This window comes from Schistosoma mansoni, chromosome W (genome assembly GCF_000237925.1).
Source record: "Schistosoma mansoni strain Puerto Rico chromosome W, complete genome".
Lineage (NCBI taxonomy): Eukaryota > Metazoa > Platyhelminthes > Trematoda > Strigeidida > Schistosomatidae > Schistosoma > Schistosoma mansoni.
In genome coordinates, this window is record NC_031502.1 from 33,812,427 (window position 1) to 33,884,515 (window position 72,089).

At 31.4% G+C, this 72,089-nt stretch overlaps 1 protein-coding gene across 1 annotated transcript; it reads left to right on the top strand.

Moving 5' to 3' along the window:
- Nucleotides 1–3,623: 3,623 nt before the first annotated feature.
- Nucleotides 3,624–35,383, top strand: Smp_157870 (hypothetical protein; the record flags this gene model as incomplete). Its single annotated transcript, XM_018789455.1, has 7 exons — nucleotides 3,624–4,276; nucleotides 4,400–4,643; nucleotides 16,461–16,745; nucleotides 26,237–26,455; nucleotides 28,193–28,456; nucleotides 34,047–34,194; nucleotides 35,334–35,383. The coding sequence occupies 7 exons, from the start codon at nucleotides 3,624–3,626 to the stop codon at nucleotides 35,381–35,383; spliced, it is 1,863 nt and encodes a 620-aa protein (XP_018654896.1).
- Between the last annotated feature and the right edge of the window lie 36,706 nt (nucleotides 35,384–72,089).

The window sequence follows — 72,089 nt, forward strand, 5'->3', positions numbered from 1 at the left end:
TTTCCTCCTCAGATGAGAACTGGTTTTTCTCTCCCACAGTAGGTTGTTGCTGATGGTATCCGGTCAACGGACATTCAGTATCTTGCGTAAATAATTGTTCATAAATACCTGATGATGGTTGTGGTAGTTCTCCAAGCTCCAGCTGCGTATAGCATAGTGTTGTTTTAAGCAATATAAATGCAGATTAGGAAGAAAATGAATCTTCTAAATTATCCAAGTGAATTTTAACGAAGTATGGAATGAGACAGAATATTAACTTAAACTGATGTATTCACTTCTAGAAAAGTTTATTTTCACCACTGATTGACGAGAAACTAAAGAAACATTGGATTAAAAGTGGGAGAATCTCATTTTCGTCGCATACTCCTTCGTTATGTTCCATCCACCACTTCACAAAAAATAAACCCAGAATATTTATAAATACAGTAATTCATGTTTTCAATTCTAGTCAATTCACTCTACAACATGACGTTCATTCCATTCCAAGAATGACTTCTATTTCATTCCCAATGTGGTTATAATTCACATGACGTGATTTCACACAAAAACTCCCATAATTCATCTCATAGTTAGTCACTAATGAACACACGAGTACTGTTACCAGTAAAAGTTTATGGATATTTCTAATACTAAGCAAGAGATTTCAAACTTTATGATGAAATATATGATCAAGAAGTAAACTACTAAATTCATGATGAATATGGCTAGATTGTCTTCCTTTGTAATACCACAGCCAAATAGTTTTTCTTACCTATCTGCGAATTTAATCTCTTTAACCTATCATGAAATGAAATAAGCGTACTGATGGTCACTGAAATTCAACTCATTAATTTTAATGAAAATCTGCAGAAACAATACAAAGTAACACAGTTATTAACAAAAACAATTCATCATATAGAATTATCCTTTTTTCTATTGACCTATTGTTTATTATTTATTCTGTATAACAACTCATTTGAAGCCAATTTCAAAAGGTAAGATAGAAAATAAGCATTGACCTGAAAAATAATATGTTCTTTTTGTCCTGGTACCCATATAAAACCTACGATAAATAAGGAAAAATAATAATCTAACGAATTTGCTTAGATATTATTCATTTATACAGGAAATACTTAAAATAATTTAAATTGTTTATATGTTGACTGAACTGCTACTTTCCTTCAGTGAAGAGATTGTATTTTAGCCCTTATTCTTATTTTGATTACTTTTATTTACCTTATCCTAATTGATAAGATGAAAACATCTTCATTTCCTGAGGTCGAGAGTGTTCATTCAATTTCATAGTAAGCATGAAAACATTATTTTAATGAACAACTAAAGATTTTTTAAATGGATAACAAGTGTAAGTTAAATACTACAAAAATAAAGTATAAATTTTCGTGGTAAATCTTCTTCCTTACATTGAATGACATCTTCATATAGGTGATTACTCTGAAAAGAATATTGGATTTATTCTTACTAGCAAACATTTCTGAAAAGAACAAGCAACGGCTGTATGAAGCTAAAGTTAAAATACAAAAGATCACTCATAGATCTATTAATTTTTATAATGATTTTAAATTAATTTCTTAGTATACAAGGGTTTATTCAAGCTTCCAAAAAGTAAATTTATTTTTATAACGAAATGATAAGTAAACCAAAGTGTCATTGATAACAACTAAATAAAATTATCTCTTTTTCAATTGTAACGAAAAGGATAGTGCCTTGTTGTATCTAGTGATTTCTATATCAGTGAGGATCTTGATTTTTCAGTTACTTACTTACCTAAGCCTGTTACTCCCAATGGAGCATAGGCTGCCGGCCAGCTTTCTTCAACCCACTGTCCTCGGCCTTCCTTTCTAGTTCTATCCAGTTGTTGTTCATTCTTCTCATATCTGTCTTCATTTCTCGGAGTAATGTGTTCTTTGGTCTTCCTCTTCTCCTTTGGTCTTGAAGGTTCCAGGTGAAAGCTTGCCTTGTGATGCAGTTGAGTGCTTTCCTCAATGTGTGTCCTATCCACTTCCAGCGCTTATTCCTGATTTCTTCCTTCGCTGGATGGAATCTGGTTTGTTCTCTCCCACAGTAGGTTGTTGCTGATATTGTCTGGCCAACGGGTTCGAAATATTTTGCGTAGATTTCATATTAGTATAAAATATTTGTTTAAGAATTTATGCTCATCTAAATTTTACTGTATATTAGAGTAAAACCTGATGAGGATCTAATCGAAAAAAATATAATTCGCTTATATATGTTGTTCTAAATCAACAAATAAACTCTTTCTACTGAAAACTGTATTGTGATTGACCAATTGAACTTAAAAGATCGTTGAGTCTTTTCTATATTTAATACTTGTATAGACGTATTTTTCATAAGTTTCATTTATAAAATGATAATTATTAGAATTATCAGAAGGGGTTTTTTTGTGGTGATTTTAGTAATTTTATATAGTTGAAATCATGAGTCAATTGAAGCTAGACCAAACAGGGAAAACCTGTAAGCACTGGACGGCCGTTTCTTCCTGTTGTGGGATTCCTCAGCAGTGCGCATTCACGACCACGCCTCGCGAGATTCGAACTCAGGACCTACCAGTGACCAGTGGAGTTCAAACCACATCTGCTGTGAGATATCAACTCACTGAAGACAATTGGTGAATGGTTGCTCAACTTCCTGGATTGGTTGAAGTTAGACATTAACGCCATCGGGTGCCAGCTCAGTGGTCTATCGGTTAAGTGCTCTGGTGCGAGACTGGTAGGTCCTGGATTCGAATCTCGCGGGGCGAGGTCGTGGATGCGCGCTGCTGAGGAGTCCCACAATAAGATGAAACGGCCGTCCAGTGCTTCTAGGTTTTCCCTGTTGGTCTAGGTTCAATTGATTCAATTATTAGAATATCAAACGAGAGATTTGATCCCCTTGAAATTATGCTGTTAATTTCAACTGGAAATTAAAATTTAGTCTCGCCTAATTTTCGTCTTGTTAATGATTCGCACAAAGAATATTTCTAAATGGAAAACTCACTCTTTTATATAATACCTTAGCTGAAGATCTAATTCAAAAATCAAAGATTTATAATCTTGGAATATTCTCGATCAAACAAAAATCTGTAAGTATTGATAAACAACATGAATTCAGTGTACTAAAACTTCTCATCGGTATTAGTCTAAAACCTTATGTTTAAGTGGTCAAGCTAATCATTTTTCATTGTAAGCAGATAATTGAGTATTATAGCGACACAAATAAATTTCATCCTTATGAAATGTGAATGAACAAACGCTTGAAATAATATTTTAGTGGTATTTCTTCTTAAATCTACGTTCATTGGTCAAACTAGTGAACGACAGAAATTCAACCAATCAGAATTTCATCTTAGCTAATAGAGGGGTAGAAAGAGTGACATGAAAAGGTTAGATAGAAAAATAGCACACTAAAGATTCAATTTCTATTCTAAACCCCCCTTCCTTACATTATTCATAAAAATAAACGCTTTGGTTGTTGTATAGCCATATATGTATCCACTGATTAAAATTTCACTAATACAACTTTCGAAGTCTTCCGAATACCGAACCAACAGAAATTTAAGATGTAATGAAAATGATCGAGGTAATAAATAAAGGAACATCAAATAACAACCATTAGTGTTCTTTGTCATGGATATGAATTTCAAACAGTACTATCACTCAACTAACCTAACAACTGATATTTATAACACAAACGATAGTAATCAATATACAGAAAATGAGCAAACACAATTCGACAAGTCAAGTACAAACGTGATCGTTTCAAATCATATTAAAGAATACGTTCCTAGTGCTATAATTTCTTCAACTATACCAAGTTCAACTATTAGTCCAATTCGAACCTGTAACAGTAATTATGATACCATTAATAATAACACAGAAACGAAAATGAAAACGGTTACAAATTCTTTACGTATTACTACAACAAATCCAATATTCAATTTTTGGCGTAATTCAACAAGACGTTCAGGGAATTGGGGTAGTCGTACTGGTACTAAAAAATCATTTGTATGGAAATATTTTTTTCATCCTGAATTACATTTGGGTACTAAAGATTTAACTCATACACAATGTATTCTATGTGATAGTTTATTAGCATTTAATAATTCCGGTACAACAACCACTATGTTAAATCATTTAAAAAGTCGTCATGCTGAAATTGTGCAGCAAGAATATCAGCAATCTAAAAAATCACGTTGTGGTTTGATGACACTAAAAGAAATGAATAAATTGACTAAATTAAATTATAATTTAACAAGTAATAATACGAAACTAATTGACTGGTCAAAAAATAATTTGATTACATCATCATCAGAATTGTTAAAATCGTCATCATCATCAGGACCAGCAGTACCAATGACACTATCCTACACAAATGAACACAATAATCCAACTTTATTATCAAGGCGTACACATCGTGGACGTCCACCTGGTTCACATAGATATTTTGATTATTCAGTGGCAAATCCTAAATTCAATCATATTGATAACGATAATAATAATATAAACTATCTAATGAAAATTCACAATTCCAATATCAATAAATATGGAGAAAAAGAAGTTATGAAAGAAAACGAAGAAATGAACCAATTACAAACACAAATTAAGGTTGACACTTGTAGCCCGTCATACACGTTAGGTAATGAAAAGGTAATTATAATATTGTATATTATTGAATATTTACATAGTAACCTTCTATGACTAATGAGTAAAAATCTAAGTTATACAGTATTCTATATAATCTGGTATTTGTTTATTTATTTCCGAGAATTCTGATTTCAAGAGTGATTGTTGGAATGTATCATGTATGTCACATGGAGGTAAAAGTTTATCTTCATCTATAGTGTGAGGTTTGGTTTAGTTTTGAGTTGATAAATTTTGGATAAGATTCAACATTTTTTCTCAAACATTTTTATATTAAATTAGTAATTAACACAAACATATTTTGATTTTGGTCTAAAGATACTTTGTATCTATTTAATAAAAAGACATACATTTATGCATAGGATAATGCTGAAAGGATAATCAATGCAAGACTTCTAAGAATGTCAAGCGGTGATATGAATATGAGTTTTAGTTATCTTTCTTTTTTAAATATACCATAAAGTGTTAAACTGTGCAGAACTAAATTATCATTGTTTATTAAATATGGAGAAATTAGAACACTTCACTTCTACTTGAAGTTTGTACTGATGACATCATTCAGAAGAAAGATGAAAGCCCCACGACTTAAAACCTGTTATTATCTGAAAAAAGTAAGGACTGTGTTAAAGAAGAATCGGATGTAAGTTAAATTAACAAAACAATTTCTTTTTATAAAAAGACAGTGTATCAGTTGTATACACGTTTGAATGAAGTTTAAATTATCTTAATGCGATAAATAGAAAAGAATTTAACTCCGAATCAACTTTAGAGATGAAACTCTGATGAGTACAATATTGAAAGAAATACTGTTTTGTATTCTGTTTCCAGACATCGTTGCTAACCATCATAGGTTTTTGAAAACTGTTATATTTTAAGAAAAATAAATGACATTTTTAGAGTTTACCTTGTGAATTAACTTCAGTCAAACAATCATTACAAACCAGAAAGCATTGGACTGATGTCTTGTCATTGTCTAAGTTCTTTTTAGGATTGTGTATCAATAACTCAACCGAGGACAGAAGTAAGAATTTTCAGGTCTCATGGTAAGCGTCTAACATTAATACTACTGGGCTCGAGTCTAAATTCAACAAATTCACGATTTGATGAACTATTTTACATTTCTTTTGATGGGTAAATCTCTCACATTCTACATAAAAGAATCTCTTTTGACATAGTTTTCATTAGAAACTCCAGGAATCACCTCCTGAAATTAGTCACTGATTAAAAAATCACATAAGTATAGAGAGTTCGTTGAGATTTCTAGGTTATATATCTTATATCATGAATTCACATCACTGAAGAGTTCCATACTAGAAATAAAAAGCTGTAGAATGTTTTCTGGTTTGTAATAGTTATTTAACCAAGATCATTTCATGATATTAAAAACTAAGAAATTCAGTAGTGTATACAAATCTTTCTAAATTTATAAATAATATTTGTTAAACTTTTGTAGTTAAAACAAAAATTAAACAAATTTAATTCAAATAATATTTTAATTGTATTCATATCATTTCATTATAATGAGAAGGGGTTTTATGGAGATTTCAGTATTTTCATAGTTGAAATCATGAGTCAATAGAAGCTAGACCACCATGGAAAACATGGAAGCACTAAACGGCCGTTTCGTCCTATTATGGGACCAATGGAGTTCAACCAGATCTGTTGTGAGATATCAACTCACTGAAGACAATTGATGAACGGTTGCTCAATTCCATGGATTGGTTGAAATTAGACATTAACACCATCAGATGCCGGCTCAGTGATCTAATGGTTAAGTGCTCTGGCGTAAGATCGATAGGTCCCGGGTTCTAATCTCGCGATGCGGGATCGTGGATGCGCATCGCTGAGGAGTCCCATAATAGGACGAAACGGCCGTTTAGTACTTCCATGTTTTCCATGGTGGTCTAGCTCCAATTGACTCATGATTTCATTATAATGAATTATTTTCTTTAATAATAGAATATGTATATATATATATTTCAGTGTACAAATTCATCTGATTTCTTATGGTCAATTCCAAATATGTTTACTACATTAAATAATTCACAATTATTTAATAATAATAAATTATCATTAATAAATAATGAATCAATCTATTCCAATGAAAAATCTACCAATCAACCAATGATAACTTCATCCAATTTAAACAATCATTCAAATATACAAACATCTAATAATGAATTAATTACTAAATTAGTTAATAATTATTTATCAAATTCAATGAATGATATTTCTAATGTACAATTTAATATAACAAAATTAACTAATTTTTATATAAATGAATTTTATAAACAAATTAATCAACAATCATTCAGTACTACTAACAATACTACTACTAATACTACTGATAATACTAATAATAATAATGAAATATCTAATAACTTAATTAATCAATCAATATTTAATAATTATTTAAATTCATTTGATTTATCATTAAATAATAATTTAAAACAACAAAATTTTTTAAATGAAAATCAATTACAATTTAATAAATTTAATACAAATCTAAATGATCAATATCCATATCCATTTAATGATAATATTTCAATGAAATCATATCCATCATTTATAATAGATACAAATGAACCGCTTGATTTAAGTTTATCTAAATATAAACAAAAAATGGAACAAGAAAAAATGGAAAATATTTTAGATTTAAAATCTTATAATGACAATAATAATTCCCCAATATTTTTTAATAATACTGATAATACTACTACTACTACTACTACTGATACTAATACTACTACTACTAATAATAATAGTAATAATGAAGATTGGAATTATAATTCAGCTTTTACAAAAGTTTCTTCTCATGAAGAATCTTCATCAAAATCTACAAATAATTCAATAATGAAGAAAGAAAATTTAGAAATTCAAAAAAATTATACAACTACAAATACAATACATAATGCAAGTGTATTCTGTTATTAATTTTGAACATATTTCATCATTGTGGATCTCTTTTTTCATTACTATTATCTCTTTTGTATATAAAACTGATTGTTGGTGGATAAAAATTTCTAGCTAAATTACGAACTGTGTTCTTTTAATTAAAAAAATTTTTGAGAGGTTTTTTTAGAAATATGTAATCAGTAAATCATCTATCTAACTTTATATGGATAAAGGTGATCGACAGTATGTCTTGAATCTAGGTTTTATGCTAGTTAGTAGTTGTCAATAAGATGTATCTATAATTTCAAGTCGTTATATAGTTGATGGGATTCGAACCCATTTCAATTAGCATAAGAGTTATTTACTTGATATTCCAAGATAAATTCTATTATAGGTTAATGATAATTATAAGTAATTGACTAAGCAATTCAATTAGGATAAGACTGCATAGAAATACATGCTATAGAATTACTTATTTACTTACTTACGCCTGTTACTCCCAATGGAGCACAGGCCGCCGACTAGCGTTCTTCAACCCACTCTGTCCTGGGCCTTCTTTTCTAGTTCTATCCAATTTTTGTTCATTCTTCTCATGTTTGTCTCCATTTCTCAGTGTAATGTGTTCTTTGGTCTTCCTCTTCTCCTTTGGCCTTCAGGATTTCATGTGAATGCCATAGAATATATAGTATTAAATTTTCGCATATAATTTAAAATCTACCGGGTAATTTCTGATACTAAGAATGTTATGAACTACTTTTCTATATACATAGAATGAAGCACAACTTTTAAAACAATATCATTTTGTTATTTATTTGATTGCGAAAGTAGGATGGTCAGTTTATTACTTTTAAAAATGTTAGCGATTAGTTGTAAACTATCAAAGTAATTAATTAGGCTAAAAATATTTAATAAATTAAACATAATTCTACTTTTCAATATCTATCACTTTGCTAGATAGACAAGAATGTAAATTAGTTTACATTTATCTAACAAAACATAACAATTTAACTAAGTGATTCACTTAGATACTTAACTATTCTAAATATCTCAAAAATCTTTGAGAAGTGAATATAGGAGTGAAATATACTGTTTCAATAAGGTGTGAAGACATAATTCATTGAAATTCAACATCTTAAATTAATACAAGGGTACTTGAGGAGATTGCACGATTTTCATAGTTTAAGTCACGAAATGATTTTAGTTAGACTAACAATAAAAGCCTAGAACTATTGGAAGACCGTCTTTTTGTAGTATGAAACTCTTCAGGCGTGTGCATCCACGGCCCTACAGTCGGGAATCGGACCTTCTATCTCTCATGCGGACGTTTAATCACCAAACCACTAAATTCTCATCCGATGGCGTTAATATTTAAATTAAGCCAACTCACTTTGTTACTTGACCATCCGTTGGCCACTGTGAATAACTGTCTCACACTCTGTATGGTTGAACTCCAATGGTTATAGCTTCACACTAAAACTCGAAGAGTTGCATTTTAAAGCTAGTCACTAGTGAGCAGGTGATTATCATTAGTATTGGGGCATTATAGAATTTCTATAATTCTAATCATGAACTGATTTTAATATTGTCTATAAAGAAATATGAAAAATCTAGATGGATAACCGTGACGAACTATATTCAACTAGACCACATAGGTATTTGAATAAATGTTTCATAATATAGCGATAGTATCCGAACAATCATAAGTGGACAACAATTATCTTAGATCACTCACTAGTTGACATACCTATATTTTTAAAAACAGCAAGTTGCCTCTGAATTTTCTCTATTTTTATACTGGGACGAAAGACTTAAGTAAACGATGACGACAAATTACTGGTTATCATACCAATCAGAATGTCAATGAACCATTTAGGCGTTTGACTCTTTGAATATTCATGGAATAGTATATGTTTAACTTAATTTAACATACTGATTTAAGTGTACTGAGAGAATAAATCCAAAGAAAGTTTAAATAAGGATACCTTTGACACGAATTTACTTTAATCGTAGCCACAATGAGATTAATTATATGGTCAACATTTTATAAATATTTCAAAGTAAGTTGTCCCCTTTAGGAAATGAATGAAAAGTTAAAAATGTCCATTATATCAGAAAAATCAAATATATAACAAAAGTAACTAGCTACTATTTACTTGGATGAGATAAATTTACTAAATCAAAGTAATGCACGTTAAACAGACTTAGTTATCATAACTAAATCTCATATCCGATTATACAGACTAGTAAACTGAAATTGACCAACAATATTCTATATATTTGTTAGTACTGATCTTGTTTGATTAATCAACAGTACGTAGACTACTAGCTTCATATAATACTGGATTATTATTTGTATAAGGTAGATTTACACAATCGATAGGATTTAACGATCTATGAAAACTAATAACCTTGGTGTCCTTATTCAGTTATTCATGACCTAACTCATGAGAAAAGGCATTTTAAACAAATCAATGGTAAATTCCTTGACTATATTTTGAATTACATGAGTTCTAGCATACCTTATTCTTAAAGACATAAGTTTATTTTAAGTTTATAGCTCATCATATTGATGAATACCAATAAATCCAAAACCTAAATATTTTTTCACCATCTAGTCTCTCTGACTGTTCTTTTACTTAGCTAGAATCTCTCGTTTTGTGTAGTCCATAAATTATTACTCGAAAATAACTGTGTTGTTTATAAAACCACTAGATAAATACATTACTACCAGCAGACTATAAATTTACAGGAGAAAACAGCTATCTTCTGAGTTTTCTTATCAAATCTTTTCTTTTTGACAATTAACAGATCAAAAGTTCGGTAATACAAAGTCATGTATTTGTATGTAACCGATAGGATTCACTGGACATGCAGCTTGCATTAGTTGACACTCATCCACAGAATGTTTATGTAGTATTGAGGGGATGTGGTTATATTGGAGTAGTTGCGGTCTCTGAGCTAGATGGATGGGTTGTCAAGCTTTCATTGTTCTTCTGAACAACATCATCATGTACTTTAAAGAGATGACATAAAAAGAATTATCTTAATCTTTATGATTTATCAGAATGATTTCTGAACAATTGAATATATAAAATAAACAGTCAATTCTAATTTATATATCTTCCAACACTTGATTAAATCAAAGAACGTTATTAATAATAATGAGTGCAACTATGTATTATTATTAACTTTCTTTTATGACTTCTATACACTTCATCCAGTTTGTCACAACCTCTAAGATGTTCAAGTTATAATTGTAATTTGATTATTATAGTGTAAAATACTAGTCATTAACCGCCTTTAAATTCAAGACGTTATCTTTCTTATTTGCTTTGAAGTTTAGTAGTTTAGTAGTTTTACGGTAAAAAAAAGGATGGTTATCTAATTGAAGATAAAAATTATTCTCTAACATACCTTCTTTTAATAAGAAAGTAGTTTGTATTATTATTTTTTTTCTTTTCATTTGACATTTTGTTAGAATCAATGATTTTCTTATTCAAAAATTTGTTTAAACTCGCCTAACTTCCAGTAGAATTGGTTAATACTAATGAACTTAGATTAGAAAACAAATGAATTTAACTAGCTAATATGAACAAACTGATAAATTTCTATCAAAATAACTAATTATATAGATAACCTGTAAGAAAAAAAAAGAAAACTAACTGTTACATATTCATTTGTTTAGTTCTTCTAAGTCATGACCGAACTCTTTGTACAAGTAGAATCATTAGTTACTATTCACTAAGATAGTAATATAGGAAAAATAAACATGAAATAAGAATTCATTTATCAAAGTAGTTGTATATGAAATACAGTTGAATATCAATGACCAGTCATTTATATTTAACTTGTTCTATTTAAGATTACATTTTCTTTCTCATAGAATTGTTTAACTATCATGCAGTTAAGTAATGTGTACTACTTTCATTCATTCATTGAATCCATCTAGTTAATTAATTTAATGATTTCACCCTTGTTTTTTTAAATATAGGTCAAAGCTCACACCATATTTATTGAAATATCTTGAATAAGAGTAATATATCTTAAGATATTTTTTTTCGGCTATAATATATCAGTAAGCAGATTGTATACAGTTAACCAGATTAGTTAGCTTGATATATAGATGTATATTCATGCTTTAGACACACAAACATCTATGAAGATAAAAAATTTCAGTTAATTTAAGTTCCAGCATCTAGATTTTAACCGGTCTGATGGAATGTATACGGTAAATATTTTAAAATTTTAATAAGTTGGTTAGAATCTTCCCAGTAAAACAGCCTAAATAATGATATATATATATATATAGTAAATGCCTTATTGTCAAAGCTTTCACTAAAAGAAATATGATTTCAATAATATCCTGACTTATTGTATGTAGTGAACTTTGTAAAAATGTAGTCACAAAATAATAACAATTGACATATCAAGTCATTTAGTTAAATTGTCTGTAGTTCGAAATAAAGAGAAAAACAATATCGAAACTTTCAAAATCATTAGTGGTATCACTAAAGTCTTCGTATAGCGGTGAGTTTTGCAGGTAAAATATTTTTTATATTATATCAAGCAATGAATTAATATTGTTAATTGTTAGATAGGAACCAACAATGCATTACATGAATTTATTTGATGTTGATCACATCAATATACGTTAGATATATATTTGTTTATTGACATGTGTAGATGTTTATTACAATGAAAAGAAACTGAATAAATGGATATCACATATGAAATTGTCACAGTGATGTGTTGAGACAATTTACAGTAAACAATTGTTCGATATTCATATGTTCGTATAAGTAACGTATATAGATAAAGTACAGAAGACTCACATGAGAATAAACTATTATCTGACGAAGTTGAAAGAGTAAATAATAAATCAAGTTATATGTAATCATGAAAATTAGTCTAATGAGTTTGATTTAATACTAAGAATTAATAAATACCCCCCTTCTGAGAATAAAATCTCCACAAAACCCCCATCTGAAATATTTGCTTTATCAACAACAACAAAATCTGTATTATAAGCAAAGATGTATAGTGGCTAGCAGTGGAATCCAGAATGCGAGTTCCGTCCAATTTGAGACTCGTGAGATGAATGTACCCGCATCTCAGAGTTGATGTTCACTCTGAGACTCGAACCAAGTAACTTTCGCTTCAAACGCCATCGCGTTTTCCACTTAACCATTGAGTTCTGATAGTCACTTGCTTGTGCAATGAGGTGAAGTTTAAATTCACTTAGTATTGTTTGTTTGAATCTTACCATTGTTGTTTAGGACTGCAATTGATCAATCTCTTATTGGGCATATGTGTATACTGTACGTAATGCCTCGATATAGTCTTGTATCAATTCTGGGATGTAGGTACATCCAGCTGACAGGTCCCAAATATGACGAAACGTGCATCACACTGGATTCCACTGCTATCCACTATCCATCTCTCCTTATAATGCTTGTGAATTAAGGCTATATTGAGGCAATACACACAGTATGCACATATGCCAATAAGAGATTGATCAATTGCAGTCCTAAGCATCAATGGGAATATTCAAATAAACAATACTGAGTGAATTCAAAGTCTGTACTAGTTTACTTTTTTTTAAAAAAAGGTTATATTGGCCAGTACGTGAAGTTCGTGAAGTTTTTTTTAATGATTATTTTTGTATGAACTAATTTTGAAAAAAATTACTTTAAAGGTATGTATCACAAAATTTTTCATATAGGAGTATAATTTCTTAATAATTTTTGTTTATCAACATTTTAACACATTAGAATTTTTTAGGTATCATTACCAAGTTTTGATTTGATAATTTTGAATAAATTGAGCATTGGGTAGATTGTTATAAATAAAATAATATATATTTGTAATATCCCAATGAGTAGGAAAATTAGATTTTCTGACGTTTCGTGACTCAGTGTAAGTCACTTCTTCAGGGAATACATAATCAGATCGAAACTAATCAAAGTTTAAATAGTACAACGGAACAACACGAATATTAGGTGTTGTTCCGTTGTACTATTTAAACTCGGATTAATGTTAATTTGGTTATTTATTTTCTCTGAGGAAGTGGCTTACACTGAGTCACGAAACGTCAGAAAATCTAATTTTTCTACTCATTGGGATATTACAAATATATTAGTTATTTACATTAGAATTTTATTTAATTTTGAATAAGATATAAAATTTTATTCCTATTACTTTTCGGTAAATGTTAATTGAAAGATTTAATTGAATGAACAAAAAGAAAACATTATAACATATTGCTAGTTATGTTCTATTTATTCTACATTAACATAGTGATTAATATTGATGTAATGGACACAGAATATACATATCTCCATTAAAACTGATCAAAATTCAGTCAAAATATCAATGATGGGATAATCCAAACCATTATACTGTTTATATTTGTTAAAAATATGGTAAAATCTATGCACGTTAAGTACTACTTTTTTGTTCAACGATTTTGAACTCCGTTTATTCAGGATTTTAGCAGCCGTATCTCCTCCAAATTCCATATTCATAAATAAATTTTTCTTCTGCACTGTTAAAACTTTTTCTTGATGAAGTCTAGATGTTAAGTTGCTATCAACGAACCTAGGTGGATAACCATTTTGTACGTAACCTCATTTGTTATTTATTGTCGAATCAATTAATAATGCAATCTTTCCTAGCCTCCTGTAGACATATATTTTCCATATAACTATATATACGAATGTATAACTTGAGTAAATGATTTCGTCGAAAAGAAAATTTTCTTCGCTGAATTCTCTTTTTCTTATTCAATGACACTATGAGTTACTTTTATTTTGCCTTAATGAACATTTAACAAACATTGGTAATATCTTGAAACATTTAACTTTGTTAAAGTAAATTCCTTTAATAAAGCTTCAATAAACTAAACATGATTTGTTATCCAAAAAAAAGAATAATATATACATATATTTCATCTTTGGTTCCAATGTAAATATTATTTATAATATCCGAAGATAAAAGTTTTCATTGAAAAACTTATCTCGATGATCCATTATAAAATAAACCACAGTTGTCGAGAACATTTTTTATTTGAATGGTTTCTTGAACGGTATCGATCAATGATTTGAGTTGAACGTTAATTATAAAAATACCACAGAACCCATGCATACTGATAAGGACCTCCCAATTAATGACCAATTTAAAGGCGTATCTCTGGAAGTTCTATTAAAATTTACTGACCTATAGATTTAATCAAGTTACGAATAACATAGTGACTTACTGATGTAATCGAATGAGGACTGAAGTAGATCACAGTTAACAGAGGTTGAATGTGTAAATTCTTAGATTTAAAATAACTGTTTTCAAATTCACTAGGTATTGTTTGTTTGAATATTCCCATTGATGCTTAGGACTGCAATTGATCAATCTCTTATTGGGCATATGTGTATACTGTACGTAATGCCTCGATATAGTCTTGTATCAATTCTGGGATGTAGGTACATCCAGCTGACAGGTCCCAAATATGACGAAACGTGCATCACACTGGATTCCACTGCTATCCACTATCCATCTCTCCTTATAATGCTTGTGAATTAAGGCTATATTGAGGCAATACACACAGTATGCACATATGCCAATAAGAGATTGATCAATTGCAGTCCTAAACAACAATGGTAAGATTCAAACAAACAATACTAAGTGAATTTAAACTTCACCTCATTGCACAAGCAAGTGACTATCAGAACTCAATGGTTAAGTGGAAAACGCGATGGCGTTTGAAGCGAAAGTTACTTGGTTCGAGTCTCAGAGTGAACATCAACTCTGAGATGCAGGTATATTCATCTCACGAGTCTCAAATTGGACGGAACTCGCATTCTGGATTCCACTGCTAGCCACTATCCATATTTGCTTATAATTGTTTTCAAAGTTTTGGTATTTACCATATAAGATTGGATGCCCACAATTTTATTTGCTGGGTTAATTTCAGTACATTTAGTTAAGAGTACCAATGTTAAAACAGAACAATCGACTATTATTACGTATATGTTAACAGTTCACTAAATGAATTTAGTTCATCAAGAAGACTATCTTCAGTTGTTTCAAACTTATTTGATTAGTGAATAAAGAGCCTATCAAATAAATAAATTACAACTAATTATTTTATAAAGGTTATTTGAAATTTTCGAGTTGTCGACAGAGTAGACAAACCTTTTTGATTACTCAATTTGATCCAAGTAACTTCGCTAGAATAATGAAATCTTTATATGACAACAAGAAAAATTCTAATATATTTGGCTATACGTGATTATATTGAATAATGTAAATTGATTCCTTAATAAGAATTTGAGAATCAACCATATGGATCCAAACATTAACCATATGACTGAATATACATATTAATGAATTAACTTCAATTTGTCATCTATCGCAAATTAAAACAAATTATTTTTGATTGAGATCATGAATTGATCAATGTTAGATCATCATTGAAAGCCTGGAAGCACTGGACGACTTTTTCGTCTTAGTGTAGTCTATAACTTAGTTCATATTCAATAATTTTTTGAACTTTCTAAGCTTAAAACAAATTTATTAATGCATGTTAAAATACTTTCACAGTATGCTTTTATAATTCCACTATGTAAGAAAAAGATTTAATAATATTTTCAAATTGCTTAGTCTGATTTCAGTAGTTATATACAAGATTAAACTAATTTGAAGTATAGTTTTCTGAAAATCTCTTTTAAATTTTCATAGTTGAAAGCGTGAGTCAATTGAAGCTAGACCACCAGAGAAAACATGGAAGCACTAGACAGCCGTTTCGTCCTATTGTGGGACTCTTCAGTGCGCATTCACGACCTCGCCTTTTAAATTTATTTAAACTGATTTATTTTAGTTTTTTTGTTTATAATTCCAAACAAAACAATAATAATTATTTTTTTCTAAACAAATTAGGAAACCAATACTGATAAGACTACGGATAATACTGGGTACAACAAATCATTTTCAATGATTCCAATGGATAATGAATCAATTAACCAACATCAAGGTTTAGAAGAAGAATTTCAACTGTTGAATCAGAAAACCGATGAATCAATTCCTTCTTCATCTCCTTACTTTATTAATGACTATCCGCTTTCTTGCTTTTCTCCATCATGTGAAGAGTTTCATTATCGTCTAGCCTACTTTTTAATACGTGATTTTCATCCACCAAAAATACTGGAGGAAGAAGGATTCAAGGTAAAGCAGAAGAATGAAACTTTATTTTAACAGTATTTTTGTGATATTGTGTATATATGTTAAAATTATTTTTGTATGAATACACGTCTGTCCAAAACTCATGGTTTATATTAGCCTGGTGATTATGCTAACAGGGATTTTGCATTCCACACTTTAATTTTAAACTTTAGAAAAATAGAAAGGGAAAAACTCTTCTCACCCACACTGATTAAATGAAGTAAATCGAGACTATTTTATTGTGATTTTAAATCTTCAAAGTCAAATTTAAGAGAGTATATAAGAGATATTTGTTATTAATGCAACTACAAATACAACTGAATCGATGAAAAAAAGTGAGTAAGGTCATAAACTTGACGACTGTAAGTATATTAGTCATAAATGCCAGTCACTCATTGATGAAAGTCGAATAAAAGACATATTTGTTGATGGGATATACAATTTTATATCAACGATTGATATTTACTTTATAACAGAATACCAAGGTTTTAATGAATCATATATTTATAATTTTAGCACTCAATAATGTTCATTGATTAAAAATAAGGTGCCGTGAGACATATCTATGTGTTTGCAGTTGATTGACAATTGAATACTGCCTGATATCTTGTCTGTCTAGTCCTTTAGTGATGAACGAACTTTATTGATCACATTATACTGTGATCACTAATCTGAGCGACTCGAGATCGGATGCACTATGTTGAAATGTTAGGCGATTGGAGGTAGTCGTTAGAAAATCTCGAAACCAGGTTTTGTGCTATTTAACACTCATCAGAAAGGTGCACCTGTAATCTTGGGAGAACTAATGGTCCCTAGTGAATTTAATCTGACGTAATCCATATATATATATATATATATATAACTTGCTTACGCCTGTTACTCCTCATGGAGGAGAATAGGCTGCTCACTAGCACTTCCCACCCAAATCTGTCCCAAGCAAACCTGTCCACTTCTTTCCAGTTCCTATTCATCCATTTCATGTCTGCTTCCAACTGTCGGCGCAGTATGTTCTTCGGACTCCCTCTTTTCCGTTTCCCTTCATGATTCCAAGTTGGTGCTTGCCTCGTGATGCAGTTTGAAGATTTCCTGAATGTGTGTTCTATCCAATTCCAACGTCTTTTCCTAATTTCCTCCTCAGCTAGGAACTGGTTTATTTTCTCCCAGAGTAGTTTGTTGCTGATGATATCCGGTCAACGGACATTAAGTATCTTGCGTAAACAATTGTTCATAAATACTTGTACCTTCTTGATGATGGTTGTGGTCGTCCTCGAAGTTTCCGCTCCATACAGTAGAACTATCTTGATGTTCGCGTTGGAGATTCTGACTGTGATATTGGTTGACAGTCGTTTTGAGTTCCATATGTTGTTCAGCTGTGGGAATGCTGTCCTCGCTTTACCAATCCTCATCTTTACGTCTGCATAGGATCCTCCTTGTTCATCGATGAAGTTGCCAAGATACGGAAGGATTCCATATCTTCCAGAGCTTCTCTATCAAATTTGATTGGGTTGGTATATTGTGTGTTGAATTTGAGGATGTTGCTTTTTGCCTTGTGTATGTTGAGGTGCACTGATGGAGAGGCTGCTGCTACAGTGTTTGTCTTGACCTACATTTGTTAGTGTTTATGGGATAGAAAGGCCAGGTCATCTGCGAAGTCCAAACCGTCTAGTTGATTCCTAGCTGTTCACTGTATTGCGAGCTACTCCTTCGATGTCTAGGTCTTCATAATCCAGTTGACCACCAGAAGAAAGAGGAAGGGGGAGAGTAGACAGCTTTGTCTAATTCCGGTCCTTACTGAAAATGCATCTGTCAGCTGTCCTCCATGCACGACTTCACACTGTATTCCGTCGAATGAGTTGTGGATAATGTTGACAATCTTCTGAGGAACTCCATAGTGTCAAACAATTTTCTTTAATGTTCTCCTGTCCACACTGTCAAACGCCTTCTCGTAGTCGATGAAGTTGATGTAAAATGACGAGTTCCACTCAAATGATTCTTCCACGATGATCCGTAGTGTCGCAGTTTGGTCTATGCACGACCGGTCCTTACGGAATCAAGCCTGTTGACCTTGCAGTTGGGCGTCTGCTGTGTCTTTTATCCGGTTCAGTAACACTCTGTTGAAAATGTTTCCTGGTACCGATAGTGGTGTGGTGTTTCTGTAGTTAGTTCGCACACTTGGTCATATCTCCTTTCCTTAGTATCTTGGTAAGGTATCCTTCTTTCCAGTCCATCGGCACTTTCTCTTCCTCCCAAAACTTTCTGAATAGAACGCAAAGCATGTTTGCGGTTACTTCTATGTTTAACTTTATTGCTTCAGGTGGTATATTGTCAGGTTCTGCTGCTTTCCTACTCTTGATTTGTCTGATGGCCATCCTGATTTCTTCGATTGTTGATGGAATGGCATCTGTAGGAAGGTCTGTAGGTGCTGCTTCGATGACTGGTGGATTCAATTGATCTGGTCTATGAAAGAGTTTCTGGAAATATTCCACCCATTTGCTCCTGTGTTCTTGAATTCCAGTGATTAGCTTTCCTTCTTTGTCCTTGACTGGTCTCTCTGATTTACTATATTTCCCTGAAAGTTCCTACGTCGTGTCATATAGCTGTTTCCTATTTCTTCGTTTTGCAGTTTTTTCTGCTGTAGTTGATGGGCCATCCACGTATCACTGTTTGTTGGTTCTAATGCTCTTCTTTACTTGCTTGTTTGTTTCAATATATTCAACTTGTGCCTTGACTTTCTCTGTTCTTTTTCGGCTGTTATTAATTATTGTCTTTTTGTTCATCTTTTCTTGAATCATGTCCAGGGTATATATATATATATTGTTTACAGAATTTTTGAGTATAGTTATTTATGTATGAATAAGAAATAAATGGAAATTTTTTTTTGACCTTGATGATTTAATGAGTCTATTTTGATGAAGAGTAATTAAGCGCAAAAAAAAATAAAAAATGAAAAATAAAATTAGTTACCTAAACTTTCATGTTAACTCTAAGAGTAGATTATCTCTCTTCTTTATTATCTATCCATATTTTTTTCTATTTTGAAAAATTGGAAACAGTATGACAATAGTTGAAAATAAATCAAGTTCTTTACCTAAACCTTTAATAATGAATTCCGTTTTCTTATTTTTTTCTTTTTTAAAAAAAAAAATTTATTTCCATTTTAATTTATTGTAATTTATTGATCCCTTTATATAAATTCTCTGGGTAATATTTAGTACTATTATAGTGAACAAGAACATGAGTGAGGAAAATCAAATGTGTATTTAAGTACAAATTATAGACAATCTCACTAAATTCTGATAACCATATAAGAAACAGTTAATTTGCAAAATAACAATCAATTGTCTCAGTCTTAACTGTTTCTTCCGTAAATATCAGTCCGTCTTCTCTGATTTCATTGTTTATGCACTTTGATACCAATTGCGCTTCGTTCCTATTCTTTCTTTATCGATCTTCTAGTGAAATACATTCTATGCCCGACCATTACCATATACTAATGTGGATATAAGTAGACCACACCACACTGTTATTACAAATACGTGTAAAGTTTAATGCTCGTTTATTAATTAAAGTATTAAAGGAGAAAATGTCTAATTCTTCCTCCTTAAAATCTGGTCTCTGAATGTATATCAGTAATATATATATATAGTTTTAATTTCATGCTGCAACCTAAAATCTTTTTTAGGTATTATTATTACTGTTATTATTATTATTATTATCAGAAGGGGCTTTCGTGGAGGTTTCAGTATTTTCATAGTTGAAATCATGAGTCAATAGAAGCTAGACCACCATGGAAAACCTGGAAGCACTGGACGTCCGTGTCGTCCTATTGTGGGACTCCTCATCAGTGAGCATCCACTAAACAATCTAATGCTTTATTCCTGTGATAACTGCTTGTTTTTGTTTTTATATTACATGGTAATATAATAGACTTTAATGAAGTTATGGACACGTATTTGAAGCTTCATAGTTTCATACATTTTCTTGTAAATTTTACAATGAAAGATATGTAGTATGAGAAGAACTAGTTGAAAAAGATCTCTCGACTCTATTAACTATTATGAGAAAAATAGCGTTTATTTACAACTTGATAGAATGCAATAACCGAACTTTTCATGTGTAATCACTTGAACCAGGGCTAAAATAGAAAAAAACAACTGTTGATTCCGAATTTATTTTACAATTAATGAATACCCAACAGCTGACATCAATTTTCTTTACATAGTTTATACTGCAGACTGACTTTACTTAGTCAACCATCAAAAACCAGGAGTAATTTGGCGACTGTTTGTTTTATTATGATACTCCTCAGAAGTCTACTTCCGCGACTTCGAATAATTGATGGAGGTGTCTTACTTACAATCTTGTTTGATTCTTCTCTATTGCTTTCCGTAGGTAAACGCCTTGAACCTAAAATAGTCGAACTCCATTAATTACAGTTTTTCATTGAAACTCCACGAATTATCTCTCAAAATTAGTCACCAGTCAAATCGAAATATTCAATTATAAGCAAATATTGGTGGTGGCTAGCTGTGGAATCTAGGACACGCGTCTCGTCCTATTTGAGACTCGTCAGTTGGATGTACCTACATTCCAGAGTTGATGTTCTCTCCGGGACTTGAATTGAGTACCGTTCGTCCCAAACGTCATCGCGTTACCCACTTAGCTACTGAGTTCAGATAGCCACTAATTTGGAAACCAGTAATAAGAATATCACGTCAATGTCTAATAAAAAATATTTTATTTACCTATTACACAACTAAATCAAACAATCTCATAAGGATACACTCAGTTATACATAGTATTTAATTTATACTTAAGCTGCAAATGATAACCATTCATAAATCTTAATTATATAATAATGTTACTGTTTATCACACATGTCGAAACTTTTAAAACATCCTCATCAAACTTAGCTTCAGCAAATAAATCTAATACAATAACATGTTCAACTATGTCCTAAAACTAATTCTTACTAAAGTGTTTTATTTAGTTTCATCGAGTAAATCAATGTCAAAACGAAAAAAAAGGGAATTAAGTATTTTTATAGTTTCTCTCATTTCATTAGGTTACATTAGATTTCATTAGCTCAATGTGGTTTTTCTATTCAATTCCATTTTTCCTATTTATAATAAGTAGTCATTATCTCTTTCCCAATCATAAAGACTAATGAAACGACATATATGATTAATGTGAAATGAGTTGCTCGAAAACTATATATATATATATCCATCCAATACAGTAGACTTTTGTCATGATAACAGTAGACTTTTGTCATGATAACGAATCGTTTTCCAATAATAGCATTTGATTATTACGCCGATTTCCATAACTCTAACTTAAATAATGAAATACGGTAAACATGTATATGCATATACAATATTGAGAATATGCATATTTAACTTCAGCTAATATATCTTGTGCTTGGTTAATATATCTTGTGCTTGGTGAAATAAGACTTAGAATAGATTCTATCAAAACACATGGGTATATGTGTTCTGAGATTCATTTTACATAGTACCACTAATATTCTACTAACATAAAGTATCAAACTAAGGTTAATAGTTATCATAGCTTTATTAAGAACACTAAGTAAATTTGAAGTTTGTTCTCTTCTTTTTGTTGTTAAAATGAAATGTTGCCTGAGTCAAAAGTGTCAACCTTCAATCAGATCACAGAAATACGACATCTGCTACAAAGATTAAATTATATTTAATGTGCTAATTATGGTAGAGACTATTTTATAAACTTGTCTTTTGATTATATTGAAAGTTGTTATATCTAGAGGTTAGATTCTTGATATACAACTTGAGCACTCGAACACTAGAACCCTCCAGGTCGTGAATGTGAAGACAAAAAACAAATGAAAGGAATAATATTCCAAACAGTGTCAAATATGGTACAAAACTCCCAGGTACTTATAGTTTTTAGTAAAACCGAAATTATCATTACAGTCATCCAGTCTGCATACAGGGGTTTTCAGCATTTGTCCAAATAGAGAAGCTACACATAGAGATTCTGGAATATTCTTCCAAAAGATGATTAAATGGATTGTCTTCGGCTCTTTCTGAGCTTCTTAGAGAGTCCTCGAATTCCCGTATGAGTTGTCCTCATAAAAATTTTCTTTCAAATGTACTTTTAAATATATTAATCTGTTATTCTTATCAATCATTAAAATAAAAAGTTTTATCTAAAATTTATTGTTAAATGAGAGACGAAAAAACAAAAAAAAGAGATTAAACTTGTCTATTAGAATAAAATAATAATACTAATAATTGATTAATAAATATTTCGGAAATTAAGACAGAAAAAATTGTGACCTGATATAGTTCCGAATTTTATTATGAATATTATTATAATATTCGATTGAGGTAAGTCAATTTAAGTAAACTATAAGATTTAGGGACTTATTTTAATTATTTTAATTAATAAAGTGGTAACAATTAAATTGTATCAGAAAGGGTTTTTTGGATATTATAGTAAATTCAGTAGTTGAGATCATGAGTCGACTGAAGCTAGATCACCATGGAAAACCTGAAAGCACTGGTCGGCCGTTTCTTCCTATTGTGGGACTCCTCAGCAGTGCGCATCCACTATCCCGCCTCCCAAGATCCGAACCCAGGACCTATTAGTGGTTTATAGATTAAGCGCTCGCACGCGAGACTAATAGGTCCTACGTGTGAATCTCGCGAAGCGGGATCGTGGATTCGCATTGCTGAGGAGTCCCACAATAGAACAAAACGGCTGGTCAGTGCTTTCAGGTTTTTCAAGGTAGTCTAGCTTCAATTGACTCATGATCTCAACTATTAAAATTAAATTGTACTTTTCTTTTTCGAAAAAATCAAACTATTTATATATTTTCGGTATTTTCGGTATAGAAATTATGAAAAGAGTTGAATGCTTTGAGGGTGTAACAAAAAAAGGTTTTACAGAAAAAAAATCTATAAACATGTTACTGTCCTTTCGATAATTAAGCTAAACAGAGCTTTTGAGAAGTTTTGTTTTTCTATTAAGATGTTGAATATTGTCATTTTTTTAAACTCTTAAATAGGAAATATATTTCCTTGAAGAAGCTTAGACCAGATTGTCAGGCGAAACGTTGGATTTACTTCAAATTCATTCGTTGAGATTTCACATATATATTCCTCCTATTTAATGTCTTACATCAACTCGGCGCCCAAATAATGTCAAACTATTCGCTCTAATTTAGACGAAAGTTCTTATATCTTGAATAGGAAAGCTTTTTCTTTTTCTAAATATGTTCCAGTGAAATATTTCAAAATAGTATTGATATACTGTATGAATAAATTTATCATAGATTGAAATTTTACATAGATACCTTTCAATGATGATGATGATGAATGACAGTAAATAATCATATATATTTCTTGAATATCAGTTTATGTGGTTATACAAAAAAGAAACAAATCTTGTTCTTATGAATGTAACTAAACTTCTTTCTATGCATAAAAATATAATGTTTAAATTATAAATGATTTAAGAAAATGATGCAAAATACTCAACATTCACTGACCGGATACCATCAGCAACAGCGTTTTATGGGAGAGGACAAACCAGCTTCCAGCTGAAGAGGAAATTAGGAAAAGACGTTGGAAGTGGATAGGACATACATTAAGGAAATCACCAAACTGCATCACGAGGCAATCCCTAACTTTTAATCCAAATGGGAAGCGGAAAAGAAGAAGACCAAAGAACACATTACGCCGGGAAATAGAAGCAGATATGAAAAGGATGAATGTTAACTAGAAAGAACTGGAAAGGATTGCCCAGGACAGGGTTAGATGAAGAATACTGTTGGGCGGCCTATGCTCCTCCACGAGGGGTAACAGGCGTAAGTAAGTAAGTAAGAAAATGATAGAAATTACTTAAAAGATATTACTGAATCATATTATTCAGTAATAAACTTTAATCCTTAATTATTTATATCATTTTCTTTTTTATCTAATATTTCATAGATATTAATTGGAATATTATGGAACAAATTTAAAAGAAAAGATGAAGATACTACTTATAACTTTCAATCTAATTTTTTACCATCATCAGAACTAATGGAAAATCAAATATTAAAAAATCTTTATAAACAATTAAAATTTAATGTTGATCATAAAATTAAAAAATTAATTAAATTACAATATTCAATAGATGATTCCATAATTTTACCACAAATCGCTATTTCATTAAAATTTTGGTCTTTAAATTCAAAATACCATTTATCATTTAATAAGGATAATTTATTCTTTGAATATGTTGATGTTGAATTAAATTTTTTTGTAAATTTTCAAAATATTACTGATAGTAATCATATTTTCTATGGTACTTATGAGGTAAGAGTAATTTTCATAGATGTTTGTTTGTTTTTCTTTCCTGTTGATATCAAAAATTTAATACACTTGGTAACCAAGATTCTGTATGGGATTAGTTTGACTATCATGAAAATCAGAAAGAGGTTTTGTGGAGATTTTAGTAATTTTATATAGTTGAGATTATGAGCCAATTGAAGCTAGACTACCATGGAAAACTGGAAGCACTGGACGGCCGTTTCGTTTTATTATGGGACTCCTCAGCAATGCGAATCCACGATTCCGCTTCGCGAGATTCACACGTAGGACCTATTAGTTAACAGGTGTAAACTGGTACTAAGCGTAGATCAAGGCTTTGAAGATGGATTACCTTCAACTATCACTTGGAACATTAAACGTAATGAACTGAAAGGTTTAAGAAAGTAAAGCTAAAAGTATTCACCAATATCTAATTGAGGAAATGGAAGCAGTCACCCTAATTAACGATAAGAACATAATATTCAGATTACAGTGTTAATTACTATTGACTAGTTTAGGCAAAATCTGCAAAACTTTAATTAGTTTATGTGTCAGTAATGGGTTGTGCAGATTGTTGAGTTTGGATTGATATCATGAATGGATCAATGTTAGACCACCACTGAAAACCTGGAAACACTGGGCGGTCGTTTCTTCCTAGTATGAAACTTCTCAGCAGTGACCATCCACATGGAGTTAGGACACAGGATCTTGGGTCTCATGAGTGGACGCTTAACCTCTAGACCACTGACCCGGCATCCCGCGGTGGTAATGTCTAACCTCAACCAATCCACAATATTGCACAACCATCCATCGTTGTCTTCAGTGAGTAACTGTCTCACAACAGACCTGGTTGAACTCCACTGTTCACAGCTTCTCATTAAAGCTGCAGGAAACTCATTTTCAAGCCAGACTCTAGTAAGTATATGATAACTATCAGTGTAGGGTTGTAGAGTTTATGTGTATGAATTTAGATTTAAACGAATCACTACCACTACCAATACAAAACTACAAAACTAAATCACTTTATTACAAATTGTATAGACACAACTTATTTGTACAGACCATTCGAACATAGGTTTTCCAAAATTGAAATATTATCAAAATCAAGATGAAAATGCATCACCAATTCGTCAACATTTTTTCTCTCTCTGATTTTAGATAAATGAAATACAGACATTAAATGAAATCTTAAAACCTTGTTGGAATTTGATTTATTCACAATTCAACACAAACTATGACTTGATTTTATCAGAATGGCCTATTATTATATTGACTAATTGTTCAGAATATACTTTAAATGCATTCAAAGAATCTTGTCCAATTTCTAATTATCTTATATTACCATGTTTCAATGTTTATATGAAGAATGCTGTACAGGTAATACATATATGTATGAACATAATTCAAATTACGTTACCATATAAAACTGATTAACTAGTTGGGCCCGAAGTTCACCAGGGTAAAATTAGTGGCTGAACATATCTGTTTTGGATGCAAAGCTCTGGCTTTTTGATCCGAATAGCAATTGCTTCAGTCATCTGTAGGATTCTCAGTCTAACGGAATTAAGTAGATTGTTGTTAACACGATATATTATTGTGAAAGATTGCTCCATGTCGGCTGTATGTCTCGTTTGAATAAGATGAGCTAAAATGGAGCTTGATTAACTTTAGAATAGTTTTGACTAGATCATCTTAAGTGATTTCAAGGTGAATGGGGGTTGTTATATTAAAATTTTAAAGCATTTGTAAATGTATATTCCATATTGAGACTTTACTAACGTTTTTCTTTGTGATATTTAAAATTTTGTTAGTAAATATTTTAAGCCCCTCTTAACCTAGATATACGCTTAGAAGTTCAAATTGAAATTCGAAAGTCGAACAGGACATCTCCAAGACAATTCATAGACTTGATTAATAGTAACATCTTGAAAAATGCATTATATTTGACAGATAAACATTTTTTCATTTGAGATATTCAGTTCCTTGAAGTTCATAATCGTTCATTCAATGTAACAATATAACTTTAAGAGTTATGATGTTCATATTTTAGAGCACTAATGTCAAAAAAGATAAGATCAGAGGGGTTTTTGTGGAGAATTTAGTATTTTCATAGTTGAAATCATGGGTCAATTGAAGCTAGACCATCATCATGGGTCGCTCAAAATCGTGGATTGGTTGAAGTTAGACATTAACACTGTTGGATCCCTGCTCAGTGGTCTATCGGTTAAGGGCTCCGGCTCGAGACTGGTAGGTCCTGGGTTCGAATCTCGCGAGTGCGGGATCGTGGATGCGTACTGCTGAGGAGTCCCATAATAGGACGAAACGGCCGTGTGCTTCCAGGTTTTCCATGGTGGTCTAACTCTAATTGACCCATGATTTCAACTATGAAAAAACAAGATAAGACCATTACTTTGCATTGAAAGTACAATGATATAAATAAAGTCATTATGAATGGTAAACCGTTTCTTGTCAAATATTCTCTTTTGAAAAAATCTATTAAAGGAATCATTTAGTGAGATGTATTTGTCAGAAAGAGATCTACGAGCAACTTAAGTCAATAGTAAATGTAATCTACTAATACTACTCGGATTTATAGCTGTTTTCTATATTTTGTAAACACAGGACATTAAAATGGATATTTTTTGCTAATAAAGGACAGTTTTTACTCATTCAATGATAAGAAACTAGTGGACCACATCTCTAATTAGGTATGGAACTTTTCACTAATTTCAACAGTTGAGATCATGAGCCAATTGAAGCTTGACTACCATGGAAGACCTGGAAGCACTGGACAGTCGTTTCGTCCTATTGCAGGACTCTTCATCAGTGCACATCCACTATCCCGCCTCGCGAGATTCATAAGTAGAAACAGTTCTTCTTCAGAAACTCTACCACTCATTATTATAATAATCTGTTTGAAATTTATTTCCATAATGAAGTAATTACATTTAGTAAAACTTATGGTGATACACAAAATATGACAAGTATACTAAAATGATTCGGTATGTGATGGATGTTTGCACAAATCTTTATCCGTTATCAAGTTGTGTTACATGGTAGTCCAATGTGTTAATCGATATTTCATTATTCTGTTTCTTGTTATTACTATTATAGTGTGCATTACGTATCCCAGCAATTGATCAAGTTCTAAATAACTACCAGAAATCACTTGAAACACTTGATGAAAATATTCAACAGATGGAGGACTTATCTTCAGAATCAAATCCTAAATGTCAATCAAATGATAAAACCAATATAAATGAATCTTTATCAGATATTTTAAATTTAATCACTCGTATAATTTCTAACATGGATCGATTACCTCATTTCACCGACGTAGATATGAACTTGATTAACCGAATTTTTAAATCGATTGAAGTATGTTCAAGTGTAAAATAAACTAGCTTAGAGATTGTTATGTTATGTTACTGACATAAAAATATATAACTTTTGATATACCATTCAAAAGACCATTGAAAGCTAGGAAACTTTGGAAAGCTGTTCTTTTCTACTTTACTCCTCTTTTTCAACAGCTCACATTGACGACTGTACACTGAATCAGAATTAAAGCTCCCATATTTTTTCACAAGCATGATACATTTAGACTACTAAATTGGGATCCATTGTATTCCATTTCTAGTTCCAATCATTTCTCAATATAGCTTAGTAGTTCGCTTCATGAATTCAGCATTTTAAGAGGTCGAGACACTGGATAAATACTGGATAACCTGAATAGTTAGGATTTCGGTGGATGGAATCATAAATGAATTTGAAGTGTTAGAATGTTTTACAAAATGGTGTCATAGATTACTACATTATACTTGTCTAACCTATTCATTTAGTTGATAAAGTCGAGAACGGAAAACTATCTAAAAAGCAGAAGCTTTTTCTGTCGAAGTTAAATAAATACAGCAGTATGTGGTTTTTGTTAGTATTTTTAAAGTCAGATCGTTGCCAGGGCGAAATGTGAAGTAAGACTTGAGTTTCAATATTTAAAAAGTTGAAAGATTCATGACTTGCGCAGTATTCATATTCGGATTCTTCGTATTGGGACTCAGCAACAACATATTTGTTCTGGTTGGTTTAGATAAGATTTACTTATGAGGGGAACTAAAGCTTTAAAATTGTTCATAACATGCTTTTAAGATTGAGTACTTTACTAAAATATAGCCCGATTTCGACTTTGATTACCGGCAGATTATGATTCATCAAATATGTCACTAAGATTAACAACCGTGCTTTAAAATTAATTTATTACATATGAACTAACATCGTAGATTAAAAGACTAATCTAAGTTTTCGTTGCAGTTAGCAATGCAGTCTATGAAGGGCATTTTGTCTTGTTTCATACTCGTCAGATGTATGTATTTGAATCTCTGTGTTGATGTTCATTCTAAACCTCTAATTTAATATCTGTCATTCTAAACATTAACACTGGTATATCTAGTTGATATATTCTAAATGGGAGCAAATATGAGTATTGGACACTTACTGCTGATCATAGTCCAAAGTTATAACTGAATCTTACACCTAGACATCCGTTTACGAAATCGTTATATCCACAGAAACTGACTCAAGTGACTCACAAATATCACCAAGAGAAGATAGAGATGCTTAATACAACTGCTAATAGCATATATTTATATTTGTTTGATCAGAACTGCAAAATTCTGTACACATAAAGCATTTTTAATTTATGAACTTATGATAATGCATTTAACATAGTAAATTAAGTTTATTACTACTACGTAATATATTACATATTTCCAGCTATCATTTATCAAACAATTTGACTTGTAATAAAGTAAACATTTACTTTTCAGTTACTGACTATCATTCTAACAATTTATAAGTTCTTTTGAAATTACCTTCTACATCAGTCTAAGGGACTAACTTGGTAATTTATAGAACTAAATTTGGGGCTTTCATCATTCTGAAACTTTTGTACAATTTCATTGACTGGAAACTAAACCTATAAATACTTTTCTGGTTCTCATTTGAATCTGGTTTAATAACATGTAAGATAGAAACTGCAGTTTGATTTATTGAGAACACTTGTCAAGCTAAGTGAATTCAGCATACTCCTAGTGTAATGCTCTTTAATTATTTACTGAAATCCAAATTTTCATATTCATTTATATTCTAAAATGCCTAGGTTTCTTTAGAATTAACTTCATAAATCATGAATTCAGTTATTTTGTTCAATAGTCCCTACGATTTATTCGTATGAGTTATCTTCAAATACAGAACACTTTCCTTTAGTTGGTCACCACATGATTAAAATGATACTTCGTTCATATTACTGCTGAAGTACTTTGATAAATTTTGAAAGGTCTATGACTAGGACTTATAGTCTGTGATAATCAATATTACATGATAACCAGAAAAATTTACTAAAAGCTGTACAGACCTTGAAACGCGGTCATTTGTATGGTCATTTTTAGTACATGGTTGATTCTCACTTGACAAACATTCTGTATTGTAAAATAAGTTCAGAATATGTAAAATATTTTTCGTGGTTAGCGTTATCTTAGCGAGTTAGTTTTCTATGGGGTGGGGGCCGCCAACTTCATGCCCAAACCTCTTCCCTTATCCGGGCTTTAGACTGACGGTAACCCCAGAAGGGCTCCAGGCGCAGTTAATCATATATATATATATATATATATAGTATCTGGTTCTCCTGTGGGGCGGGATTGAGCTGTACTGCTCTGGTTAAGCCTGGTCAGTATCTGGTTTTCCTGTTAAACAAGATTGAGCTATACTGTTTGGAATGTCACGTGAAAGTCTGGATGGTGTCTGGTTCTCCTGAAAACCAGTGCAAAATTACCCTGGCCCACTAGGGCCCACTAGGGTATATATATATATATATATTCAGTCCTCTGTATTCAGTTGTATATTGACAATATTAGTACATATAACATACAAACTAGTACATATAATTACTAGATTTTCATTCATGTATTGAAATAAATTTTTTCCTGTAAATTTACAGATTGTACAAGAGGCTGACGAACTTTGCGAAACTCAATTTTCACCCTTTACTATATCAATGATATTACCAATGTTAAATAATTTATATTTAGTAAATATTGAAAAAATAGATGATAATTTGTCAAATCATTTTTATACTACTATAATAACATATTTGAAAACAATATTTAATGAGAATAATATACTGGAAGAATTTCTTCAGATTTCAACATTTCTTGATCCACGTTTTAAATATTCAATCAATCAAAATGATTATGAACCTATTCTACATAGATTACGAACAAAAGTATGTTACATTCTTATCATTATATTCATTGAATAATTCAATATTATCAGAAGGGGTTTTGTGAAGATTTCAGTATTTGCATAGTTGAAATCATGAGTCAATGGAAGCTAGACCACCATGGAAAATATGGAAGCACTAAACGGCCGTTTCGTCTTATTGTGGGACTCTTCAGCAGTGCGCATCCACGATCCCGCCTCGCAAGATTCGAAAACCCAGGACCTACCAGTCTCTCGCCAGAGCACTTAACCGATAGACCACTGAGTCGGCATCCCATAGTGTTAATGTCTAACTTCAACTTCTCGCGCGCGAGACTGATAGGTTCTGGGATTGAATATCGCGAGTCGGGATCGTAGATGCGCACTGCTGATGAGTCCCATAATAGGACGAAATGGCCATCCAGTGCTTTCAGGTTTTCCATAGTGGTCTAGCTTCAATTAACTCATGATTTCAACTATGCAAATAATTCAATATTGTTTAATATTCAAGAAAACTTGGTATATTTCTGGCTTTTATTTTCTGAAAAGGAAGATCATTATTAATATGTACCAATGAAAAATCAAAGGTCATAAAAATATATTTTAATTAAAATGTTGTTTTGATTTTCTAATAATGATATTTGGAAATATTCATATTGAACAGAATAACAAATACAAATAATAATGATAATTAATTATTATACTAATATATAAAATGAAATAATATTATTGTACGAAGTTTATTTTTGGTGAACCTTGCTATCACACTTCTAAGGAATGATAATACTGTCCAATATAACAAAGTTGTCCAAATTATGATGTTTAATTAACATTAATGTAAAAGAATGTATAGGAGAGAGAGAGGTTTAAGTTTGAAAGCAACAATATTTAAGCCTGGTTATTAAATTAAATTCAGTGAATACTTTTAAATATGTCGTAAGATTCTAAACACTTTTAATCAAGAATTTATTTCAATGGAAATTCAATTAATAGACAACAGCATTCTCAGGGTAAGTAAGAATGAATACAGTGAATACAGATACGATTAAAATGATAGATTAGCAAAGTTTATAAAAGGACCAGTCGAAATCAATCGGAAGGATAGACAAGAACTAAGAAATTTTCATAACTAGGTTAGGAAAATAGATACAATCTAACTGGATCAATACCTGTTGACAGTCAGCTAACAACAAGAGGAATAATTATGATTAAGTCTTATCACCGAGTCATTTATATGAGGTTAGAACAGTTGCTGGCAGTGAAATATAAAAAATAACATGTAAGTTACTGTATGTGTATACAAAATGAGGTTAAATAAAAGTTAGACATTGTTTAACAGTATTATGAGAATGCGATTAGTAATTCTACTTATCCAAACAAATTTTCTTCTAGTTTTATTTTCTTTAACGTTTGACTTTTTCAAAATAATGTTGCTTTGATTAACGCCAAGAAGTTAAACGATCGTACGATTAAAGGATGTTGAATCTCTCTTAATAACCATTTTTGATGTTATAACCCTGTATATCAGAAGATCCTGCATCTGAGGCATGTCCCAATTCAACAACTAGTTACATTTATTTCATTTTAATATATTCTTACTTTCCTAAAATGTTTAAAAACAGCACATCCATTAACCCTTTCAATTTGACAGTATATATAAAACTTGTACATTTCTTTTTTGATGTTTTAACTGTTTAATCTCCAATTCAAACTTTACAATCTTTTATAGACCTCATAAATCTTTAAAATTCATCAGAAAATTTTGTTTTTTGTATGAGTATCTACTTCTTCATGATTTACAATAGGTTATTCTATCATTCACGTAAGAAAAAACATTATAAACGTTACTAACGAACTAGACAATTGTACCTTTGTATATTGTAATAAACCATTAATAGCAAGTATGCAAAATGGTAATTCCTTGAAGAAGCTTGGACCAGATTGTCAGGCGAAACGTTGGATTTACTTCGAATTCATTCGCTGAGATCTTCTAAATATATTCTTCCTATTTAATGTCTTACATCAACTTGGGGCTCAAATGCTGTGAAACTATTCGCTCTAATTTAGACGAAAGTTCTTATATAAAGTATACAAAATTATATTGTATATAAACTACGTATTTAATAGTAATGATTACAAACGATTATTAACTCATTATTCAATAACATAATGATTATTTTATTAATAAATGGCTAAAATAGTCAAAAATCACTAGTATACATTAAATTTCATAGGTGACTATTTCAGAATGGTTTGGACATGTAATTATAGAGTTGGAACCATGAGTCAATTGAAGCTAGACCACCATGGAAAACCTGAAAACACTGGGTGTCCGTTTCGTTCTATTACGGGACTCCTCAGCAGTGTGCATCCACGGTTAAGTGCTATGGCGCGAGATCGGTAGGTCCTGGGTTCAAATCTCGCGAGGGTTGATCGTGGATGCACAGTGTTGAGGAGTCCCATAATAGGACGAGACGGCCGTTTAGTGTTTCCGGGTTTTCCATAGTGGTCTAGCTTTCATTGAATCATGATTTCGACCATGCAAATACTGAAATCTCCACAAAACCCCTTCTGATCTATTTCAGAATGGTTTGAACATCTAATTTTTATAATTTTTTTTTAAAAAAAGGAACCACTCATTCTTTCAGTGTATATTAAATAATGAAAATCTAAAAAAATTTTCACTTTTCTTAACTTTTATTTTTTCATATTGTAGATATCAATACTTGATAATTATGTTCAAAAAATAGGAATAAATCGTAAAATGACTTATATGGAAGAATTTCAATATTCAATTAATGATTATATAAATGAAAAATCAATTGATATTAATGAAAATCCTATACAATGGTGGAATGATCAATGTGATAAATCAGAAAAATATTCTATTTTTAAAATTTTAGCATCATATTATTTAACTATACCAATGAATATATTAAATAATAATAATAATAGTAGTATAAATATGGATAATATCAGTAGTATCTATTCTCAACAACAAAATATTAATAAAGTTATAAAAAAATTTAAAAATTTTTTTCAAAGTGAAACATTTTCAATAAAAATCAATGATAATAATAATAATAAAATCATTAATAATGAAAAAAATTCTATTACTAATATAAAATCTAATCATCATTCAATTAATTTATGGAATCGAATTGGAATTAAATTTATACCAATTTATCGATTTTTAAGAAAAAATTGGAAATTTTTTGAAAAATTGTAAGTAAATTTTATTTTATAAAATAAAAATTTAAATATTTTTTGATAAATTTTGAAATAATTTTTTTATAATTTTGATTGATGTTTTCTTTTTTTTTGTTTTTATTGTTTAAACGTTTATATGCCTTTATTACTTACTTATTTACTTACTTACGCCTGTTACTCCCAATAGAGCATAGGCAGCTGACCAGCATTCTCTAACCCACTCTGTCCTGGGCCTTTCTTTCTAGTTCTATCCAATTTTTGTTCATTATTCTCATGTCTATGTCCATTTCTCGATGTAATATATTCTTTGGTCTTCCTCTTTTCCTTTGGCTTTCAGGACTCCATATGAGGGCTAGCCGATTCAAATTATTTTTCAGATCTTAATTATTTTTCCGATCTATTAAAATGATCGATTGAATGATAAATTATTTGCATTGCATTATATTCAAGAAAGTTAAAGATTTGACAACATGTGAGCAAACAATTCTAAATCCAGACAATATTTCACAGAATACTTGAAACTTTTCATATGTATTGTTAAAACACAGATTTCTGTTTTGTTTCAGAAAATGTGGGGGAATATTTTGATTTGTCTAGGCAGTAATGAAAGCCTAAAATCATATAGCTAATCGTTTTAGCATCAATGTGATTTGAATATTTCTTTTGCATTATAAGTCGGAAATATTGTAGTGTTATAATAGGCCGATTGATCTATTTAGATGGAATATTTTCGAAACTATTATTTACTGTAACTTATAAGATTAACGGAATTCTTTTTTTCAGTTTTTTCAAGGGATTAGAGATGATTTTATGGATAAAAATGAAACCAAGGATTTTTACTAGCCATTATATTAACTCCACAATAAAAGCTTTACTGCATCCCTTGTCAGTTTTATGTGACAATGTAGATGTATTCTGTTTGATTTATACTTGTAACTGGTTATGCATATCTTTGATGAAGTGTAAAAACAGATAATCGAATAGCAAGCGACAGTAATTATTTATCTATTATAAGCAAAGATGGATGATGAAATCTAGGACAAGCGTTCTGTCCTATTTGGAACTCACCAGCTCGATGTACCTGCACTTTGGAGTTGATGTTCACCACAGACGTTGAACTCAGTACCGTTTGCTACGAACTCCATCACGTTGTCCACTTAGCTATTTAGTCCCGTTAGCTAATAGCTTGTGCAATGAGGCGAAGCTCTAATTCGTTTGTTTGACAATTCCCATTGATGTTTTTAACTGTAGTTGATCATACTGTTCAAACAAAATGTACATATACCAATAAGAAATTGATGAATTAATCATTTAGCTGGTTTCAAGATTTTACAATCGTTATTTAGTAGAAAATGTGATTTAGTTAGTGGGTTATTGGGATAACTAAAAATCTTGATTTCAATTTGTAACTAATTCTCATAATTGACTAAGCTAAAAGGAGACAATTTATCCAACATTATAATTTGTTAAACTAGTACACTATACAAATAAGTTGAACTCGGAATTATGATCTGCTTAATTATGTTGTAGTGAATGAGAACACGGGTGAGGCCAATCGAATGTATTTAAGCACAAATAACAGATAATCTTACTAAATTCTGATAACCATACAGTCAATAGTTAATTTGAAAATAACAATTAATTGTCCCAATCTTAACTGTTCCTTCTGCAAATATCAGTCCGTCTTCTCTGATTTCATTGTTCATGCATTTTCACACCAATTGTGCTTCATTCTTGTTCGTTTCTTATCGATCTTTTGCCAAAATACATTCTATGCCTGACTATCACCATATCCTACTTACGTGGGTATAAGTAGACCACATCACAATATTACCAAAATAAATATCGAATTTGTATTTTTTTTAAAGTGCCATCTTAGTATGGAATAGATTTTTAGTCCCCCCTCCCCTATTTCCAATACTCATTTAATTAATGTTATTTCTCATAGTTTTCATTGAACTGGCATTCAAATTAATTTCGTATATTTAAATAACTACTTATTAAACCAACTATTATTATTATTATTGTAGTGAACATATGGATGAAGATATCAATATTTGAATGACACAACTGAAAATAATTCTACTTATTTATCAGAAGATATTCACTTTTTCAATGGATGAGATAATCAACTTCTAGTCTTTATCTTATATTCTATTCAATCATGATTGTAATAATACACATAATGATCCAAACTAAAAATGATCATCAAATCAAACTGAAAATCATGAGAATAGAATCATTGAACATCAAGAAAACAAAAAACGAAAAAAAAAACATTGAAGGTTTACAGAATGAAAGATCAACAATAGAAACTACTTGTCATCATTTACATATTTTATAATGTTAATCTTTTAGTTTTTATTCAATAATTTAGTCTTTCTGATACTTTTCTTCTCTTTGTTTTTTCTTTTCTTTAATTCTTTTTTTTTCTTAGAGATTCAATTTTAATTTATGAAAAAATAAAAGGAAAAAAATGTTTTAATTGTTTATTTTCATCTTTTTTTTGTTTTAGAAAATATTTAAGTTAAACTGTTAATTTACAGGGAATTATATAATAAATTAATCAATTTAAGAATACCATGTATTTTGTATGTTCAGTATATACATATCTATATAATAACATTTTGAATTAAAATATACTTGGCTTTATTTGATTTTAAAGATTTATACACATATTACTCTTATACATGTATATGTAATTCACTATTTGATATATTTAAAAATGAAATAATGAAAAGTAATAACTTCATTATTCTTTTTATAAAATTAGTGGTATTTAATGATTACATTTATATCATGATGATACTTACTTACTTACGCCTGTTACTCCCAATGGAGCATAGACTGTCGACCAGCATCCTTTAACCCATGCTGTTCTGGGTCTGCATTTTTAGGTCTATTCAATTGTTGTTTATTCTTCTGATATCTATCTCTACTTCTCGGCATCATGTGTTCTTTAGTCTTCTTCTTCTTTCTTGACCTTGAAAATTCCAAATAAGGGCATGGCTTGTGAAGTAGCTGCGTACTTTCCTCAACGTGTGTTCTATCCACTTCCAGAGCTTTTTCCTGATTTCTTCCTCCGCTGAAATCATGATGATATATCCTACAGATCTTACTAATATCTCATTAACAATACTTTGAGAATCCTATTAATAACTCTTATTTATTTATTTAAACACATAAATATTGGTGCAAAGAGGCACCAGATATATAGGCGCCGCACAAATCTCATTTGATTTGTGTGTGGGTTGTGATACTGCCCGGATGCCCAAACTGAAGCAGGTGGTTTTCTTAGGGGGCCACACCTGGGGCCTTCGACTCAAAGGTCTGACCCACAAGACAATGGAGCATCGTGAGGAGATGCAGTCCCATGGTAGCAGGTGACCAACAATCGGTTCATACGCCATTTGTTCCCTCGGAATACTGGAGCCCATGTACACCATTGGTTTGCAATCAGGGTTTTCCAGCTCCCCTAGGTGAACTTTCTGTGTCCACAAACCCGATTAAAGCGCCGGACATTCACTTCTCGTCCTCTCAATTTCGTAAAAAACACCCCCGCCACGAGAGGGTAGTGAGTAAGACTACCTCGGCAGAGGTTATATATGCGTGGCCATGTGAGAGTATTTCGAGAGGGAGAGCGGACTCTGCCCACTCTCAGCCTTATCAGGGCATTCGGGGGCGTTAGTAACTCTTACCGTAAAAAATACCTGTTACAACCCTTATCATGCTTTTGATTGGTGAAATGAGATTAAGGTATTTGTTGTCATGGTTTTATCATTGAGTTTTTCAGTTATGACAAATCAATCGATCTTTACCGGCTTGAATAATTCTCACTTGATTTCCTCTGATACTAGGTAAATAGGTTGAAGAGTTATTGGAAGAAAACAGATTTTTTTTTACTTGCAAGTATATATTCATCATACAATTTGCCACAGTGTTTCAATAGTATGAGGATTTTCATGAAATACCAAAATCTTTGGTGACTTTGTTTTCTTTTGACCAAGAGGAAGAGAATGAAGATAGCTATCTCAAATAACAACCTCTTTTAGGCCAGCAGTTTCTGGTGTCTATGGCGAGGTTCAATAATTTATCCAGCTACTAATATCTTAAAAATACCTCTTACAAAATGTCATGTGTGGTTGATCTAATGAATTTTACCTTTGGATTTACTGACAGCACTCCCTTACTAACAAGACCAAATGTACTAACCAAGATTCAGTTTTAAACATCAAGAAAATAAATGGCCTCCTACTGTAAGGTCGACTAATAATTAGGAGACATCTGCATTTTTAATATATAGTTATCTGGATTCATGTTTTAAACGATACACTTAATTTCTCAGTGTTGAAATCCAGTTTCTAGTTAGACATTGACATTTTGAAACCGAATATTGTGGATTACTGCTGTATCTTTGAAACCTGCATTCAAGAGTTGAGTTTGCTCGCTTACCTGACTTTAATCAGTAAATCTACAGGAACACCATGGTGGATTGTTTCGTATTTGAATACTTATTTGTTATTTCATTTGGTCATCCAGGTGCAAACATTATATTACTTTAACATTTAGAACTGTCACTTTAAGACTGTAAGTCTGCTTTAAGTCGTTCATACTTAGTACAGTTAACTAGAGATTATAAGACCTCGTGAGGCATACGATCCACTAGATATAAATCTATGAATAATCTGCAACAACTTAAAGCACCACTGTTCACTTGAAACTGTTCATTAGATGAGCAAATATGTCACATAAAAATGACATTAAGTTATTCAGGACTCCATGTGGTAATTCGTTTTTAGCAATAAGAACAATGACTTTATATTTTGATTACTGACTTTAGATGATCGTACACAATCTGTATCTAAAGTATAAAACAAACGACTATTTAAATTACATAGTTATCAGTATGTTAGATTGGATAAAATCTATCAGCTTTCAAAGTAATCACTAGGTAAATAACTATTCAGGGACTGTCCAATGATGTATAATAATTCAGAAAATTAAGATTAGATATACATTCCAAGATAATATTTTCTGTTGAATAATAAACTTACTGAAATTCTTTCCCAACAGTGGAAAATTATTTAGAGTATTTATATTTTCTATTATGCAAACGTTTTATTGTCTATATATTGTAAGCAAAGGTTACCTAGTATATTGTGTCTTACAGATTTGAGAAAATCTTTAAGAAGTGACCAGTGGAATTCAACCAGGTCTGTTGTGAGATAGTAACTCACTGAAGACATTGGTGGATGTGTCACTCAATTTCATGGATTGGTTGAAGTTAGACATTAACACCGTTGGATGCCGGCCGGGTCAGTGGTCTAGTGGTTGAGCGCTCGCGCGCGAGACTGATAGGTCCTGGGTTCAAATGCCGCGAGGCGGGGTCGTAGATATGCACTGCTGAGGAGTCCCACAATGTGACGAAACGGCAGTCCAGTACTTCCAGGTTCTCGTTGGTGGTCTAGCTTCAATTGATTCATGATCTCAACTATTAAAAATTACTATAGTATCCACAGAACCCCTTCTGATAATTTCAATTAAGTCAATCGGCTAACATCTTATTAATAAATATTATGAAAGGAATTTCTTTATCGAAAAACAATCATTATCAAATTTCTACATTGATAAGAGGTTTTTTTGATAGACAGATCATTATGAGAGATTATTTTTAAATTCTAATTAGTTGAAATGTGACTTACGTAAGCAATATCACTTATTAACTGATGAGATTATTTGATGAACTTATTACAGCAATGATCGAACACAATGGACATCGTGGTAGACAGAGCTTGAAAATTATTTGTCTACTCTACTATCTAATCATTAAATATACAATCGAAATTATATAAAGTAATTAAATTCGGTTGATCTATTAATTCCACTATGGTTAACTGTTGTAAACAATTAATAAGTAAAATAGAAAACTATTATGTCATCTATGTTAATTAAATAAGAAATGTTCATATAGTGTCAATTCACTAAGTATTCTTTGTTTTAATCTTCCCATTGATGTTAATAACTACAATTGATCAGTCTCTTATTGGCACATATGCATAGTGTGCAGATTGCCTCGATATTGTCTTCAGTCACAAGCACTACAAGCAAAGACAGATAGTGACTAGCAATGTAATTCAGGACGTATGTTTCATCTTATCTGGGAGTCGTCAGTAGGGTGTACTTGTATTCCTGAATTGTTGTTCACTCTGGGACTTTAACCCAGCACCGTTCACTTCAAACGTCAACACTTTATCCATCTAGCTACTGAGTCTAAAACAGGACGAGACGGGCGTCCTGGATTCCACTACTAGCTACTATCCATCTATCATTGTAAACGCATAATGTGTTTTTATCTAAACAAATCTAAATATTATCATTTCATTATCATTCATAGTGAGTGTATGATGTTCAAGGAGAATATTGTAATTTATTTACGAAGATGATAATATGCAGTTTCCGAATGATTAATTGAATTAGCTTGTTTGATCAGTGTTGAGGAGATCCAGAAGATTTCTCGAAAAAAGCCAACAGAGGCTCTGGAAACTCTGAGAAGCATCTTATCCAATCAGCATTCACTGGAAGTTTTGTCTGAAACATTTATTTTGTGATGTTAAGTCCGCTTTTTATAGAGTGATTTATTCATCAGTCGAAATACGACTTATCCAATGTAGTACTGTGCCAAACCAACGACGTCCGACCGGTACGAGCAGCCTAGCGTCCTTATTGGTCCTTTGTTCGTTTAGCCTGTCCACTTGAACCCAGAACACCAATAACAGCTTCATCTATGCGAATCATTGATTTCAAGCACACTTGGTATATACCAGCCAAACAGATCGCATCAAATCATATAATAGGAAATAATATTCATACACGATCAAAGCAAAATGTGCTTGTGAATGTGAGAGACTGTAATCAATAAACTGAACATAACTTAGGAACAGTAAATCGTTTAATAATAATCTATAGGTCAAAAAGAAGCTTTTAGTAATGGGAATATAGATATACATAATCCAGTACTGGGTTGGAGTCCCAGAGTGAACACCAAATTTATGATGCAGGTACATCCAGCTGACGGGTCCTAAATAGGACGAAACGGACGTCCTGGATTCCACTGCCATCCACTATCCATCTTTGTTCATATAGTGAATAATAATATTATTGACTAAAATATTCTAACCGAATTTCTTCACTGCAAAGGTGTAAGACTGACGTAAACATTAAAATTATATACATCAAAATTAGTTTATTCTCTTTTTTATTAGAATATTCTATTAAATTTTGACAAATAATTCATCAGAAGGGGTTTTGTGGATATTATAGTAATTTTAATAGTTGAGATCATGAATCAATTGAAGCTTCCAGGATTTCCATAGTGGTCTAGCTTCAATTGATTCATGATCTCAACTATTAAAATAATCCATCATATTCAACAACATACTAACCAAGTCTATTAGTATAATATATTTTGTTAATTTTAAAAATAAAAGCCTAGTTACTTTCTCAAATTATCATAGACCTATAGTTATGAAGCAGCTATCTTGAAGTCCCCGGTAAGACAAGATGTTTTTATGATGGGTCAAATTATTTGCCAATATTTCTATCGAGTTGAAGTAAACAGTAAACATATTACTTTATTTGAATGTTTATTTTTAAAATAAAAATTCTATATCCGGTTTTATTGTAACTTTACTACTCGGGGGATTAAATTCCTTTTTTTTTCATTTCATGCATTCTTTACATTTTCAAATGTTTACTAGGAATAGCTTTAATAAATTATACAAGTTACTACTATATCACATTATTAGTATTCTAATCATAACTAGGTACGATACACGCTCTATTAATCATAAGTAAAATGTCAATTATATATATATATAAGACTAATCAAATATATAATCTCATATTATTCCCTATTCACCCTATAATTAATAATATATACATATTTATAGGTACTATTGATGGAGTTCACTTATGTAAATATATGTATTCTCTATGTACAACCGGATAATATCACCTCTTGAAATTAATCACTTCAATGAATTTTCATTTATATACAATAGAACTTAACTAGTTGCATATTATTATTATTAGTAGTAGTAATAATATTTGTTTTAAGTAGTACATACATACAAAGTTTATATAGTTGATTTTAGTGGACTGACACATGTCAACTTGATCGAATGTGAGAACTCACTTCACACTTAGGTCGTTTATTTTTCAACAATCATAGAAAATGAATAAAAATAGAGTGTATAAAAGAGAGAGAGAGAGAGAGAGAGTTAGAGATAGCCAGAACGAAGGTTGATAGACAGTATGAAGAGGTTATGAAGTATTATTAATTCGTTTTTTTTGTAAACTATTAACTAGAAGTGTGATAAGTAAAGAAGAGATAAGCCATAGTAATGATATTAAAAACAGAGAGTATTAAGTATAATTTAGAAAGGTCAAAATGTCCTCGAAAATTAATAAAAGCATATTATAAATGAAATTAACTTAAATGAAATTAACATTGACTCAAAATAAAAATATTTTCTGTTAGTTGAACCGAGATTAATTCAAGTTGTATTTTGTATTAAATAATACTATCCTTTTTATACAAAAAAAAATAATTATAAAGCTGCATTTAAAATCTGTTTCTATGGTTTTTGTTATATAAGAGTTGCATTTAAATCATAATTATATGCATATGAATCTGGCTCATAAATCTCAATATGATGAAACACATATATCTTTTAAGCCAAACAAATATCGACTAGTAAATAAATAAGTTCATATAAGCAAAGATGGATAGTTGTGGAATCCAAGACGCACGTTTTGTTCTATTTGGTACTCGTCAGCTGGATGTACCTGTATCCCGGAGTTGATGTTCACTCCGAGACTCAGTAGATAAGTGGATAACGTGATAACATTTGAAGAAAACGGTACTAGATTCGAGTCCCGAAATGAACATTAATTCTAGAATGCAAGTACATCCAGATGATGAGTCCAAAATAGGACGACATACACGTTCTGGATTACACTGCTAGTTACTATCCATCTTTCGTTATAATGCTTGTAACGGAAGGAAATATCGAGGCAATCTGCACATTATGTATATATGTCAATAAGACATTGATCAATTGTAGTCCTAAACATCGATGGGAAGATTCAACCAAACAATACCAAGCGAATGTATTGTTTCTAAATGTAATAGGATAGCTAGCAAAAGTTTATTTGGTTTATACAACATACGTGGTTGGTTTGTTCATTTCCACTAGATTCTGAAAGAACATTATATTATTTTTATATATTCATTAGAAATTAACTCACTATCTTTTCAAACATAATCAAGAAATTTAGTAACTGTTTACTTTATAGCATATATTCATATCTTTTAATTTAACTATTAAAGATCAAGCAGATTTTGATTTCGTCCTAAGAATCTTAGGATTATGATTATATATTTACAGTCGAATGTGAATTTAGATCCATCAGTTAGTACTTTAAACTATATAAACTATGATTCACTGTAAAAATGAGATTAACAGCACCGGATACAGTAACGGTCAGCTGGAAAACCATAGACAAGGCTAAAGTAAGTCTAGTTCTAAGCCAATATCAAGTGTACTGAGAATGTTAAGGCCATCTTACTAGGAGACAGATAATTATGGAAACATTGTCTTATAAGCCCTATGAAATCCCTTCAGGATTCAGAAAAGTATTCATTCATTTAATGTATAGATTAATGATTGAGAACCATAAATCATAATAATGTAACCTTGGTCACAAGCAAAACACGTTATTTACTTTTATTGTTATTAATACATTCGGGTATTTCTCACTATTCCAGATCAATTTGTTCATTTCAAGCAATACACAAAACTATTGTGCACTTAATAGTCTTATTTATATTACACATAATTCTGAATTACATTGCAATGATTTTCCTGGTATTGATTAGCAATGTTCATCTTATTTCATTAAAAGAGTAAGAAACTCAAGTACGGCTTTGCTTAATAAGGTTTTTCTTTCATTCCATACTTCGGCAATTCGAAATATCTGGTGTTTTATTTTATGGTTTGGATAATAAGTAAAAAAAGATTGCACGACTTAAATACGGAAAATCAGGGAACTTACTATCATCTTTACTTACTCGAAAAGGGATTATATTAATTTATAATTCATTAACGAGTGTGAGCTAATGAGTTGGATATTAGTGGTATCACAGTGTAAATAAATTACTGCATTCTTCACGGTGTTGTATATCCGTAACAATGATACAAATAACAAAAGGTCAAATGAACTATGTTGGCTGTGATCCGTTACCTAATATGATGTAAAGAGTGTAGCTTTGTAATAACTACTCATAAATCTGACAACTACATGAACCAGTAAATAGGAATTTTTGAAACTTCGATGTTTCTTTTAAAGTTCTGTGGTTTCAGCGAGAATTCAGAATTCATGTAATTCACTAAAGTCAGTGGGCTGGTCTCACCTTCTCTCAGTGACTTCGTGAAGTGCATAATGTGTATCAGTGTTAAGTAAATATCTACCTTAATCTTACTAACTAATTAAGTCATGAATAACATTCTCTGGATACCGATTAGTTAGTTCTCAAAACAGAAATCAAAATGATTGGATTATTCCAAGTATCTTTCATAGAAAAGTGGTTACGACTATTTGATACTATTTCAGTGTTTCTGATAGTCATTGGATAAATATGATATACATTCCCTATTCTCTCCATCTTTGAATAGATAAACAACTGAATCGTATTCATAAAGGCATAATGTAGGTTACTTAAAGTTCAGATTTAAATAGTGGCCTTACCTACCAATACACTCTCTCGGTATAACATAACTCCTTTTTATAATTTGTTTACATCTTACAAAAATCTATATTGACAAAATATATTCTTGATTGAAAGATAAACACAGGTTACGACACCACTTTTATTGACTATTTGAGAGGTTATTAATGATAATTCTGGTGCAAAAGGTATTAGATACACTCTGCTATCCTATTTGTGAATTTAATTAATCAAGAATTGATTTCTAACTAGTTCATTGAACTACAGTGTTGTATGCTTTTCTGTATATTCACATTTTGAATGTTTCTTGTTAGACATCCACAGAAACTAACCATCAAAGTCTCAATCCAAATAGAATATTATACACTGAAATTATGAGAAGAATATGTCGCTCAGACGAATACTTCTAGCTATATTTTTCTCTTTGGGCTGAATGATTGAATTACCAAGTTTTAATTGCATTTCCGGACAACAATATCATAATTTCACATTGAAGTGAGCTAGCCAAATACTCTTTTCTGATGATGTTACCTGTGTTTTCACTTCTTTGCAAATAACGTCATATTCATTTTCATTCGTCAAACAAACTACAGCCCATCAATTAAACCACACAGCTCAAAGAACACCACCAATATAATACATTTTTTTCTGGATTTGACACTCCTTATAAAATCATTGAATTAAATATTCAATAAGTGTCCACCTATTCCTGTAATAAGCGTTCATATCATCTGCAATTCAGAGAGAAATGGGTTTTAATAGTCCAACTCATGAATCGATGTAAGCTAGACTACCATTGGAAACCTGGAAGCAATGAACGGATTTGTTGAATATAGCATTTAACTGACCAGGACACTTGTTGACTCTACTTTGTACTAATGCGAAGTTACCTACTTACGTTTCTTATAAGTAGTGTAATTTGTCTTATAAAAAATACTAAGAATGATAGAATATATATAAAATAAACCATCATTCATCAAATTAGGTCTAAATGACAAGTACTTTTCTGTTTCAAGAAATTTTACACACAGAACGATATATTTTATCACAAACGGTAGGGAAATAATTTCAAAATGTTTGCACTGAACACCGATATTATATTTGACTTAATCAAGTTAATGAACATTTTCTGATTCTGTAAGGGAAAGTTAATTATTTAAAGCAATTAGTCCCTTTGATAAATTTCGATAGTGTAATTAGAAGACGAAGATTATCAGAACTATATGATATATTAGCGCAATACATTTCGAACAATCTGATCACGCATATACTTGTTAAGAATATTTATATATAAAAATAAAAGGTTAACTATACTGGAAATGGAGGGTAAGAGGAGACATAGATAATAAAAAGAATAATGTGAAAACAGTTTGAAACATAATCACTCTGGATAATAAGCTAATAGTACCAGGGTAAGTTTAAGATGAGGACAAGCTGTTTTTAACTAGACAAAAGGGGTTTGAATTTTCGTGTGGCCAAGGCTTTAATAAACCTTAGTATACGTTATTTTGCACTTTTGTAACTTACTTACTCCTGTTATCCTTCGTCGAGGAGCATAGGCAGCCCACCAGCACTCTCCATCCAACCCTGTCCTGGAAATCGTTTTCAGTTCTTTCCAGCTGCTATTCATCCTTTTCATTTCTGCTCCCAATTCCCGACGCAGTGTATAACACCACAAAAACCGAGTTAAGATCAATCTTATGACCTGTTTCAAAATTATCATAAAGTTTACATATAGCAGTAAAATTGAAAATGTATCATAACGATGGAGTGGAGATTCGAATGAACGTAATGAGATTGAAGACATAAAGAATGTTTTAAATAAATATAATATGTGAGAGAATTCTGAACCAGGTGGTAGGTGGTAGGTTTAAAGTGAGAACAAGTATATGTGTGATCAGATTGTTCAAATATATTGTACTAATATATCACATAGCTCTGATAATCTTCGTCTTTTTATTACACTATTGAAAAATAGGTAGACGTAGTTTAAATCTCTTACAGAACTGAATTAATATTGCATCACTTTCCCAACTTCAGTTTTTGATTGTATAAATTCGAAAAGAGTCTCATAGACAGTATAATTGGCTATCATTTGATAAATCATTTTACTAGTCTTGGATCTAAATAAACATAGATTTCAAGTATTATGTAAAATAATGATCAAGTTATTTTGTGAATAACCTTTGTTAACTGGTCTTTACTCATAGGAATGTATGAATTTTATCATGTAAACAAAAGGAAGTAATTTGTAATTGCATAGGTTTATTACTGTATTAGTGAAATACCATTTAGGTATTTAATGAGCTTTCAATGTGTCGTAATTCCAAACTTAATTGACTTTGTTCACTAATTACTTTGACATGGAATGAACACAAAATGTTCAGGCCTTATAGTAATAAATTTATTCTATTCTTGCTAAGGTATCCCATATCAGAACGAAATAAGTGTTCAGGTATTCAGTGGTCGTCATTTTAAAAGATGAGTTTTTTTTCAACTTTTAGATGTAATGAAAATATCATACTCCATAAACATTCCCTTCTTTTTGTTGTTCTTCCTTTCCGCATAAAACTGGTTAAAAGCCTCAATTTATATTTAAGATGATTTATTGATATTAAGTGATAAAACATATAATATAAAATTCACTTGGTATTATTTATTTGAATATTCTCATAATTGAGACCAGCCTCTTATTGGAGTGTATGCATAGTGTTCAGATCGCCTCAATATTGTCTTCTATCATAAGAATTACAGGTAAAGGCGGGTAGTGGCTAGCAGTGTAATCCAGAACATACGTTTTATCTTATTTGGGACTCATCATCTGGATGTACCTGTATTCCAGAATTGATGTTCACTTCGGAATTTGAGCCCAGTACCGTTCTCTTTAAATGTCGACAATTAATCCACCTAGCTATTGAGTCTCAAACAGGACGAGACGCGCATCCTGGATTCCACTACTAGCCACTATCCATCGTTCATTATAAACGTATATTGTGTTTTCATCTAAACAAATATAAATATTATCATTTCATTATCATTCATAGTGAGTGTATGATGTTCAAGGAGAATATGGTAATTTGTTTACGAAGATGATAGTATGCAGTTTCCGAATGATTTATTTGACCAGCTTGTTTGATCAGTGTTGAGGAGATCCAGAAGATTTCTCGAAAAAAGTCAACAAGGGCTCTGGAAACTCTGAGAAGCATCTTATCCAATCAGCATTCACTGGAAGTTTTGCCTGAAACATTAATGTTGTGGGGACTATATTTCATACCAAAAAGACTCAAAAAAGTACTAAGTTAATGAAGAATCCAACTGATGAATTCATTATCACTTCAGCAGTCTTTGATTAAATAAACTTGTTTAATATCTCAATGTTAAAGATTTTGTGTTACAGTTGTGAAATGTTGGTATTGCCAACATAAATTTCCTATAACCGATGTTTTGAATGATTTTCATATTTCTTTTTACCTATTTTTTAACAAAAACCGTACATTTTTGTCAGCCAAACTCTTCTCTAAACATAAAGCATCACTCTGTGTTGTGAATACTGACTATTCTCTAAATATGTTTTGTCATAATAAACTTCATACTACTTATAAATAGTAAGTAGTACCAATATTTCCTCAAAGTTTTGGTGCAAGAGCTTCATCACGATGAGAATAATATTCATATCAACGAACTTCAATTTAACACTTTCAATGTATACACATTTTATGAAATTTAATAGTATAAATTCCTGTTTGTTAGAAAAAACACTCTGAATGAAATAATGAAAAAAGATGTGTTTTTATCCTATTAGCAAAATTCACATTTCACGTAGTATTGTTTGCTTGAATCTTCCCATTGATGTTTAGGACTGCAACTGGTCAGTCTCTAATTGGCATATGTGCATACTGTGCATGTTGCCTTGATATAGCCTTAATTCACAAGCACTATAAGCAAAGATGGATTAAGTATATGAGTGGATAACGCGATGGCGTTTGAAGCGAAAAGTACTGGTTTTGATCCCACAGTGAATATCAACTCTGAGATGCAGGTACTTCCAGCTGACGAGTCCCAAATAAGACGGACCATGCGTCCTGGATTCCATTGCTAGCCACTGTCCATCTTTTCTTAAAATTCACATTTGTTTAATTTCTTCAAAAAATTGCTATTATTCCTTCGCTTACATATTTAACGTATTATTGATATTAAATGTAACAATATCATATTTGAAATTGGTGAAACACTCAATATAAATATCTAAATCTATTTACTAATTCTATTTCGTTCTTTTTAATGTTACACTTAATTACACGTCTAGTTATGTTTTGGCTTGCAGAATTTTACAAAATTTTGTTGTGTTAAACAAACATAGACACAAATTCACAAATATGAGATTTTTAAAACAAGATATATACTTTTAACATATTCCTGTATATACATGTCAAAAGTATTCAAATGATGGATAGATTCATGTATGAAAAATAAATCTTTATGAAGATAGTCTTTTTTTAAAAAAAACTAGCCTATTGTCGAATATGTACAAGCGATACATACAATACAAACAGTTCACATCCTCGGACCAATATTATATGTACATATGCATGACTATTTGTGTTCACTCAGTGTTTAATTTACACAAATATATTAGAAATCGAGAACAACATAATAATAGATGTGAACAAGTATTTGTTTACTATAGTCTATTTATATCTACAATTCTAGTTTAAAATTGAAAAACAAAAGAAAGTGTGAAGCGAATTTATATGGAAAAGAAACCATAGATATGTGAATCAAGTTTGTTTGTTTTTGAAACGTTTCCATTAAACTCAGAATGAATGAATTTTCTTTAAATTTCACAGGCACATCATTTTTAATTATCAATTATGTATTTATAAGCAGAGATGGACAGTGGCTAGCAGTGGAATACAGGAAGGGCGTCTCGTCCTATTTGGGACTCGTCAGCTGGATGTACTGGCATCCCAGAGTTGATGTTCATTCTGGGACTCGAATCTGGTACCGTCTGCTTCAAACGCCATCGCGTTATCCACTTATCCACTGAGTCCTGATAGTCACTTGCTTGTGCAATGAGGTGAAGTTTAAATTCACTTAGTATTGTTTGGTTAAATCTTCCATTGACGTTTTAGACTGCAGCTGAGCAATCTCTTATTGGCCATATATGCATACTGTCTTAGAGTGAACATCAACTCTGAGATGCAGGTACACATAGCTGACGAGTACCAAATGCGATGGAACGTGAGTTTTGGATTCCACTGCTAGCCACTGTCCATATTTGTTTATAATGCTCGTGAATTAATGCTATATTGAGGCAATACGCACAGTATCCACATACGGCCAATAAGAGACTGATCAATTGCAGTCCTAAACTTTTTCTAGTAACTTCATGAGCAAAGATACTTAAAAAGGATTACATGTTGTTAAACAGTCTTCTCCAGAAGAAAATGATTTTTTAATATAACAGTACAATTGCATCAATCAACATGCACGATAAAAGTGAATTTCGCTACAATTTGTGATGACAATAGCGAGTAGGATATAAAATACGCATACCGATGCATAATCTATAAAATTTTCTGATTGATAAGCGCTTTAAAAACGCACACACTTTAATGATAAGCTGAACTCAGCCTATGAATAATGCTAGGTGTGCAATTTGATTAAATAATATCATAATGAGTTTATGGTGATTAATAAATATCATTCGTTAAAAAACATATAAATGATTTTCTGATATAATTTTATGGATATCACAAATCGATTCAAACTAAACAACCACTGTAGTCATGTAAGCACTGAACGACTGTTACGTAATAGTTTAGGTTTCCTCACAAATCTGTATCTACTACACTACAACCAGTAATTGAACAAAAGATTTCAGTTCTCGCGCTCGAACCCTTAGCCTATATATTATACCCTAGCTCAGTGGTATGGATGTTAAGTATTCACGCATCTAACTCAATTCATAACTATTAACGTAGCAACATCCCATGTACACCCTCTAATCTTTCATTATTAGAATTAACATAACAGTTTATCTAAATAATGATGAATTAGTTTAATTGTTTATTATTTACACATGTATTTGTTTGATTTATTTCAATACAATTGTAATCTTTAAATTTATTTCTAATCTAATTCTTTTGTTTTATCAATATAAAACATAAAGATTGACAGTATAATAACAATGATTATTAATATTATCACTATTACTTTTTCTTAGTGTGAACATCATTTTTGATTACAAAATAAAATCAACACAAAGAAAATCTCCTCCCCACCCCAACCATCACCCAATTTCAATTTCATGGATAAATTTATTTTTCCCTGTAAACTTTTTACAAAATTTCCATTGTGACCTGCATTTTCAACAAAAAAAAAGTTTCTACCCAAAATTCTGTCTAGTTTCACTTTATACAATTTGGTCATCTTTGTATTACATCGTTTTATGAATTACTATTACTTATTCTTTATTCTTTTGTCTTTTTTCTTCTTCTTCTTTTTCTTTTCAATGATTTTCTTTATGTGCTAATGTTAATTATTATATTTTAATTCATTATCTGTATATATTTTCTACAATAGTCATGTTGTTCGTTATGCATACATATTGTCCTCTTTCTCTCTCTCCCTCTCTCTGAGTAAAATTTGTACCTTATATCATCAGTTTCCTATTCTTGTTGTCTTATTGTCTATTGTAACATTTTACAAGATGGTTCTATTGAAGTTAGCATAAGTAAACATACAACCGGACACTAAAAAAACCCATATCCATTTAGATAAGTACGAAAACATATTCAGTTACACACCTGCTTACCTGTACAAACCAATAAATAATTTGTTCATATAATTTTATGAATGTAAATTTTAAGAAACGGTCAAATTTCCATGTAACCTTTTTGGTTATATTTATTTATGCATATTGTTGTAATTGAAAATTCAAATTATTATCCATTGAACAATTGGTCCCATTACACAATATTACTTAAAATAAAACATTTACTAAGAGTAACAAATGAGTAAAAATGTTAAATAAATGAATAGAAAACAATGTTGTAGTTTATAAGGAGTGAAGTTATTGCAATTGATGTGATAGGGGGGGGAATTCAAGAAATGTTTTCTTCCCTCTTTTATTTTTATTTTTTAAAAAAAGAAAGAATTCAATTCTCTTTCGCATTCTCTGTCTTATTTCTCCACCCTAAAACCACACACTCTCTCTCTATCATCATCATCATCATTTTCTTTTCCAACCCACATCTGATTAAACTTCCCATAGGCGAATTTAAAACTGATAATAGTAACCAATATAATTATTATCAATATTTTATTGTATTAAAATGGACCAAATTAAGGGCGTTTATTTATTTATAACAAATACAAATAAATAAATAACTATAAATTAATTGAAAATTAACAACAAATACAAAACTAATGGGTACAAGTAAAACAACAACAGCAATAGCAATAGCAACAACAACAAGGTAAGTAAAAACAAGAAACAGTGAGAAAATAAATATAGAGAAATAGTTGAATAAAAAACAACTTCAACAGGTGATAAAATAAAATTTTAAAAAAAAAAACAAGAGACCAAAATGTTTTTCATTCATTCTTTTTAAATTTCAAATATTTAAAATTTATGTTCCCATGGTAAATGACTAGTTAAAGTAATAAATGGATTGAATGACTATTATGAATAATAAATTAATAACGGTATATTTAAACGAATTATTATCCCTATTATTATTATTATTATTTGCTAAGTGTAACTAATGTTTATTGTTTGAATATTCACACTTATCCCATTGAAAGATTTATGATAAATTCATTTGTTTAATATATGAATAACTCTAGTTAATAGCAAGCTTATTATTAAAAAACATAATACATGTATTTTACAGTAAAAATAATTATATTATATAAAAAAACAATGGGATTGTCCCAATCATTGGTATTATAAACATGAAAAAATTTAAAACTAATTAGTATCCCATCAGGCAACAAAATTCTTATCATTTGATATGTAACTAACTAGTAGTTATTATAAGGAAGAGGTTTTGTAGATATTATTGTAAGTTAATAGTTGAGTTCATGAGTCGTTTGAAACTAGACGATCATGGAAAACTTGGAAGCACTAGACGGCCATCTTGTCCTATTGTGGAACTCCTCGACAGTGCGCATCTACGATCTCACCTTGCGGGATTCGCCTTGCTTTGCCTTACTTCGATTCTCCTCGATTTGAATTGACTATAAATATTCAGTATTTACTTCATTAATCAATATTTCACTACAATTTATTATAGTAAGTAGTATAGAAACTTTAAATTCATGTCACAAAAGGGAAAAAGATAATTTATAAAGTTCTGTAGCCGATACAACTGTACCTAACAAAGAACAAGTGTAAACTTTTACAATTAAGCTAAATTCATTTGATGATAATGTTAAGTAAATTAAACATTATAAACAGTAATTAGGATGACTTGACAATTATTCATCTAGATCTAGATAATGGTTTATAGAGATTCCTGGAATCCTGTTTTTAGCTGTTATCACACAGTGACATCAGCTGATGAATTACTTACATACCGAAAGTGTAATAGATAGTTGTTTCATACTACTCTGATATAACTCGATAATGTTTAAACATTTTCATATATAAGGATGAGCTATACGTCATTGCAAATTTCGAACAACACTATTGATGGATTACCGTGACTACATTTTTAGAAGAATCTCTAAACACTTCAATGATTATCAGTGGCCTTTCAGAGTAAACATGTTAGCAGTAATATAAGATCAAAGGTTTCCATGAAATATCCCCATTTTGTGAAAGATTGAAGCAAATGATATGTTCTTAGTGAATACTTTATTAACTTTACCGTATTTCTTCAAGTAGGATTTTAGATTTTTTCATAATAATGGAGATATCAATGATAACAGATAGAAATCATTGCTCATATTATCTTAATCTTTGATAAGTTTGTAGTGGTTGGCCCTATGTCGAGTACACATAGGTTATTCTGGTTTCTGCACAGATCAATCCATTCATTCTTCTTAAAGCACATTTTGACCTTGTTAATTATTCGCCTCGCTTCGCCTAGCCTTGTTTTGCCTTACTTTGCTTCGCCTCGCTTAGTTTTTGTCTTACCACGCTTCTCGATTTGACTATAAATATTGATTAACGCTTAATTGAAGTGATTTTGTTTACACGCTTTCTCCACCGTGCGTCATTTCGCTTTGCTCTCTTCTTTTTGCTTTCTTCACGTCGTCTCTCTGATCATCTGCCTGTTCTGATCAACACCTGTACAAAATATACGAATTCAAATCTCATTCTTGTATTCGACTTATTTAACTCCGTTATTCACTAACGCGAGTTAGGTAGACAATTATATGAGGGGATTGGTGACATGCATATTTCGATAACGATCAGCACACGATCGAATTGGAGTAAGGTTAAGGGTTACTAAAGTGGTGAACCCGATATGAAATATATATTATCGTAACTAACACTTTCATAGTTATGGTAAAATGTTGTAAGATGAATCTTATCCTATCGAAATAAAAACGAACACCTTCCAAAGTTCCTCAAGTGTGTACAACCTGAATAAGTAGTGTTTGCAGTAGTAACTTATATTTTTTACGGCAGTATTATGAATTACAGAAATAATGATGTAGATACTAGATCGCTTTTCTTGTTTTCACTTAATATATATGGTATGCATTTATTGAACAGAATTCAATAAATAAGATTTTATTAGTAATGACGTTTGTGGAGATTGTAGGATTCGAACAGTGAACTCATAAGTCAATCTAACCTTAACCAACATTGAGAATCTGGAAGCGCTGGACAGCCGTCCCATCCTAGTATAGGACTCCTTTTAACAGTGAGCATCCACGGTCCTACCGTGGGACTCGAACACAGGACCTTCGGTCTCACGGGTGAACGACTAACCTCTGGACCACTCAGTCGGCGTCTAACTGTGTTAATGTCTAACTTCAATCGGTCCATGATCTTTAGCAAGTATTAATCCATTGTCTGATGTGGATAACGAATTGGACTCTACTGATCACGGCTTCTCATTAGAACTCCAGGAAATTAATCATGAAGCTAGTCACTAGTGAGCCTATTATGTCTTCCTAATAAAAGTGATATATCTGATTATATAAATAACATGTGTATAATATATAAATAAAACTTTATCAATTGACTTATCAGGATTTTACAAGAGATATAAACTTAATTATTAGTTATACTGTGTAAAAGGCTCATTCAATGAGAATCAAAGTAAGACAAAGCAATAAAGCATTTTTTTATGTATTTCTTTATACTACTGTATATATATAAATAACTTTCTATTCCATGTAACCGATGACAACATAGAATACTAAAAAATGTACAGTTTTTAAAACCCAACTTAAAATGAATTCTTACTAAAAATAACAATTATGGTTAAATTGAAAGGAATATTAATGACAGGCAAAATTATAATTAAATTTGTTACTTAAATACTTTGTTGACAACAATAATAATAATAGTAATGTCATCCAACTATGAAAAGATGTAATAAATTCCCAACAATAATAAACATGGAAGTCATCAATATGACTATACCTAATGTTTCTATATGGTTAGATGAATAAAAACTTCGTTAAGTTTAGACTTTAGAATAAAATTTAGAAATTTATTATTTATAGTAACAATAGTAACTTAAAGTTCATTCAGTTGATTTGTATAGTTAAATGAAAGAAAAGATTCCTAATAACATATCTTACTGATTTCAATAGTTGAGATCATGAAATAATTGAAGCAAGACCATCATGAAAAACCTGGAAGCACTGGACGGCCGTTTCGTCCTAGAGTTCTAGTAAGAAGCAGTGACCGTTGGAGTTCAATCAGGTCTGTTGTGAGATATCAACTCACTGAAGACAATGGTGGACGGTGGCTCGATTTCGTGGATTGGTTTAAATTAGACATTAACACCGTTGGATGCCGGCCGGTTCAGTGGTCTAGAGGTTAGGTGCTCGCGTGCGAGACTGATAGGGTCTGGGTTCGAATCTCGTGAGGCGGGATCGTGGATGAGCACTGCTGAGGAGTCCCACAATAGGATGAAACGGCTGTCCAGTGCTTCCATGTTTTCCATGGTCATCTAGCTTCAATTGATTCGTGATCTCAACTATTGAAATTACTATAATATCCACAAAACCACTCCTGATATTTTACTGATATTATTAATGATATTGAATATGAAATTTTTTTTTGATATAATAAACTTCTATAATAGTAAAAACGAACAGTAATCATCTTTTTTAATTACATTATAGAAGTCATTATACTTAATAAGGTGAAAACTTACTATAATTGGAACTTTGAACTATTAATATTCAATGAATTTGTTTGTAGATTCATTCACTTACAATCAAACTTTAATGTTCTAAGTTGTTGATGTTTAGTGAGTAAAAGTTCTGTATCAGAATGAGACAGAAAAATAGTTGCTCCTTCTTTTTAAAAAAAATTATTCAATAACTTGTTGCTCTTAGTGATAATGTATCTTAACGGTTAGAGAGTCATTGATATCTGTTTAATAATCAATGAGTATTAAGTAAATACTATAAACTATTTCGAATCTATAAATAAAAATATTCACAATTTCAACAATTATACTCAATAAAGACGAGGTTGAAAATAGGTATCCTAAACTTCTAGTTAAAATATATTACTTTCAAAGTCAAACAAGTCATAAATAAGGCACTTATTGACTTAAAATAATTCATGTTGGAGCCCTCTATAAAAGTAAAGTATTGAAAATGAGAATATGAACTAGTTACTTGATATTCTCTTTAACTCAGTTAGATATAATGGTCACAGGTTCGATTTAGTATAGTGAACAGCTGTAAAGTTCCGAATAACTGAAATAACCGTTCCCTCCCTACTGTTTTTTAGTAGTTTTCTAGGTGGAATCAATATATGAAGGGAACTGCCTTCAAATAGTATGTAATCTTCACATCACTTGCAATTTCAATAATAAAAACGGAATTTCCAATATGGATAATGTCAAGGTTCAGATAATCACAGTCGAATAAACTGTCTTTGAAATGAAATAAAAACAAACAAACATACAAAGAATTTGAAAATATTGAGAAAATATAAATCATAAATGGTGAACTGTATCTTAACAATTGACTATTAAGTATTGTCGATATTACCTTAAAGATAATGATATTAACATTGGAACCAGTTAACCTTTCAACTTATAATGTATACGTTTTATTCAAATATATTTTAGGAAATTCAATTAAATGTATAAAGTTATTATATAATATGTAAAACAATGATATTCAATAATTAGTTTTTTTCCATTTAACAGTTAGAATAACTATGGTTTAGTATAATTTTTAAAATAGATGATACAATAAACTGGTTAGTGTTTTTTTCAGCGAGTTGGTTTTTTACAGGATGGGGTCGCTAACTCCATGCCCAACCCTCCTTTATTCGGGCTGAGGACCGGCAGTAGCCCCAGGAGGAGCTACAGGCGGAGTTGATACAATAAACTGATTTAACTTTTATTAATAATGAATAGTTATATTTATGGGAACACTTTTGTTTTTCCCTCCGAATTTTTTTACTTTAAAAATAAGTTGTAATTTATACTTATTTTTATTTAATATCATAATAAGCTTATGCTTCTAAGCAAAGATGGATAGTGGATAGCAGTGGAATCCAGGTACATCCAGCTGACGAGTCTCAAATAGGACGAAACGCGAGTCAAACTGGATTCCACTGCTAGCCACTATCCATCTTTGCTTACTATGCTTGTGAATTAAGGCTATATCGAGGCAATACGCACAATATGGACATATGGCCAATAAAAGACTGGCCAGTTGCAGTCCTAAACATCAATGGGAAGATTCAAACAAATAATAATAAGTGAATCTTATCCTTCTTTCTAAATTTCATCTCTTTTTGTAATTTTATAATAGAGAATTAGTCATTGTATACTTTTCAATTAATTCGGTCATGCGAATGAATATCCATAATACACAAATGAGTAAATTCTTATCAATAAAATAGTTTTTTTTCAATGATTTGACAACCGAAAATGGCATATTTTTTTGCACATACATACATACATCTATAACCATCACCACAATCACTACCGGAAATAGTTATTTTTAATTACTACTTAATTATACTCAAGTAGATAGAATTATGATTAACATCATTTTTGTATATGTTGTATGCACTACATAAAATTTTTAAAAAAAAGCAAAATAGAAAACAAAAAAAAAATAAAATAAAAAAGATTTTAGAAATTAAAAATATTATCAGTCGACCATGAAACCATCGAATTTTCGTATAGAGACACACTTTCTCAACCACAAATAAAAAGACATACATGTTGTCATGTTTAATGTTAATCTTTTAAGTGATATATGTATATAGTACTTTGGACTACTTCTAGTATGAAAGTACATATCATCTATACATCATTGTAAACATCATGGCTGTTGGGTTTATCGTTTTTCAACCGTAAAGAAAAAATTCGAATGAATTAAAGTTTTTTCTCATTAATATTTCAATAGTTACTAACAAACAACAAGAACAAGAACAACAACAACCAAAAACTGGATATTTTCATGATAAAATGTAGTCGTCTAAATGTTGACAGTTAAAAGTTTATTTTATTTGTAAAAAAAAGGAAATCAAAAACAAAAAAAACAAAAAGAAAAGTAAAATAGTTGAAAAACCACAACGTTATCTTATTTTTAAATGTTAGATATGCTTGAACACGTTTGGTTTTTCTTTTTTTGTTTTTTCCTTTTTTTGTTTTTTTTCTTTTTCATAGTAGATTGTATTTAATTAGATGAACAAATTAGTTATAAAAGATTTTTTTCTAATGAAATGAATTAATTATTCATTATTCGCAAGTTATACAGTTGCACACTTGCAGTTAACCGATAGATTTTTCTTTTGTTTCAAGTAATTAATCTCTATGTGGTATTTTATGTTGAGGGTTAATTTTTAGAATGAATATAATTTAAGCCTAACAGAGCAAGAACGAAAATTGATACAGAGTAGTATGAATTCATTTTATTTCGTTGGGTTCTCATTAGCTGCTTACAACCTATAATATTTGAAAATCAACGTGAATACAGATTTTAACATGCTTATACATATGAGGGTCAGTCAGACAATCACAACGTAGAACTTCGTACGTACGTACATCAGTTCGAGTTGTCATACCACATTAGCACAGAGATGTAGTTGTCGATTCAAATCCCATAGTGGTAGAAGTAGTAAGAGTATAAGCAATAATCAGAAAGATTAGGATTTGAAGATGTTATTCAAGGAGTATAATCCGGTGAAATAAATTTGGAAAGAGAAAAAGGATAGGGACTTGAAGAATTCAGATTAGAATTTGAGAGAACAAAAAGAGTGGATGCACCTCATACGAGGGTGATTGAAGATGAATATATGTATCATGATGTAGCGAAGATTTCAATAGAGTTAATAACTGTATAAAAGAGAGTCTACGTGTGATTCAAAGAACATATTCCGGAAAGTTTAGGGTCAAATGGATTAAAAGCATTCATCAGTGCCATCGAAAGGTATCTCCTTGACACACGACATCAAGTAAATATATTGAAGTCTTTCAAGGTGATTAACAAACAGTCAAAATCCAACCTTTTTGAAATTTGCCAAAGCGATAGCAATCAAACGTCTAAAACTCGATTTATGTACCCAAAAAGAGGCAGTAATAAATCTTTCTTTGCCCTGGTAACATTAAACCCCTTTTTATTTATTACGTCATTCAATATCACAACTCTTTCTGATGTTCAAATTGCATCGTTGTCATTTTTCTTCAATACATAACTGACTGGTTTTAATACATATCTTTCTTTATTACCATTAATCTATTTTCAGTAGCTTCATTACACAATCATTTAATGTTTTCATAGTTGCAAGCGTGAGTCTAGACCACCAAGAAAAACATGGAATCACTGGACGACTGTTTTGTCCTATTGTGGGACTCCTCAACAGTGCTCACCCACGACCTCGCGTCGCCAGATTCGAAACCAGGACCTACCAGTCTCGCGCCAGAGCACTTAACCGATAGACCACTGAGCCGGCATCCAATGGCGTTAATGTCTAACTTCAACCAATCCACGAAGTTAAGCGACCGTTCACCAATTGTCTTCAGTGAGTTCCTATCTCACGACAGACGTGGTTTGAACTCCACTGGTTGCTGCTTCTCACTAGAACTCCAGGACTTACCTCTCGAGGTCAGTCACTAGTGAGCCTATGATTATTATCAAAAGGGGTTTTGTGGAGATTTAGTATTTTCATAGTTGCAAGCGTGAGTCAATTGAATGTTTGTTAACTTTATGAGTTCTAATCACTATTTCAATGTTCTGGAACTTTTCCTCCCAAACTTTATTTATCCGAAACAAAATTTTTATGAACATATTATTTCTATTAAAATCTTCGCTACATCATGATACACATATTCATCTTTAATCACCCTCGTATGCATAAGTATGTCAACATCTGTCATTATCTTGATTTTCAAATATTATAGGTTGTAAGCAGCTAATGAGAACCTAACTAAATAAAATGAATTCATATTATTCTACATCAGTCTTCGTACTTGCTCTCCTTAAGATAATAAAGGTAACTATGTGTATGAAATTTAAACTAAGTTTTCCAAGTTAATTAAAAGAAAAACTTGGATCTAAGCATCATATTAATTACCACTTATCAACAAAGTGTATCTGTAATTTTAAAGGAACTGTTGTTCATAGATGGAGTTTCATTTATTAAACTTAATGTATGTTAGCAACATTAATGTCAAGCTACTCGCATATTCGTAGGTTCATGAATAACAGTAGTTCATTCGATATCTGAGATTTACGTTTGTAAAGGTTGTCAACAGTACAAAACTAAGATTCAGGATTTGCCATTTATTATCTACAATTATCTAATATTGGAACATTAAATGTAAACTTTTTAGAACTATTAATCATCATTGCAAATATGGCACAGATTACTGTTTAGTAATCAACGAAAATCAGTTTAGACTATATGATATAAATATGTAAGCCGTATCTGAATTACGACTTTTAGTCTTTCATATAGATACACCATAAGTGTTGGACTATCTTCTTTGCTGAAAGATAATTATATTAAACAAGATTAGAATATTATTGAGAAGTTAGATGTATTATTCAATAATTTAACTAATTACGGTTTCTTCAGGCAGCATCAACATTGTACAAGTTTACAGAAACATTTTAACAATAAATATCCAGTCAACAACTTCCTACCAAACAACAGTTAATTTAAAACAATGAAATTATTTGTTTTTTTAAAAACAAGAGTTTATTATTTATTTCATTCCTGAAAATCTTATCCATCATATACTTACTTAAACAACATAGATGAATAAGATATTCCCAAAAATGAATGCAAAGTGATTGTGTAGTGGACGCTACTCACAAGGATGTCTATAACTGATGTCAAGCGGGACGTGATAGTGAAGTTCCAACAATCCCCAGACACAGCGAAGAGTTTTAGTGCATCGAAAGCATAGCGTTGGCAGAACACTTGGAGGTCAGTAGAGAAGATAGTTTGCACAATACACCGGAAGATACAAGTGGACAATTGAAGGTTATGTGTACATATTATGTAAATACTTTGCAACTTCTCGCAATAAATGTACATATATCCTGCCTGTTTTATTGTATTACAATTCTACGTCATAAGTAGAATAAATGAATAAAGTGTTATCAGTATAGGGTTGTGTTGATTGGTGAGTTTTGATTGAGATCATGAAGATATTAATATTAGACTACCCTTAAGAACGTGGAAGCACTATATGACCGTTTCGTCCTGGTAAGGGACTCTTCGCAACAGTGCGCATCTACGATCCTACACGTGGGACTCGCACCCAGGACCTTCTATCTCGCGCGCGAACGCTTGATTTCCAGACCACTGACCGATAACATTGATCCATTCATGACCTCAATAAAAATCACCGATCTCCACAACCTTATACTGATAATTATCATGGGCTCACTAGTGACTAGCGTCAAGTTGGATTTCCTGGGGTTCTAGTTAGGAGCCGTGATCGATGAAGTTCAACCCTATCCGGTGTGACGCAGTTACTCATCGAAGACAATGGTAGACGGTCGTGCAATATCGTGAATTGATTGAAGTTAAACATTAACACCGTCCAATGCTGGCTAGTTCAATGGTCTGGAGGTTATTCGTTCACGCGCGAGACTGAAGGTCCTGTGTTCGAGTCCCACATATAAGATTGTAAATGAGCACTGTTGAGAGGAGTCTCATACTAGGACGAGACGGTCGTCCAATGCTTCCGCGTTCTTAATGATAGTCTCACATTGATCCATTCATGATCTCAATAAACTTTTAGCTGGTGAATTTTACTTGACTATCTTAAAAAAACATATAATCCATATTCTATAAATGAAATTAGATGTGACTAGTTATTAAAATGTTTTTTTTACATGTTAACCCATTCAATTGTAGAAATAAACATATCTTCAATACTTTAATAATCTCGAATAATTGTCTTAATAAAAAGGTGAAATAAACATTTAGACAAAAATTATTATTATTATTTAGTCTAAAATATTAATATGAATATAAAATCTAAAACAAAAAAAGGTGTGAAAAGAAATTCACTAGGACGAAACGGCTATCCGACACTTCCAGGTTTTCCATAGTTGTCTAGCTTTCATTGACTTATGAATTCTATTATTCAATTAACTATTTTTGTTGACACGTTTTGAAATGTTATAAACAAACAAACAACAACAAAGAAGTGTTTAACTACATAGAATAACTAAACAAAATAAACAGTTATACGAAAAAGTGTTGAATAATGACAATGTTTATTAATATGAATCCTTGGATTGATTTTTTTCTTTCTTCAAAGAACGAAAATTACAAAAAATTGAAAGAACATGTATTCAGAAAAATATGGCTTATTCAGTATAGTTTTAAAATTTTTTTTAAAATTAAGAGATCCTGGAAACAACTTTGAAATTTTATATAGTTGAAATCATGAGTTAATTAATGGATTGGAATCCAGAACCTGTCGGCCTTAACTCTTAACGTCTAGACCACTGACCCGGTCGGCATCTAACGGTGTTAATGTCTAATTAGTGAATTACACAACAGGATGAAACGGCCGTCCAGTGCTTTCAGGTTTTTCATGGTGGTCAAGCTTCAATTGACTCATGATTTCAACTATATAAAATTGCTAAAATCTCCACAAAACCCCACTTCTGATAATTTTGAAATTATTGTTTAAATTTATGGTTGTTTAACTTTAGGAAATATTACAGTTATATTTCACTTACATTATCAAAAATATCTTTAATTATTATTCTATATCTAGTCTCAAGATTACTCGCTTGGTCGCTCTACAATACACTGATGATGGTTCAAATGTAACAATGATCAAAAAATTTGATAACTACGTGTGTATGTACAAATACAGAGTAATATACAGTTTAATATTGAAGAGTGGACTTGTAATTCGATTGGTTAACAGACATTTTCCTTCACCTACAGGTGACACAGTTGCCGAAAAGCAGTTGTACTTTCATATACGACATTGTAAAGGTTCGAAAGTAGGACCATTAATCATTGATTTGACAAATAATGCATGTTTTATATATAACCTCTGTGGAGGAGCGTGAGCCGCCGACCACAATTCTCCAATTAGATCCGTCCTGTGCTTTTGTACTCCCGATTCCAAATTATGGACTGCCTCGTGAAGGACTTTAATGAATTCCCAAATATGCGTCATATCCACTTCCAGCATCTTTCATTATTTTCCTGTTCATTTGCAAGTTCGTTTGTTCACTGTGATAGTCGGTTGTCTCTGATTGTATCCACACAACTAATCTAGAGTATGTTGAGGAGACAACTGTTTGTAAATAATAATAAGGTTCTCATATCCACATTCTCAAACGCTTTCCCATAATGAACGAAGTTAATATATGGTGATTGGTCACATTCAATTCACTGTTCAATGATGATCTATAGTGTCACGATTCAATCTGTATACGAACGATCCTCAATGAATCCAACCTGTTGATCTCGAAAATAGGCGTCTACTAAATTCAACATTCGATTCTACAACACTCTGTTGAAATTTAAATAAAGACAACAAATATTGATGCAGAATAGTATGAATTCACAACGTTTCCTAGTACTAATAATGACAGTGGCGTGATGTCTATGTAGTCGTCAAACCTACACCGATCAACATTCCTCCACATCGTGATGAGGTATCGTTCTCTCATTTCTCACGACAGTCATTCACTTTCATAAGTTTTTCTTAATAGAATGTGGAGCACGTTTGTAGTTACTTCTATGTATGACTCAAATGCTTCAACTGATATGTTGTCTGTTCCTATAACTCATTCGTCTGATGACTATTCTAATGTCCTCGATTGTTTGTAGAGTGTCTGTTATAGGAAGGCCTATGGAATATGCTGCGATATTTGATGGATTCAGTGAGACTGGTCCATTCAAGAGTTCTGCAATATGCTCTAACCAACTGTCTTGCTATTCTTTAATCTCAGTGATTCACTTGCATTCTGTGTTCTTGACTAATCGCTCTAATTCACAATATTTCCCTACTAGTTTCTCAGTTGTAGCATGTATATTTGTCTCACATTTCCTTCTCTTGCTGCTTTCCCACTGTCATTGTTAGGTCTTCAACATATTTTCTCTTGTCCACTCTGATGCTCCAATTCACTCTCATATTTACTTCTCTGTGTCCGGCATGCGATCTGACTTTCTCTATTCATGTTCAACTGATGTTGATCGGTGTCCTCTTATTTTTCATTTCCATGCAGATCCATTCTTTATCCAGGTGCTTCTCACCTACAGCACCTACTGAATCGTTGAATTTGGAGCGTCTTTGATCCCTTCACAGTTGCATTGCGTTGTAATTTTCATTTCTGTGGGTAGAACTTGTGAGGCTTGGAACCTGATGTTGAGAGCCATCACGAATTCATTAAATTTTTTAGTATCTTGAAAGGAAACTAAAATAAAATTTAGTAATGTTGTTTCTTCACTTATCTAATGATTCTGCAGCTTCGCTCTATTCTCGGCAGCAACCAGGTGGTGACCTGAAGCTATGTCAGCTACATACTCTTTCCTCTAGTCTTCCATGAATCTCCTGAATATATTTTATTGTTGCCAATATGATCTACCTGAATCTCTGCAGTGTGATCCGGTGTGACAAATTTAACTTTGTGTATGCGTTTATAGGGAATATTTTGCCACCCATCAGGATTCTCAGGTTGTTTCATGATCATTTCTCTTCGATCGATTACAGCCTCTCATCAATTTGATCTTCATCGTCTTCATTGCTATCATTGGTGTATGTATAACATTGGATAAAATGCAAAGTAGTTCCCCCTTTTCTCGTTTTGAACGATGCTTTGATGATCCTCGATCCATTAGGCTCCCATAGCACAAGTGCGTTTCGTTCTTCTTTGGACAACATCAGTGCAACTCCTTGTGTTGGCGAAGCATCTCCTCCTTCATGACTACAGTACGACAGCACCACTCACGAAACTAATCTTTCTGTTCACCTCGCATACGATGATTTCATTTATTCTGGTCACTATCAAGTTGTATTTCCTCATTGGCACATCCATTTGATTGATCATCCCAGTCTTACACATTGTCCGAACATTCCATGTATCTATATTTCAAACTAAATTCAATATGATAGATCTTTTTTAAAATAAGTAGTAAGAATTCTTAATTTCCAAATGACCATATATATCTTGGTATCTAAACTAAATAATTTGTAAGTAAAAATAAATCATAATGAGTCTATATTCACTAATGATTATGAAATAAGTGAATTATATATGTATATATACATATATATGCTTACTTACGCCTGTTACCCCTCTTTGAAGAGTATAGGCCACCCACCAGTGTTCTCCATTCAACCCTGTCCCGGAAAATTGTATACATATACTTAATAAATAATATACCATATTGTTATATTCGATTTGAATTATGACATGTAAATGACATAATGAACTTGTCATAATAAGGATTTTCTATCAAATAACTACTTTATATTGTACGAGTTAGGATTAGGGTTGGTTTTTAATTTAATATATTAGAATACTTAATATATATTGAATGAATCAATTATTGAAATAGAATGATTGGGATATATAAATTTGACTAGTTAATACTCATTAGATTAGTATAATATCAAATTTTTATTCAATGTCAATATCAATCTACGTAGTAGAAAAATATGGTATGATATTGTAAGGGAAAAGAAGTTAATTCATAGAATTACCGAATCATGAACATAATTGAAATATAAATAATAAGCTAAATGGATGAGACTATAATTTATGGATCACCTTTGAGCAACGCTAAAATGATCTTGAAAATATCAATCTACATACAAGGGTTACATGAAGGTTATAGATTAGCTCAAGGAACTAGGATTAGGATTTACAGTTGAACGTTGGTGTTAGAAATTATATTCAATATCTTCATCACGAACTAGCATTAGCTATAATGCCGAAACGGTATTTAGACAAATGAGTAGATGAATCTAGCGCCAAAATGTAAGACCTACTATCTTAAATCTGATTGGTTTATCCATAAATTATAGTATTCCCGCTAAATGTTCACAATAACATAGGTAATCTGTTTCTTTTTCAACATATAGTTGATAAACGTAGATCATTTTTAAAAGTTATGTCCCTTTTCAACTAGCTTTTTAGGGGTTGAAGTGGTGCTGAATTAGAATGTTGAAATATAAATGAAAGGAAAAGAATCAGTCATTCAGATATTATTGATACACTTTTATATTCATAGTAACGAGTATTGAGTTTACATGAGTGTTAGATTTTTCACAATTTGATCATATGACGTTAAATCTGTAGGCTCCATAGTCATTTTAAGTTATTTGCAAACTCTATTCAACTTCGTACAAAGCCTTTTTTTAAAAAAGAAAGTCCTTTTTTATGCACAACAAAACAGTAACCAGAAAGTTTTGTTTCGTTTCAAAAAAATATTTTCCAAAACATTTCTATTATTTATAGTTATAATAAATAAATAAAACAAGTTCGCTTGGTATTGTTTACTCGTATCTTCCCATTGTTGTTTAGGACTGCAATTGACTAGTCTCTCGTTGGCATATGTACATACTATGCGGACTGCCTCGATATTGTCTTCAGTCACAAGCATTATAAGCAAAGATGGATAGTGGCTAGCAGGGGAGTTCATGACGCGCGTTTGAAGCGAACGGTATTAGGTTCGAGTCCCAGAGTGAACATCAACTCTGGAATGCAGGTAAATCCAGATGAGTCAAGAATACGACTAAACACGCGTCCTGGATTCCACTGCTAGTCACTATCCATCTTTGCTTATAAATAAAACATGATTTTTTTTTTTTTTTTGATTAGAAAATGTCGTTTCTGATACTTTCTTGGAAAAATATAACTGAAATGATGATGCCTGTTGATTGTATTAACAGGAGAGTAAGCAGCCTTGTCTGACTCCTGTCCTTACTTTGAATGCATCTGTTGGTTGTCCTCCATGCACCACTTTGCACTGTAGTCCATCGTATGAATTATGTATGATATTGACGATCTTCTCAGCTACTCATGTCATAGTGTCGAAGACGTCCCCATGATGTTCTTCTATCTACACTGTCAAACGCCTTCTCATAGTCAATGAAGTTGATGAATAGGGACGAGTTCCACTCAACTGATTTTTCAACGATAATCTGTAGTGTCGTGATTCGGTCTGTGCACAACCGATCACTACATAATCCAGCCTGTTGATCTGGAAGCTGGGCGTCTACTGAATCTTTCATCTGGTTCAGTAACACTGCTGAAAACTTTTCCTGGTACCGATAGTAGTGTTATTCCTCTGTAGTTCTCACATTTACTCAGATATCCATTCTTTGATATCTTGATGAGGTATCCTTTTATCTAATCTGTCGAGACTTATTCTTCCTCCCAAATCTTCCTGAATAGAATGTGGAGCGTATTTGAAGTTACCTCTATGCGTGACTTTAGTACTTCGTCTGGTACATTGTCAGGTCCTCTTGCTTTCCCATTCTTGATGTGTCTGATGGCCATCCTGATCTCTCCGATAGTCGATGGAGCGACATCTATAGAAAGGTGTCTATGTGTGCTGATTCGATATCCGGTAGACTCAGTGGAGATGGTCTATTTAAGAGTTCCTAGGAGTGGTCCACCCGTCTGTCCTTCTGTTACTGAGCCTCAGTGATTGTCATGCCTTCTTTGTCCTTAACCATTTACTCTTGACTAATATATTTCCTTGGAAGTTCCTTTGTCGTGTCATATAGTTGTTTTATAGGTCCTACTGTTGTGGCTTTTCTGCTGTCGTTGATGGGTCATTCACGTATTTCTGTTTGTCGGTTCTAATCCTCTTCTTCATTTGCCTGTTTGTTTCGATGTATTCAGCTTGTGCCTTGACTTTCTCTGCTCTTGTTCGACTGTTGTTAAATGCTTCCTTCTTCTTCTCTCATTGAATCTTATCTAGGGTTTTGATGGAGATCCATTCATTTTGATGATGATTCTTGCGGTCCATCACCTCCCGGAACATTGAAATTAGTGCTTCCTCAATCCGTCTCCTGTTGTTCTCCATAGTTTTTCTTCTTCGAGTTGATCCTTTAAGGCTTGGAACCTGTTGTTGCTATCATTGGTGAGTGCATAGCACTGGATAATACTCATCGTGATTTCCTCCTTCGTTTTGAACGATGATTTGATGATCCTCGATCCATGAGATTCCCATCACATAAAGGTTCTTCGTACTTCTTTGAACAGCATCACAGCGACTTTGCGAGTGTGCAGAACACTTTCATTTTCGTGATCAGAATACAGCAGCATCTCTCTCATATCTAACCTTTGCTGTCCAGATAGGGTACAATTTGTTTCGCTGATTCTGAGTACTGTCAAGTTGTATCACCTTATTCCCGTTGAGATTTGACTGATCCTCCCGGTCTCTCACATTGTCCACACATTCCATGTACCTATGAAAATTGTTGTTCTGGTTGTTAGAAGGAGCATCAGCCTCGTGACTTCAGAAGAATCTCGTCTTTCATCATGAGACGTTGTAATTATTCCTTGAAATCGGATGTCAGAGTTTCAATGGTTTAATATGTTTAATCTGGTTAGCGTCCTTTAGCAAGATTGTTTTGTATGGGATAGTGTTGCCGACCCGACGCTCAACCCTCCTTCTTTGTGTGGGCTCGGGACTGGCGGTAACTCTAGAAGAGCTACAAGCGGAGTTGATTACCTTAAACGCCAGTTAAAAGAATTATGAAGCTCACCTTTATAGTTCAGCTTCACAGTGATATTGTATCACAATCTCTGTTTTCTCCTTTGACAAATGATATAAAAATGACTGACTACAGGGACAATTTTTGTGAGTGATTCTCAGAATCATTAACTAAGTAAAAGGATTTTAATGGTGTTTCTTACAGAAAGTGATACTACCAGAAAATACAACTTTAAAACTAATTTTTCGATCAATCATAAATAAAGTGAAACAATGTATTTGACGGCATTCTGACAAGTGATTTAGTATGAGCAACTGAAATGATTGCCAGTTAATATTCCCTGTTTGAAAAACATACTACTTATTCATACTTACTTGTGGACAGTATAACCTCGTAGCTGTAGTTTTCTTAAGTCTATTCAAATGTTGTGAATTTATGTACTGGTATTAATCGTCGATAATTACGTATGAATCTGTTACAATGGCTGAAATCATCCTTTTAAAATGTACATCTCACAACAGTATGTCTCACAACAGTATGTCTCGCAACAGTGTGAAAGACGAAGGAGAAGAAGAAGAAGAAGAAGAAGAAGAAAAGAAAGAAAAACAGAACATGAATAGAATCACCTTCTGTTTTATCCCTTGTGTTTATCATTTATCATTTATTAATCAACAAAATTCTCAATAATCACCAATGCATTCAGATGACATCAATAGAGGGAAGCTAGTTCTATATTATAAAAAAATCCTTGGACAAAGGAACACTGTATTAGAAATAGATTAGAAAAAGTATTTAACCAAAAGTAAAGATTTATTCAGTGCCTAATGTACTGACGTCTAATTTTACTATACTAAAAAGTAATTACAAATAAGTTACCATCACAACGAAGTAAAAATGTATTTAAGAAAAAATTTTTTTCTTTCTGGAAATACTACCGCAATGATCTATTGTCATTTAATACACTTTAAGGAAGTAGATATCCTAATGAAACCTTTTTTTAAAATCATAATTACTAATAGACAAAGTCAATTATTCAATTATTTGAGATATCGCTTCCTTTTAAAAAAATTATTCTTTGAACATTGAATATCCTAGTATATATTAGATGATGATAGTTTATCTTAGGTTAAAGGAAGTATTCTTATTATTATAAATCAATAATGGTAAAGTAAATATTGTGTATTGTTAAGAAAATTGAAATCTAATATAATTTAATCAATTTAATATATAATATTCATGGAAAGGATTGTCTAGGACAGGGTTGGATGAAGAATGCTGGTGGGCAGCCTATGTTCCTCCACGAGGGTTAACAGCGTAAGTAAGTAAGTAATTTATGCAAAATTGTAGAGTACAACATATTTAAATTAAATTATAAATTAAATGAAGTTATTGGATTAAAGGGTGGTTATAACTAGGAATAACTTAAAGCCGGAAATGTCTAAGTTTAATTCTTTTTTCTGTTCTTTTCTTTTTTCAGATTCACCGTACAGAAAATAGTTTGACGCTAATAAACTATTATATAAAAAGAATGATAATAAATTATTTAAGATTTTGTTATGATTATTATTAACCATGATATTATTCATTTATATGACCACTGGAGTTCAACCAGATCTGTTGTGAGATATCAACTCATTGAAGACAATGGTGAACGGTTGCTCAATTTCATGGATTGGTTGAAGTTAGACATTAACACCATTAGATGCTAGCCTGGTCAGCGGACTAGAGGTTAAGCGCTCGCTTGCGAGACTGGTAGGTTCTGGGTTCGAATCTCTTGATGCGGGATCATGGATGCGCTCTACTGAGGAGTCCCACAGTTAGGTGAGACGGCTGTCTAGTGTTTCCATGTTTTCCATGGTGGTCTAGCTTCAATTGACTCATGATTTCAACCATAAACTTACTAAAATCACCACAAAAAACCTCTTCTGATTATTCATCTATGTATTCACTATCAAGAAAATATCAAACTCAATTCTCTTGTAGTACTTTTCGTCTTTTTACATTTTGTAAAGAAATATTCATAGTTAATAAGAATGATTTCAAAATGATAACTGTGATTTTCCGTATTTTACTCAGATGATAACCGTTTTCTTTTAAATTTTCATATTAGTCATATTAGATATATAATAATGTTTAAAACTACCTACCACACTGTTAGTCATACTTAAGTTATTGTTGAAAATTATTAAATTTATGTTAAATGATTGTAAAAGTAGTGACTTCCAATTCTTTTTTATTAACAAAATACAATACAATATATATCTGCTTCCTACTTAAATCACCTTTATTCCTTAAGATAGATTTACTAAAGATGCGGGTTATATGTCTTCAACATCAGAAAATTTTTTCCATATAACACTATTCCGCAATACATTTTACTATTTTCAGTTACTTTAACACTACGGAATAATTTTAGAAGAATTAA